Raw genomic sequence first — 72,089 nt, 5'->3', positions numbered from 1 at the left:
TATTTTGAATAGTTGGAAAAAAAATCATTATCATTATTATAAATTTAATTCTTACAAATAATATAATAAATTTTATTGTAATAACTTAAAATTTAATCTCAATTTTAACATCGAAAAAATCAGTTATAAAAATTAATTAATATATATAATTAATAATTAATTAATTTAAACACGTACTTCATATATTCTTCACAAATATTCTTCGGTGAAAGAGTTCTAGGCTAAGTGAAAGAGTTAAACACGTATTTTATATATTCTTTGCATATATTCTTCGGTGAAAGAGTTCTGAGGCTCGGTGAAAGAGGTAAAAACATACTCTATATATTCTTCGCATATATTCTTCGGTGAAAGAGTTAAACACGTACTTTATATATTTTTCGCATATATTCTTCGGTGAAAGAGTTCTGAGGCTCGGTGAAAGAGTTAAAAACATACTAGTTATATTCTTCACATATATTCTTTGGTGAAAGAGTTAAAAACATACTCTATATATTCTTTGCATATATTCTTCGGTGAAAGAGTTCTGAGGCTCGGTGAAAGAGTTAAACATGTATTTTATATATTCTTCGCATATATTCTTCGGTGAAAGAGTTCTGAGGCTCGGTGAAAAGAGTTAAAAACATACTGTATATATTCTTCGCATATTTTCTTCGGTGAAAGAGTTTTGAGGCTTGGTGAAAGAGTTAAACACGTACTGTATATATACTTGGGTGAAAGAGTTCTGAGGCTCAGTGAAAGAGTTAAACACGTTCTTTATATATTCTTCACATATATTCTTTAGTGAAAGATTTCTGAGGCTCGGTGAAAGAGTTAAAAACGTACTCTATATCTTCTTCACATATATTCTTCGATCTGTGGATTGTGGTTGAAACAGGTGATCTGCAGTCAGGTTTGTTGATATCAGGTGCACACATTCCTTATCTTTTTCTTTTTCTAATACATATTTGCTCATATAATTTCAAGTATGAATATTTCACCATAGTTACCAAAGATTACCAAGGGAAGACCTAGCACAGTTACTCTACAAGGCCTTTATGAGTATATAGAGTCTTTAAAAAAACATAGAGAAGAAAGAGAAACCAAGCTACAAAAAAAGTTAGAAGCCATGCTGGAAAATAAATTTGCATCTCTTGAAGACACGATCAAAAAACAAATAGAAAATAAAATAGGACTACTGGAGAATAAAATGGAGGCAATGGAGACTAGATTACAGGTTATAGAAAAACAAAACCAAGATACTAACCAACCATCTCAGCAAGGAGATGTTGATACTTTAGAGAGCCTTAAAATGAAAGACATGATTAAAAAACTAGAAGAAAAAATTAATAGCCGCCTCACCCTAAATAATGTGGTAGATAAGTTAGATATCACACTAATTAAAGATGAAATGAAAAAAATAATAGAATTAGACCACGAAGATAACAAAAGGGCCTTGAACCTTATAATCTTCAGTTTAAAAGGGGAAGTAGATGAGGATACTTTAGCCTTAGCTCAGACAGAATTACATAATAGATTACAAATTGAAACAGTGTGTCTCACAGAAGCAACAAGGTTGGGGAAATTAACCAAGAATAAAGGAAGACTAATCCGCATAAAGGTGAGCTCCATTGATCATAAGTATGACATACTTAGTAAAACCTCAAGTCTAAAAGGAACGGGAATATTCATAAATGAAGATCTCATTCCAGAAGATCAAGCTGAATTAAGAAAGGAGGTTCAAAAGGTAAAAGAAGCTAGAAAGGAAGGAAAATGGGCAATAATCAGAAATAGAAAAGCCTTTATTCGAGATAGAAACCAGAAAGATAGTAATCAATAGCAATTAAACATGCTCCGAATCCTTTCTTGGAACTGTCTGGGCTTCCCATGGAACAAAGGCCCCAAGCTAAGTTGGGTTTCAAATGATGTTGATATTATTTTGCTTGTTGAAACTTGGGAGCATGAAGAATCTAAGGTCCTTAACATAGATGGCTTTATGCTATGGTCTACCTGGAACAAGCGATCCTCCCGTAGAGGCATTGGGGGAATAGCTTGTTACATTAAGAAGAAAATCTCCCCCCATGCTAGGATTTTTAAAAACGACCCTCACAACCAATATAGCTGGATAGAGGTCAGAGACATTAATAATAAAAATTCCTACATAGCAATATGTTATTTTCCCCCCATCAATTCTAACTTCTATAAGAAGAAGAATCTAGATAAAACTAACCCTTACAATGGTTTAGAGAATGATATTCTAGCCTAAGGAATGACGGTAATATCCTTTTAATAGGTGACTTTGATGGGATGAGAATTTGGGGGTTGCCCAAAAATCCCAATTCCCAGATAAAATTCAATCCTGGACCGTGGATTATGGCCTACTAAGTCCCGTCGGAAGCGATGTAAACAACTTTAAACCTTTTAATTATTTAATGTGGATCTCCAATAAATCGAGCATCTCTTTAATCATCACTGCAAGCATGTAATATAGGTAATGCAAATGATGGAATTTAAAATATAATATGGGCGCCTCTATATACGTCGGCACCAATCCACCCCAACTCCATCACTCATGCATGTAAAAACATGCACCTCAAACAGAGCTCCAATTATATTTCCATACACGGCAATTTTCAACAAATATGCAGAAGCTAGTAACCATTCACCACCGTTGACACTATTCCATACATGCATATAAATGCAATCTTGGATTTCATAACATTGCCATCGAATGGATTTCAAATCTGCGCCTTTGTCATATAGTAAAAGTGTTCAAATGGAAATTCGATACCGTTTCTTCCCTACACTGCATACTGTCTTCAACAACAGTTAATATACACGTTACTTCAACAAACAATCACATATAAGCGTTGGTTAGATCGCCATCATTTCCTGGAGGTGATCGATGACCGATCAATCTCGCAACACAAAATCCGCTCGATTATAAAAAACATATAAACATACCCAATCATACACTAAAGCATGCTTTTATTTATTATCCAAAACAATTACATACTAAGGCCTCCCAGCCTTAGAAACAAGCTCACGACATATACATATACAAATAACACTCGAACATGCATATATATAATATATAGAATAGTTACAAAATTAAGGCATTCCAGCCTTAAAAACGAGCTCACGCTCGGCTACATCTTGCCCACTAATAAATGCCTCACTAATCAGATATATCTCCTACATGCCTATCGCATTACATTTATATAAGAAGTCTTGGGAAGGATTGATCCTATCCTCTCCTGCTTTCCTCCAACAAAAGATGCATGCATGCTTTAAATCTGCTTTAAGTCTACTTTATCCGCTTTAAATCTATCTTTTCGGCTTTAACGCAGACTTTCCTTTGTTCTGCTTCTGTGCCCATGTTTGCTCGCTTTGTTGTTGGGTGCTCCTGCATCATACTACCGAGGCACAAAAAGGTCATATGCTTCTGGTCTTCGTAATAACTTTAACTTGTGAGCTTCAATCTACCTCTGCAACAGCAAGTCCTCCTTGCTGCCTCTTACCTCACCAAGCTCTCCTCTAGACTTGGTCTTTTGGTAACCGCTCTAGGCTATTGCAATCCTCTCACTTTCTTCTGCAACCTTCTGACCTTCCTCTGCTGCTACCTACACAAAATATAAAGACCAGACATACTTTATCAAGAACTGTACCTCCTTCCGCAGAATCTTTTTCTCGCTCTGGTACCAAACTGACGGGACGAGAATTTGGGGGTTGCCCAAAAATCCCAATTCCCAGATAAAATTCGATCTTGGACCGTGGATTATGGCCCACTAAGTCCCGTCGGAAGCGATGTAAACAACTTTAAACCTTTTAATTATTTAATGTGGGTCTTCAATAAATCGAGCATCTCTTTAATCATCACCGCAAGCATGTAATATAGGTAATGCAAATGATGGAATTTAAAATATAATATGGGCGCCTCTATATACGTCGGCGCCAATCCACCCCAACTCCATCACTCATGCATGTAAAAACATGCGCCTCAAACAGAGCTCCAATTATATTTCCATACACGGCAATTTTCAACAAACATGCAGAAGCTAGTAACCATTCACCACCGTTGACACTATTCCATACATGCATATAAACGCAGTCTTGGATTTCATAACATTGCCATCGAATGGATTTCGGATCTGTGCCTTTGTCATACAGTAAAAGCGTTCAAATGGAAATTCGATACCGTTTCTTCCCTGTGCTGCATACTGTCTTCAACAACAGTTAATATACACGTTACTTCAACAAACAAACACATATAAGCGTTGGTTAGATCGCCATCATTTCCTGGAGGTGATCGATGACTGATCAATCTCGCAACACAAAATCTGCTCGATTATAAAAAACATATAAACGTACCCAATCATACACTAAAGCATGCTTTTATTTATTATCCAAAACAATTACATACTAAGGCCTCCCAGCCTTAGAAACAAGCTCACGACATATACATATACAAATAACACTCGAACATGCATATATATAATATATAGAATAGTTACAAAATTAAGGCATTCCAGCCTTAAAAACGAGCTCACGCTCAGCTACATCTTGCCCACTAATAAATGCCTCACTAATCCGATATATCTCCTACATGCCTATCGCATTACATTTATATAAGAAGTCTTGGGAAGGATTGATCCTATCCTCTCCTGCTTTCCTCCAACAAAAGATGCATGCATGCTTTAAATCTGCTTTAAGTCTACTTTATCCGCTTTAAATCTATCTTTTCTGCTTTAACGCAGACTTTCCTTTGTTCTGCTTCTGTGCCCATGTTTGCTCGCTTTGTTGCTGGGTGCTCCCGCATCAGACTTTAATGCTCAAACTTCAAATAACCAAGCTATTATTCTAAGCAATCATTCCAACCCTAATCCTCTTTGGTTAGACAAAGACCCTACTCTAGCTAGTAGGTACAAAAGGAGCTTTGAAGACCTCAGGGAAAATTTGTTTGGGTCGGAGCTAGTCAAGCTCTGTAGTGCTCAGGATCTCATAATTTGCAACGGTCTAAAGAAGTGGCCCAATTCCAGCAGGATGACCTGCATCCATGGACTTCGTAGCAGCATGGTAGACTACGTTATTTTCGATCTCCCTTTATAAAACGAAATAATAAATTTTGACATCTTAAACGACCACGAACCTAACTTTGATCATAGGCCTTTACTTATAACTCTCAATTTTGTCATGCATAGAGTTCCCACATAAAATAATACTTATAGCCAAAAGAACTTAATATTTGATAGAAATAAAAATGATCTCTTTCTAAATGAATTAAAAACTAATTTGCTTCCTTTATCTAATATAGACAACATAGAAGACCTCTATCATATTTTTACTACAACACTCTCATATTCTATTAACAAGTTCTCAATTGAAGTTTCAAATAATAAAAGAAATAGCAAAACCAATCCATAGTATGACAAAGATTGTAAAAGTGCGAGGAGAGAAATTAAGGAAGTTGTTGATGAAACTCTTAAAATGGACAAAATAAAAATATGCAAAGTCCTAACTAAAAGGAAAAAGAGGCAGTACATTCGTCAAAGACAGGAGAATCTCTTACACCTCTCTAAGGCAACTCCTAAGAAATTTTGGAGGCAGATTTTGACTAGGAAGACTAAAGATGATAATAAAATTGCTCTTCATGATTGGAATTCCTATCTTAAAAAGCTTTATGAATCTCCAAATGTCATGGATAATTTGGAAACCCTGCTCACAACGAAAGAAGTTTTCTCTTTAGAAGACATTAAGTTTGGGGTTAATCGCCTTGCTAATGGGAAAGCTAAGGACATTGAAGGTTACCAGGCGGAAATCTTAAAAATTGGAGGTCCTGTCCTCATCCCCCATATTCACAAGCTTTCAATCAAGCAATTAAGCAAGGGTTCCCTAAACCTTGGACTGAGAGCCTCATTATCCCTATTTTTAAAAGTGGGGATACAAATAACCCCTCTAATTATTGGGCGATTATGATTAGCCCTCTCTTAGCCAAGTTATATGGTAGTATTTTGGAAAAAAAGTTAAGCATATGGCTTGAAAGTGAAGGTAAGCGGGCTAAAGGCCAAGCAGGTTTCAGAAGGCATCACTCAACAACAGACCACCTCGTTACACTTAGGATCATTGTGGAAGAATGTCGTAATGATAAATCCAATTTATTTTGTTGCTTTGTGGACTTTAGAAAGGCTTTTGATACGGTTCCTAGATACAACCTTTGGAATAGATTAGAAGAGCTAAAGGTTCCTCTTGAGTTGAGAGCTGCCACTATAAGGTTATACGAGAATGTAATTGCCAAGCTAAAGAGCAATGAGGGGTGGTCGAAAGATACTAAGTGTAACATCGGAGTTAAACAAGGCTGCCCCCTCTCCCCTACCCTATTTGGCATTTACATCGATAAGCTTGAAGGCTATTTAGAGGAAGCAGGATGTGATGGCACGATCTTAGCTGGGATAGTCGTAATCCTTCTTCTTTATGCTGACAATATTGTTCGTTTGGCAAGGTGCCCATCTGATCTCGATAATCAACTCATGCATCTTAAGGATTTTTGCTCTACCATGGGTATGACTGTTAACATTGACAAAACAAAAGTTATGATTATCAAATCCAAGAAGGACACTTACGCTAAATTTATGTATGACAATAATAACTTGGAGGAAGTGTATTCTTACAAGTACCTAGGAATTGATATTCATCACAAGATCAACTTGAACCGTAGCATTGAGAAAAGGGTTAATGGGGGGTGGAAAGCTTATTTTGGTCTTGAAAATAATTGTAAAACAACAAACCTCGTAATGTGGGATAAAAGGAAGTTCCTCTTTGAAACTTCAGTCACTCCTGTTATCTTATATGGCTGTGAGGTTTGGGGTTGCAACATCTCCAGAGAATCATGCAGAAAGATTGAGCAAATCTAGAAGCGTTTTATAACTTATAACCTGAAAATTAAAAGTAATACACCCTATCCTATTCTCCTTATAGAAGCAGGTCTTTCCCCTATTGAGAGCCTATCTATAATTAGGTTTCTACTGTACAAGCACAAACTCAATAACATAGACGATCATAGACTTCCTAAACTAGCTTAAATTCCAGCCAAAACCACCTAAGGCTCAATCGGGGGTGGCATAAAGACACAAGGGCCTGGTTAAACTATTGGGAGATCAATGAGAATGATGCATTGCAAAACATAAATAACATTAAAGATATTGTTACTTCTAAGTTCAAAGAAAAAATGTGGTGTGAGAAAGATTTAGCGGCTAAAAGAAAATTAAGTTATTATAAGAAGGTCATCAACCCCACCCTAGAAGATCAAAAGTATCTCTCTATTTTAGCTAGCTCAAAGAAGAAAATTAATATAGCAAAGATTAGAATGAATTCTCATGAACTCCATAGTGAAACAGATTGTTGGGCAGTTCCTAAAACGCCATGGATGGAAAGGATATGCCATATATGTGAGAATAGGAACATCGAGGATGAAAACCACTTCCTCTTAGAGTGCCCCGCGTACAACCACATTAGATCTCAGTTTCACAATCTTTGTTACAGTACTGACCTTCCTAGCCTTTTACAATGTCAAAATTATAGTGGCTCAAGAGACTTCTCTCCAAGCTTTTTGAGCATAGGAATAAAATCTTAAATCAAAATAAATAATTTGTTTCTTTAGGTCTGATAGACCAATATTTGGTCTCAATAGACATTAACCATCATCATCATCATCATAAAAAATAAAAGTAAAAAATAAAAAGATATATATTTCTCAAAACCCCTCCACATAACGGTTACACAATTTTTAGTATTTTGCATTGGTTGTGTTACTTCCCGCTACATAGAAGTTACACAATTTTTAATATTTTGCATTCGCTGTGTTACTTCTACGTTCTCAATGCTTGGTAATAATCAATGTCATATATTAAATAATGTTTTAATAAAACTTTAACTTAATTTTAAATATATGTCATGCATAGATTTATGTTTGATTTTAAATAGTGTTTTATTTAAAAATTTATTTGATTTTAAAATATTATATATAAGTATAAATTAGTTTTAAATTTATGTTTGATTTTAAATAATATTTTAATAAAAAAAATATTTGATTTTAAAAGGTTATATACAAGTATAGATTAGTTTTAAATTAACTTGTGTTATAAATTCGCTCATCTGTGAATCCTTGCATCTTCTTTATTCTTCTCATTAGAAAACATATAGAAATGGAGAATTGATTTAGACAATAGTGCAATGCATTATACATAGGTACTTTTGTTTATGAATGATTGATTTCATTTTCCAACACATCTTCTGATTGTTTAGATTTTATTTAGACTTTTCATGTTCATTTTCAAGAGAATGATGCATTTACCATGAACTTAGTGATTAGATTTCTAACATTTCTCTCTTCATCTGAATTTGAAGGGGTGTATCTAAGTCACAGAAAAGAACTAAAATCTACAAGTAGATAGCAAGAAATGATTGAATGTGCTCTTTGAATTTGGTGGTTTAAGGAAGACCACAAACCAAATGGGTTGCAAAAGTAGAAACCTTCTATTGAATGGTGGTTTAAGGCTAACCACCAACTCTAAAATTTTTCTTGAAGTGGTTCCTAAAACAATTCCAAATCTAGCTAGAAGTTGATGTTTTCTATGAAATGGAAGTGTTATTTGATGGTGGTTTAAAGATGACCAAAAACTATTGCCTATAAGAAGCAATGAGTATTCTACTTAGTGGTGGTTTTGGAATGACCACAAACCAAATCATGCTCATGGAACATGTGTGTACCTCTAATACAATTCTGACTCTAGCTAACTTGGGCTCGAGGCTCAATTTGTCAGTTGGTTTTTTGGCTATGGCTCATGCTTACTTGTTTATGTTTTATTAATATGAATTCAAAACTTGAAGCATGATTATTAATCACTAATATCCCCCACTGTCAGACATGATGAGAAGTAAAAAGTATCTCTACTCGAAGATATGATAATACCTGAGAATAAATTCTACAGTATGATCGATATATTTTCTTAGTTATTAATGGTCATTGCCTAGAAGTGATCCATTCAAGGTGAATCTTTTCTCTTGTAGAGTTCATCCAAAACAATTTTTTGATTGATGATCACGGTTTCTACAATGCTCACAAGGATGAAGATCAAAACATTGATCCTCCATGTGGTCAACTAGATGACAATATTGGAATTTAGGAATTTGTTGTGAAAGTGGAGTAGATGAAGATGGATTTTCTTAAAAAACTCAGCACTTTGGAACTGGATTAGTTTGGAATAGTCTGAATGTGAATGGTCGCTTCTTTTTCATATTCAAGATTTTTTTTGTGGTTGTTGTTGATGACTTCTTCCAAAGGTCTGATGACAGGCTTCCGAAGTGCAACTGAGACATATACATCTTTATTTGAATGTACTCTTGAATTTTTCTAATTGATTTGATCATGTGCTAATTTTTATAAGAATCTTTCTCAAATTTAGAAGAGAATTACTTTGAATAAGGATTAGTTTAGAATTTTGATTCTTTGGTTGTAACTCATCTTGTTGGAGTTCTTATACAAGTTCGAAAATTTTAGTTTTCCTATAAATCTTGTAAACAAACTAGAATATGAAGAATATTTGTTTGGCTTATGGTGACTGCATTCTTGAGAGTGCAAAGTATTAAAGTATTCAATAACTCTAATAAATCATTGATTCAAGTCATTTTCTCGATAATTCAACCTTTGAAGATAAATGGTTTTATCTTTTATTGAAAATGTACTCATTACAATGCAATTCAACTTGATTTATTGTCTTTAGTGTTGAATGGTAAGAAAATTATACCACCAAGTAATGTGAAAGCAACATTAGAATGTACAAATATGCTAAACTGTAACTAATGTTAAAAAGAAAGTGTTAGAAGAAATAGGAATTTGGCCATCAATTACACTTCTGGAAATACCTACTTGGATGTATAGATGGGTATATAGATTAGGATGGAAGTTGATCCATTTAGTCAACTCTCAGGCATAATAGCGTTTTTTTTTAAACGGCCAAACCTCTAGTTAAAATATAATTTGTTCATATGACTAATCTTGAGTACAAGCCTGGAGATCTAATCCCTTTTATCTAAAATTTGTGCTATTAGAAAATCAATGGAGGCTCTTAATGATAATTCATATGGATCATATCACACAAATAATGGACACAAATCGAGAACCTCTCAATGGTAAGATACTATCACAACCACATTTACCAATGTAGTTGATATACGTCGATAGGCATTTATGAATCACATTAATAATTATTAGATGTATAGTGTTAATATGGCTATTAGAGATTGATTATTTATACTTATTAATAACTATATAAACAATAACACACATATATATATATATTATATATAAACATTTATATATATATAACAATAACAAAATTAACATAATATAATAATAGTATAGGGTTACAACTAATAATACTTATTTATCTCTCACTATTATCTTAATGACTAGTATAATTAACATATTAATATAACTATCAATATCTTTTATACATAATGATAGATTTATAAATCATTCCAACATAACAATATTAAACTCTAACATTAAATCAATTATTATAAGCCCAAATATTATAAAATCCAACACTATAAACCTTAAGATTAATATTATATCCCTAAGATTAATATTATAAACCTTACAATAATTATTTTAAACCGTAGGATTAATATTATAATATTAAAATGTGACATTATTAGTAAGAACAATGTGATATGTCACGATATTAAACATTAATATTAAACTGAATATTATAGATCCTAACATCATCAAACCCAATATTAAAAGCCCTAAGGCGAGTATTATAAACCCTAAGATTAGCATTATAAACACTAATAATAAATCTAAGATATTAAATATATAAACTGAAGTGATTAATTTTATAAACCCTTGGGATTATAAATATTATAAACCCAAGGGATAAATATGATAAACCCTTAGGATTAATAAATGTAAGGGATTCCCCGGATGCGGGTGACCTGTAGCACAATACCCATGATGGGATGGAGGAGGGCGAAGCATGGCTGGCACCTGTCCAGCATGCGCGCCGGACAGAACTTCAGGTGGGAAGACATAAATGCGAGGTTGATTAACAATACGGGAGCTCGGATGTTTGGCATTGGAATTACAACACTGTCCATTCATGCCTGCTCAGGAGAATATCGGTCTGCAGCGAACTTAATTGCCATAGTAATGGCGGGTGAGGATCGAGGGAAGGGCACCTGCGTTTTAAGTGACCTCAATGCCAGTAATCTGCATCTATGCTTCATTCAGTTCGGTAAGATTCGGAGCTGTGAGAAAGAATGGGTCTGGGGAAGGTCTGACGTCGGAGGCTGGTTTCGATTTGAGCCTGAGGCTACGCTCTGGCGGTGTAACTCTCTCACAGAGACAAGCAACAACCCCTGTGGTGTCACTACTGGTCAAGGCAGCTCGGCTTTTGGAGACTTTCTTGCTGCTGTTCGTGTTCGTCATTGCGTGATGCCGAGACCCCGCCAGCGTATGCTGAGTCGCAGAGGCTCTGGAAGAGGAACCCCCTCACGGCCCCCTGCTGATTCAGGTTCCTTGGGGATTCCTTCTCATCATCGGGGAACAGAGCGCATTCTGACCCCTAGCAACTACCTGGACCCAAATTCTCCAGACTCGGCCAATTCGTCTTCATTTGGTTCAGCCACTTTCTCGTTCAACTGCTCTCTAACGCGCCCTCGAATAACGGCTCATGTCTCTGTTCTCTTCATCGAGGAAGCTCAGCACGAGGGAGAATCCAGCACTCCAATTCCTCATTCTGAGGAGGTCCATAATCCCAGCTCTCCAAAGCCCACCTCAGAAATGCAAAAGGAGCAGCCCCAGCCAGCCAGCGCCATCAGCTCCATGATGGAGGCCCATGCGCAGCCAGACATGCAGGAACCGGAAATGGGTTGGTGTAGGATCGTAGAGGAGGAGCCCGATGAGTAATCCAGGCTCCAGCTCTCACCTTTTTTTGGATGCCCAACGAAAAGGAGGACAGGTTATCTATGGTTCTGTCTGTCAATCTTTCTTCATGTTTTCTGTACCGTTTTCTACTGTCTAGTGTCTGATGTGGCGATGTTACTTGTGTCTGTATACCCTTCACAGGGAATGTCTAGTGTCGGTTATGTGTATCACTCTGTCGCCCCTGCGCGGGAAGTAAGGTTCAATCTCTCTGTTTCTGAATCTGTCATGAACAAACGGCCTAATCCACAGGCTTGATGGCTCTCTGTTATCCAAGGATGTAATTGTTCTCTTTTTTGTATATAATAGATTAAATTTACTTAGCAAAAAAAAAAAAAAAATGTAAGGGATTAATATTAACATTAATATTAATATTATAAACTCTAGAATTATAAAACCCAATATTATAAACCCCAATATTAAAAAACCAAGATTTCAAACCTTTAAACTAAATGCGATATTATAAACCCAATATTATAAACCTAAAGGACTAATATTATAAACCCAAGAGAAAATAAACTCAATAGATTAATATTATAGACCCAAGGGAAAATAAAACTAAGGGAGAAATTTCAAACCCTAGGATTTATATTATAAACCCAAAGGATTATAAACCTTAGGATTAATATTATAAACCCAAGGGATTAATTTTATAAATGCAATAATATGACTTTGGTATTAATCACATAAATATAAATATGGTATAATCACATAAATATAACTATTTATACTAATAATTAAAAGTAATCTAAATATTAATATTAAAAATTAAATTATTAATTATTATTATTATTATTATTATTAGTAATTAGTTAATAAGTATTAGTAATAATTATTATAATATTGTTCGTAAAAGGGATAAATATTATAAAATGGATTGATACTATAAACCCAAGTGATTAATATTAAAATCCTAAGGGATTAATAAACCCAAACGATTAACATTACCAATTCAAGGGAAAAATGGTCATTAGCCACTACTGGTCACCAACTGAAAAATTGTCATTTATATGCAAATTTTAGTCATTTTTTTAGTAAATAATTAACCATTTTATACTAGTGATATGACTATTAGTAGCTAATTTACAGTAACTTATAACATGATCGAAATTTAGTCATATTTATTTGGTCATTAATTAGTTTCAAATGATGACTAAAATTTGCATATATATGACTATTAGTAGCTAATTTACAATATTTTATAATGTGACCAACATTTTGGTCATATTTCTTTGGCCATAAATTAGTTTTTTGGGATGATCATATAGTAGTATATTTTGTTGTGTATTTGGTCATTAATTATTGCAAATAATTACTAAATCAATGACTAAATTAATGACCAGATTTATAACTAAATATACTACTAGACAATAAGATTGAAACAACCAATTAATAACTAAACTAAAAACAATTAAAAATTGATCACCTTATAAAATATTATAAATTAGCCATTATTAATCACCAACTAAAAAATAATCATTTATATATAATTTTTAGTCTTTTTTTTAATAACTAATTAACTATTTTATACCACTATTAATTAATTTTAAAATAAATCATTACATACCGCTAAATCCAATCTCATCGAGCACCTCTTTCCTTATTACCTATTATTCACACAAATAACAAGAAACATTGAAACTCATCTAAATCTGAAAATATAGACTCTTCTTGGATTATTCTTGGATTATATATTCATTATAGCAAATTGCTCGTTAGAGAAATTGTGTTTTTCAATATTTTCTTATTTAGATGAACTTAGACTTATATTATTCTATTTTCTCACCCTATTTTGTTAATTCATGCTCATAAAAAATGGATACACTTACTTCCCTTTTTATTAAAGCACATTAAACATTCCCTTTATATAATTTATCTTCTATTTACCAATTTATCGCAGTAATTTTGTTAATTTTAAACATTAATATTAAATTAATTTAAATGTTGATCAGAGTTGATCACATTACATGTTTGAAGTGAGACAGTGTAAATGATCATTTTTTCTACACTAATGATTAATAGTCCGTGTGCATGACATTCAAATATGTTATCCATACAAGTTATTTGGGGATGATATTCATTTAATAATGACAAAGACATAATTTTTTCCAAATAGAAATCACTTTATTGCGGTGATAATGAGGATAATATTTGAAGTTTTTAAGTTATGGAGAAAGTAGAATTTTATTTTTAATTCAGGGTATTTTCATTATTTATAAATTAATTATTTGAAATTTATTGTGTAATGGAAGAGATGGTAATCGTATATACTAATTAATGTAAGATAACTAGTTACTATACAATAGGATAATTTATGAAAATGAGTAACATTCTTTTTAGTGAAATAGGGATGAAAATTTAATATTTTTTATGTTTTTAAATTGAAATCCTCAAAACTCACTCATTTTAATATATAGTTAAAAGGCAAATGTTAGGAAATTGTTTTTTAATGATAATATTTAAAAAAAATATAAATATTATTTAATAAATCACATTTAAATTTAATTAAATACTCAATTTTGTTTCCATTAATTAATTTTATGTTAAATATATAATTTAAATTAACAACAAAATATATGTCCATTACATTGTGTAGATTTTTTTTTCCCTTTTTTTAAAAATTTTTATATATGTCTGTGTGTTTTGACTAATTAATATTCAATGTAATTTAATTATTTTTGGTCAATTTTGCCTCAAACTTGGTTGGGATTTGTCGGAATTATAAGTTTGAGCTATATGTAATTAACATATTGGAGTGTCTCAAGGGTTTTTATGGTACCAAATCTATTTATACATTCTAAAACACATTTAAAATAATGAAAAATCACAATTTTACCAAAAATGGTATCGTTGTATTTTGACAAAAAAAGACAAAATATCTAATAGTTAGACTATGTCATTAATATTCAAAACACATTTTTTACACCTTTGTATTCTAGTTACTATATGCATAGATTGAAAACCCAAAAAATATTTTTTTGAAGAGGAATAACCATAGGGATCCCACATTATTTTTAATGATTTATTGGTTGTTTGGATTTTATGTTACTAATTTTCCTCCAAGCACCATTTTTCTAATAATGAAAAAAAAGTATAACTTTTAAAAGAAAATAATTTAAAATACAATATGATATGAATAGTCTCCCAGAGAGGGTCCCTATCAAATGTCTGACATGACTGTGATGAATGAGATCAAACTTAATAAGTGATGGGGTCAGTTATGCATGGAGTGGGTCGGTTCGTTCCGTATTAGGAGGGTAAGCGAGCTGGGGAATTGAGTGGTTCCCACTTGAACTACCACGAGCAAGGGGGAGGGAGGACTCAACATTGGCCCTAGTAGCTCCTATTACCTTACCACTTCTATTCCCAATTATTTTGCTTCGACGACCTCCTTGTAAACACTGGTGACATCAACTCATCACATGGTGGCTCGGTCGAAAAGTGGCATTCGGAGACCAAAGGTGTTATATGCTACTTGTCATCCTATTCCACCATGTTTTTATGCTATGCTTGCTACCACTGCATCCTCAGATCCAACCTGCTATTCTCAAGCCAAGCAAGAGCCTCATTGGCGTCATGCTATGCAAGAAGAATTTCATGCTTTTCTACGCAACAACACATGGAATCTTGTTCCTCCACGACCTGGCTTCAATATCGTTGGTATGTTGCCCCCACTTGGCACCCTGCATGGCCACCTTACCGCCATGAGACTCAACTCAAGTATGGTAATTTTTAATTCACTGTATGCGAGGGTGCAAGCACTTGGGATGGTACATTAGTACTAGGGACCATAAATTCGCTAATTCAAGAAAATAGTTATGGTTGCAAAGGGGTAGGTATGATGCTATAATGTTGTGAAGAGGGGGGAAGGAAACTACAAGTTAATAAAGGGGATTACAATCCATAACAACTAACTAACTATGGAGACAATTTCGTAAGTGGAGCAATTTTGGGTTATTAGGATAGGCATCTAGGAAAGATGCAATCTCAGACCTTAATGCTCACAATTCATCTTAGGATTTTGAGGATTTCTATGCTAATCCAGGCTTTTCCTCTATGAGGATATTTATTTCTCAAGCTGATAATTTTACTTCTTGTTCCCTACATTCCTTTTAAGATTGGAATAATTGTATGCTTTCATAGTTCACTCCATTTTGGTGTTTCAGGTTCTTGTTTTCTATCCCCCTCAAAAGCCCTTTATTCTTGGGGGGGCTCTATCTTGCCTGCTTCTCAGTGAATCAGCCTTGCCTTCCTTTCCAACTAATATTATTTCTTGTCATTTTTCATCTCTTCCTTATTGGCCCTTCGCCTTTCTCTCTTGTGAGTTACCCCTCCTCCGGCATTATTCTTACCCCCTTGACATCCCCCATTGTTTCTCCCTCCTTAATTATGGTATGCCATCCATAGGTTAGCCCTTCAAGATGAGGTTGTCGAGGCAAGCCTAGTCTACCCCTTTTCTCATTTTAAATTCCCCTACCCTGTGTGGTACCCACACCCACACCCAAACCTCAACCAAAGCATCCATGGAGTGGTATAGATGTATTATTCCAGAATACGTCCAGAAAGCTATCTCATATATTGAGGATCAAGTGAGGTAGGCTTGTAGATTCATTCCCGACTCTCATGTGGAGAAGGTGAATAAAGATTGGATCCCCAACATCGGAAATTCCACCATTACCGGGTATCTCCCTACATGTGAATGGTTAACCTGCATTTGCATGTTACAACTCACGTGGGGAGGGTTCTCACTACCAAATAAGGCACTTAGCTTGAGATTATCATCTATATGGCTGAACTCATGGAGAAAATGGATATTGTAGATGGGAAAATCAATTTCTTCAATCGAATTACTGGCACCAGCCACTCATCATTAGACATTAGTGGTGAACCTTAGCCACCTAGTCAAACATGCATCTTAGTAGTATCAGAGCATTCAGGGCTTAGGATGTAATCTAATTTTTTTCTTATAAAATGATCTTGTTTAGCAGTCCATGTAGTACTTTATTTATTTTTATGTTTTATGCTATCAAATTAGTAGATTAAGAATAGTAGGGGAAACTTAAAAATTTTGAGTTTATACTATTGGTCTAGTTTCCCTAGTGGCAGACTACTAGAGACTATCTATGATGTAATTTTGTGTTTTTTGAAGTAATATAATATCTCTAACCTTACTCTGTGTGTGTGTGTGAAAATTATATTCCATTGCATAAAGGATTTACTAATCAATTCATGGGTGTTCATTTTTCCACCTTAGACGAATGAGATGAAGGGTTTTGCACATTGAAAGTTGTAGTTGTAGAAAATCTTGTAGCAAGGGAGCTAGATTTAAAGATATTCAAATATATTAAAATCTCAATTGAGTAATTTAGTTGAATCAAGGTTTTTATAAAGATAGATCAAGGGCATATTCAAGATTTTCAAAATACCTTGATCAAGGGTTACAAAAACCCTGTATCGAGGTCTTTATTATTTTAGGAAAATAACTTGACTAATTAATGACCTTCACATAAAAGAAGAAATAAGACTTTCACTATTGTTTTTCCCCCTAATTAACCTACAGTAAAAATGAAACAACTATGATATATGAGAGAAATCATAACATGTTATAGTATTATGTGTTTATATTAGAGTGTGTTATATGTATTGACACATGTATTATAGGTGAGTGTACACATGTGTACATAAGCACATAATACGCACAATATGTAATTAAAATATTGTGTGTGTGTGTGTGTGTCTATATATATATATATATATATATATATATATATATATATATATTTTTCCCGTGGGAAAAAGTCATAATTTCTATTAATATTAAGAAATTACATTTTGTAGATGCCGAAGCATATTCATATGGAGGCAGCAGTGCCTATCGAGATCACAGTCTATTGATCTGGCAAAAGAAAACAAGTTGTCTCCACACAGGGAGCCTATCGAAACTGTAACTAGAAGTGATCAAAATTGTGTCCATGCTCTACGCAGAGAGCTACATATAAACTGTATAAAACCAAAAAAGAGTTTGTACTTCATGACTAAACAGTAGATATATATACATGCTGTAAACAAAAAATGGTACTGTTATGTGAGGGCTTTATAGCCCATCTCCAATATGATCATCAAAAGGTCTGTGGTAATGCTGGTAGTATGTTCCATCGATTTCCTCCTGTATCAACCAGTCGTTTCCTTGTCTGTGCGCTGCCTCTTTGGATAGCTGGTCGGCGACTGTGTTCTGTTCCCTGTAGATATGTCGACAGACAAATGATTCAAAAGAAGTAATCAGTCTTTTAGCTTCATCTAAAATGTGCCTCAATGAAAATGCATGACAATGAGATGCATCATTCAGCCAGTTGCAAACAATTTTAGAATCTCCAAATAGCTGTAGGTGTCTGCATTGTTTTTGAATTGCAAAATGTATGATGTGTTTAGCTGTGCACAGTTCAGCAAAATTATTGGTGCCTCTACCTAGATTTATTTGTATCTTGAAGCAATGCATTTCATTGAGATATAGTATGGCCCCTCCCCCACAGCCTGCATCCTGTGCCGAGCCATCAAAATAAGCCCAGGGCTTAGATTTGTCGATGATTTCAGGTCTAATGATGCGGGGGGGGGGGGCAGAGGATTCCTCTTCAGGTATCATGTCAAAATCAGCAATCGTGTGGTGTAAGATTGTGGGCCAATGAGGAGTCCTGAAGTTGAAGATGGCCTGATTGCGCGCAATCCATAATGCCCAACAGACCAGCAGTGGAATGTTGATGGATTTCCCGGTGTGATTCTGGCACCAGTTATTCCATGCTTCCATGAGGTTATTACCTTGCCAGTTTTCAAGTTTGGGTAGTGAGAGGTGAGGGATTGCCAAAACTGTAGTGCAGTGCTGCATTTTAAGAAAAGATGTTTTGTGCTTTCTTCCTCCCCTCGGCATAAGTGGCATCGAAAGGGACCATAGAATGATCTTTTCATGAGATTGGTGCCTGTAGGGATTCTGTCAAAAGGAATGTTCCACATCAATAATCGCGTGCGAGGTGCTGACTTAAGTTTCCAGAGCGCTTTCGAGGTGGGGAGGATATCCAGGGGCTTGTATGATTCCATGAGCCTTAAGTATCCTAGCTTCGGGGAGTATGCTCCATGCTTGGCAAAGGCCCAGATGATTTCATCAGGTCCTTCTGTGAGCCTGATGTGAGCTTGTGTGAGTGCATCTGCATACTCCAACCATTCTTGTTGCCATTGTTCAGGTATTTCCAACACTTGTTCAGTAGTCCATGCCTGTTGGAGAAAGGAGGAATTCTCATTATCGCCAATGTGTTTAATGTGAGTGACCCCTCTGTCTTGAAGATACCTTATAAGATCAGCTGATAGTCTGTGAGCATTGCCACAGCCGACCCATGGGTCCTGTCCAATGCGAACTGCATTACCTTCCCTTATTCGCCAAGTGATTCCTTCATGCAGTAGAGGTAAGGAGCTTATGATCGCCTTCGAGATATTGGAAATGTTTTGGCTAGTTCCTTGCTGCATACGGATCCAGTCCAAAACATTCTGAGGCTTGATATATTTAACATATGCTACTCGAGTCCAAAGACTATTAGAGGTGAGGAGCTGCCACCCAAGTTTGGCTGCTAATGCTCTGGAGAATAGATCGAGCCTCTTAATACCCCATCCCCCCCAGCGTTTGGGTTTGGCAATGGTGTCCCATTTGACCCAGGCAAAAAGCCTCCCCAGATGGTGACCTTTCCAAAGAAATCTGCAGCAAATACTTTGTAAGCGGTTCAAAATGCCTTTTGGTATCCAGGCTAGGGTCATCCAATAGACTGGAGTGGCTTCAATAACAACTTTAATGAGGACCAATCTGCCTGCATGAGAGAGATATTTGTGGTACCATACCTAAAGCCTATTTTCCACTTTCGCTATGAGCCATGTCCAGTCTGCAATTCTGTAGCCAAGGGGTTTTAATCTAAAACCGAGGTACTTTATACCATCCGACAGGTTCAGAGAGTTGAAGGGGGAACGCTGTACAGCGAAAGCGGTTTCATGTTGAGAGCAACCGACTGTGGTAATCGTGGACTTATTATCATTGATCTTCATACCTGTAGCATGCTGGAAGAGAAGAATTGAGTTATGGAGAGTAGTGGAGTCCCCAATGCTGCCATTCAGGAAGATCAGAATGTCATCAACAAATAACAGATGAGTGAGATAGAAGTTATCCACAATTTTAATGCCAGTCAATAAATGCCTATCTCGAGCTGATGAAATAATTCTACTTAATCCTTCCATAATAAGCAAGGAAAGTAGAGGTGAGAGCGGACATCCCTGTCTGAGCCCCCTTTCTGAAGTGAAGAATGAAGTAGCTTCACCATTGAGAAGCACACTATAGGATACATCTGTAATGCAGCTCATCGTCCATTTGATAAATGCATAGGGGAAACCAAGATGTGTTAGCAGTAGTCTTAAATACAGCCAGTTAGTTCTGTCAAAGGCCTTGAATAGATCCACTTTTAGAATCATTCCTTTCTGTTTTTTGATCTGCATGGTGTGCATGAGCTCTTGTGCTATGGCAATAGCCTCATGTATCTGTCTGTGATGAAGGAAGGCGAATTGTTCTGAAGATATGTGCTGCGAGAGTATAGGCTTGAGGCGATTGGCAATAATCTTGGCAATGATCTTGTAAAGACAATTACAGAGAGAAATGCGGCGAAAGTCATCGAAAGAGACAGGGTCATTCGATTTAGGGATAAGAGAAATGAAGGTGGATTTAATAGCAGAGGATATTCTGCCCCTCCTTCTGCTTTCCTCTACAATCTTCAGTCGGTCATTCCCCAGGATTTCAAAGAAAGCGATATAGAATTCAATGGACCACCCATCTGGGCCTAGGCTTTTATCTTTTTTAAACCATTTTAAAGTAGCCTCCAATTCTTCCATAGTCACTTCCTTTAGTAGTTCATCCGAATCTTCTTGTGCTACATATCTAGGGAAAAGTTCAGCCACCCTCATGATTTCCATGATATTAATATCTCCAGGAGCTTTATATATACCCCTGAAGTGCTCTGTAGCTAGTCTGGCCAGGTTCTTCTGTGATGATACAGGTTGACCTTGCTCATCTCTTAATTCCCATATAGTGTTGATGGCTTTGCGCCCATTGGCAAATTTATGATAAAATTTTGTATTATCATCCCCCTCTGTGAGCCAAATTGCCCTACTTCTTAACCTCCAACTTTCTTCTCTTTCTTTCAGAATATGAGAGCGCTTCGCTATAAGAGAGGTGTACTGTTCCTTGCTCTCAGGGGTGGGGAAGGTCCCAGATGATGAATCCTCGAAAGCAACAATGACACTTTCCGCCTCCTTCAGAGTTTGGTTATCCTGGATACGCTTTTGATGTGCCCAGATTTTAGATATCTGCTTGAGTTCAGTTAATTTTCTAACGAAGCCCTCTGAGTGATCCTCATCTTCCCTGATAAGGTTGTTTTGCCAATAGTTATTTACCAATTGTATATAAGAAGGGTCCTTTAACCAAGAGGCATTAAACTTGAAGGGGCTCTTGATTTTATGATTAATGTCCACTGCTTCTAAGAATATAGGACGATGGTCCGATATGCCTCCCGTGCCGACCCATTGACGTATTCGGGGGAGTCTGTTGAGCAGTGTCTCCTTAATAAGGAATCTGTCGAGTCTTCTGGCCAAGCTTTGTTCTCCACTTCGGTTATTAGTCTAGGTATACTGAATTCTGGCAGATGGAATATCCACCCACTGGTGTTCCTCCAGTAGATTGGATAATGTATCTGATAAGGAGTCGACCTGCGCCAAGTGCCCCCATGACTCGCAGAATCCAAGGGAAAAATTTAAATCACCTCCAAGAATAATGTTGTCCGCTTGAAGTAATTCAGATTCCAGTAAGGTTCTCCAATAGTTGGCTCGGTCGGCACAAGGGCCATAGACATTGATGATTCGAATATCCAAAGCTACAGAGTAAGCAAATATGTCTAGACCAATGTAACCTCTGCCTCCCCAAATGTTCCGGATCGCCATTGCTCTGTTGCTAACCCCAATAGCCAATCCACCGGATCGCCCGGACGCATCCAGTGCATGGAAGGTCCAATTAGGTAGCCAGGAGTTGAGAGTATGGATAAGAGGTTCGGCCAAACAGAGGGATTCTTGTAGGAAAATAATATCCGGCTGAGATGAGATAAGCAATCTCCTGAGCGCTAGTTTTTTGGCTAAACTAGCAAACCCACGGCAATTATAAGATAGTATCTTCATGTAGGGTGAGATAGGGGGCCTTTCTTCGCTCTAAGGGCCCTGAAGATAGTTTGTTGTCGCCCGAGGGCAACTTCTTCGTCTGCAGTGTGTCTCGCTTTGGTAATGCGTGAGGGTCAGCCACGAGAGTTCTTGAGAGTAATAGGAGCGACCTCAGGGTCAAGTCCAACGACATCAAGACCTCTGTCCTTCGATCGGGATCGAAGGGAATAACGGGGGGATACCGGGGAGGTAGGAATGGAGAGGGATGCGAGGGATGATGATATCAGCGATGGCTGGCAAGGGGAGGCCACCGGAGAAGGAAGCGGGAGGGAGCAAATGAGAGAGGGGTGAGGGGGCAAGTCCCGGGGATAACGATAAGCCACAGGTGATGATAGTGCAGAAATAGGAGATGTGCTAATAATGTGATGAGATGTAATGCCAAATGATATGCATGAAACAGGAGGCGAAGGAGAGGGGGATGAAATTGACATACCCGTCGTCGCGATGCCCGCTTGTTCAGTCGCTGGACGCACAGGAGCTGGTGATGAAGGAAGGGGAGCAGTGGATACTATAGCAGTGTCTGCTGCTTCTGGAGTGCTACGGGGTCCACCAACATCATGTGTATGAGCATGCTCCTCTTGATTCTTCTCCGGATTCAGCCTGGGGGAGTTGCCCAGGGGGTGTTCGGCCTCTCCATCCTGTACATTCCTCATCACTTTCCGAAGGAGTGGACAGTCCCTGTAGAGGTGTCCCACTTTGTGACATCTATGGCAGCGATAGGGGATGCCCTCATAGTCAATAATCTGTTTGCGTGCCGTGTCTCTCCATTGTATGGTAATGAACTCTTGTAGTCCTCCCCTGGTGTCCAGGTTAATAAGAATCCGGGCATAAGCCATCATGCCTGTCTACTGGTAGGATTTGTCATAGTCCATGAAGGTGACAATGGCATTGCCAATCCTCCTGAAGATATCTTCTGACCAGTAATGTAGTGGTAGCCCTGGGAGCCGAATCCATATGGACCCGATGCCAATCTGTTTTGTCTCGGGGTCGAATAAGGGATTCCATCGCTTAAGAAGCACCGGGGCATGTTCAAAGTGCCAATAGGAGGACAAGACCCAATTGGTGTGATCAGCACGAGCGAACCTCAGTACGAACCATCCCCTCACGAAGGTTTGCATGAAAGGGATGTCCACCAAATGATGACCCCAAACTTCTGCTACCCAGGTATTCAAATGTGCTGCCGAATAGTTCTGACCTCTGATGCGCCCGACCAGTACTCGATCTGCAAATTCCATTGTCTCACCCCACTGGATGTCCTCCTCCAGCCTGAGAAAGATATCGTCCTCCTTTGATTTGAAACACCTGTATTTCTTTTTAGGGCCCTGTGAGGGAGGAATGATCTGTGGGCGACCTAGGGGAGGGGCAGTAACATTCAACGGTGTCGGGATCTGATGCGAGGAGGAGGGGTCACAGATGCCAGATGCATTAGGGGGGCCAGAGAGCGGAGGTACGGAGGTGAAACTTCCCGAAGAAGGACCGAGTGACCCAGAGAGACCGGCCGAGACAGTGGGCAGAGTAGGGGTTAATAGCGGCCGGGAAATGGAACCAGATGCCGGTGGTTCTAAACCAGGGTTAGGGTTCAAGCAACCGGAAACGAAACCGAGGGTTGCCGGAGAGTGAGGGGGGGTAGAGAGTGCAGGCCAGGTAGGTGGTACATCTGGGAGGACCACAGGATATGACCTCGACTGTTCGCTAAGCGAGAACGGAGAGTAATTTTCGGAGAGGCCCGAACTGTACATACCTTCTGATGTGGCAAAGGGTGAGCGCCAGATGGAAACCCCTTCCAGCGGGTCAGCTGAATAATCGACGGCTTCTAGATCCTCCATTGCCAGCTGCGCCTCAGAACGGCGGACACCTCGATGAGTAGAGAAACCCGGAGAAAATGACAGTTCTCAGTTAACGGACCGTGCTGGGCAAGTATCAAACCATCACAGGAATGTCAACCGGTAGGCGCGGCACTGTATTTCTTCCTTTTGGTAGTCCCCCAGCGCGAAAACGAAGAAAGTGCTCACGGCGGTTAGAGGAGAAACGACATCAGTGGTATGCGGGTAACGGAGGGCAGCACGGTTCAGTAGCTGCAGAGGGTTTCAGAAACCCTAACCCAAACCTTCGCGCGATATCTCCCGTCCTGTCTCCATCCATATATATATATCTATATATATATATATATATATATATATATATATATATATGATCATAAGGGGTATAAGAATTTAAGACACTGCACAAAGAATAATAAACACTCCATATTCATAAATTTATTTAAAAGGGATCTCAATCAAGCTCTAGAACTTGACCAAGGGTTTATTTAATTTAATCCTTCATCTTGATTGAGGGTTTTCTACGACTACTAAGAACTCTCTATTCATGGATTTAAGTGGTTTATTTAGATCTTAATAGCTCCATTGAGTGCTTAAAATTACCTTAGATGAGGGTATTGAAAACACTATTTTCATGCTATCTTTTGCTAAAAAGGTTACCTAGCTTCATGGATTCACCCAAATGGTGTCTTTGGAAGAGAGGGTAAAGAGAGTGGAATCAACACTAAGTTGTTGAGGGAACTTGAGATCTTGCTAGGAAAATTGAAGACCAATGAAAAACATCCATTATATTACTTATTAATTAAAGTCAATGTGTTCACTTCAGGTTGGTTGATTTTTGAAGGGAATTTAGTTGGGTTTCAAAGACTTAATAAGTAACATAATAAAAAAATAAGAATTGATTATGGTTTATGTCCTCCTAATTATTAGTGTTTGAACTCATTGAAATGGAAAAGAAATAACTAGAGAAAATAAGGGGATATTATGGATATTACTTAGGTAAACCTAAATCACATGTAGAATATGTACCGAGAGTTGATTCTCCCACTACACTCCAAAAGGCTAAGATGGGGCCTACAAGGTACATGGAAAGTTGCCTTCAAAATAAACAAATATACATAGAAAATAATATATACCAAACCAATAATAAAAATTATATTATCCAATATGATAGATCGTGTGTTCCCTCAGTTGTGAGATTGACTCCCTATTGCTTGTGTTTTGTATCCCCCTTGAGATAAGATTGAATAATATCCAAAGGAAATCCCTAGGTAAATGACCCTATATCCAAGATAATTATAGTAATAAGAGGATGAAATTATGATAATGAGAGAAAATTGTGAGGGAAAACTTATGTGAAAAGAGGGTAAGATGATATGACAATGTAAGAACCCCACAAGCTTGAGAAGTGATCTAGGAATATTCTGGTCACAAATCTACACAATATCAATGCTTTAAAGAGTTAGGAGAGAGTTCTATAGCAAATTACAATGAAAATACTTATACACAAAATAGTAACACAAGGGTTGAAGATACTTATATATAAAATAGTAACACAAGGGTTTTATCGGAACACTGAATAACCATTGGGAAAATTCTCCCATTTGTAGCTAAAATATGTGGGATTTACCAATTTAATTAGTTTCAAAATGAATACATGAATTTTACACTATAAAGAAAGCCCATGTTCCATAGATTAAGCCAATAAATAGGTGAAATTTGTAGTTTACATAAAAGAACCGATATATTAGGTCCAACATAAGACCTTGAATGGGGATATTAAATTTAATCAGGTAAAGACTTTTGAGGACCTCATTCATATTTAATGACATGAGATATCTTGTAAAGGCATATATTACCAATTAAGGAATTCAAAAGAGAAAAGATTGAATAAGATGACTATAGAGAAAGATAAAAAAAATCTAACACATCCAAAAGCAAATTATGATGAATTTATGTTTATGTTTGAGTATAAGCCTTATATTTTAATTTATACTTGTTTTAAATTATGATCATTAATTTTTTTTTTAATTATATATAATTAATTTATCACATTAATAATTTTGAGAAATAAATAAATATCATAAAATTTAAAATATCAATATTTCATAATTAAATAAGAAAAGTACACTCAAATACCTTTCAAATTTAACATAGATAATGGCTCGCATTTTGCAGAGCTTATTAGAGCTAAAAGTAGTGAGACATCACGAAAAATGAAAGAAAAACTAAAGTGGTGCAGTGGAAAGAACAAGAGCACGAAGAGGGAAACATGTTCGGAATCCGAAGCAGAGTAACAATGTGGCAAATTATTTTGTTGAATTATGTGGCATACGTACCAAGACTCATGCCAGCCACTAGTTCATTTCCATGTAGCAAGGAAAATGGCAGGAACTTTCTTTGGTGCGACACTTTCAAAATTGATGTGGGTAAGAAACAAACAAGCATACTAGACTGGCAATTCATGACTGGCTATTAGTTAGCTTTATCTAATGATGTATTCTATGTGTTATTTTGAATTGAGATACTTTAAACAACTAAAATTGTTATGGTCCTAAAAATTCCAAAACACATAATAGTTAGACAACGCTACAATCTGTCTACTCTGACGTTTATGTTACTCTAATTGTATTTTGCGGCCTACTTTTTGTTGTGTTTCTTACAACTCCCTATTAGAAAATAGAGAGAAAGTAGAGAGATCACTTAAACACAACACCAAACACCATATTTTTTGTTGATCACACGGAAATTACATATATAGGAATACATGATCTTTCTAGATCCGAGAATGGTGGATCTAGATTACTAAAAATAGCTGGTACACCTATTAACCTAGGAACTCACACAATAAAACTTAGGAAAACTTCGAAGACATGGAAGAATTACTTCCAACACCCTCCCTTAATGATTACATGTAGAAAATATAAAAAACCCATATTATAACAATAAATAAATCTTTTTCAGATTTGTCTGATATGGTCATCATTAGCACCCACATCCACTCTGGAATCTTGCAAACATTGTTCTTTCACCACCACATCTTTAAGCTATCACTTGATCTCCATTTAAAATTTAACCGCCTCTGACCATCGTTAATAAACTTTGCAGAATTGATGCTTCTCAACCTCCCAGAGCACAACGGGCCAGTCTCGATATTGAACCATCTTATGGAACTTCCACCATATGTGAATCCATGGCCCTCTGCAACCTTCATCAGTTATATAGGATAGCATTCTGGATACAGAATGTCTTCAGTAGAGAATTCTACAACTTGACCTTATAAAATAACTTGTACGGACGCTCCCGGAGCATGACGGGTCACACCAGCTTGACCTTATTAAAAACTACCTATGACTAATGCTCCTAGAGCATGACGTGTCACATTAATCTGTTGAATAATTGGCCTGTTCTTTGTGGTTTTGCATCATTTGATTTTTACCAACAATTTTTTTTTTTCAATACATACCAACTAATCATCACAATTTTATTTCACTCACCATAAAAACTTTTTCACCACGAAAAATTTACCATAAAAAATTTAATCTTTAATCCCTTATGTCTTCTTAAATTATGCACACATTAGCCTTCGCTTATGGATTGGATTCCTTTAATAAAATCAAACCTTTAAAATAAACGAATGCAACATAAAGTGAATACAATATTTAATTATTCCATTCACTTTGATGCCCACTGCAATTTATGCCCACCAACGATATCAAACCTCCATCTAAATGAATTGTCCATTATTGATATGCCAGATCTTCTCCACGCGCCATTCATTGCTCATTGAAGAACGATTTCAATATCATTGTTGTCTAGATTTACACGTTCAAGAATTCATGGTGCGGGAGAAGTGATACTTCAGCGGAATTCATCATGAACTCAACTTCACCCTTATCAATGCACTTGCCCACAGTTCCATCACAAATCTGGGTTCCGCAGGAGTTAGTGTTATGCTGACAGGTCGTATCTTCATCATTTCACACATCTGACCTAAGATCACAGTTTGGCATCGAATGACCAGAGCCACCCATTTGTTGTGAACACAATCACATTGCAGCAGAAGCAACAACAAATCCCTTTAGATATCGAATTTTTTGCAGTGACATATGGAATCTTTAACATAATATTTTTATTTGAAAACTCACAATGGATCAGCTCAATGCTTCAATAAGCATTCAACATACAGATCTATAAAACCGAACACTACCACACTACCAATCTCTCTCAAACATACGTTGAACAGATATATAAATGAAAAATAATATAATTTACTCACACAACACAATATCCTATTCTATTTTATTCACAGAGAAATAATATTCAAGGATCTCTCATCTTCCTGGCTTTCCCATGAGAGAATTAAGTCAGATCTAGCTTTGATACCATATTAGAAAATAGAGAGAAAGCAGAGAGATCGATTAAACACAACACCAAACACCATATTTCTTATTGATCTCATGGACATTACATATATAGGAATACATGATCTTTCTAGATCCGAGAATAGTGGATCTAGATTACTAAAAATAGCTAGTACACCTATTAACCTAGGAACTCACACAATACAACTCAATACCACTTGGAAGACATGGAAGCATTACTTCCAATGTAGAAATTCCCACTGTAGATCAACAGACTATGCAATAGACTAAAGCACAATACAAGATCTACTTCTACAATAAAATTTGCGGAAGCTTAATCAAATTGAGCACGATCAATGAGAACACATATAATTGAGAATGAAAATAAATCACACATAACATAGAAGAAATAACCCAGGGAAAGCCTCAGCCTAAAACCCCAATCTCTATATTATCATACAAGTGGAAATCTTGTTCAAGTTACAAAAAGAATTAGCTCTCAAGCTATCCTTCTCCCTCTGTAATCAAACAATGCTACTCATAGACAGTCAAAGGCTTCTCCAAACCTTCTCCTCTACCCTCCAAGCCTCCTATTTCCTTGGGGTCCAGTGCTGCCACCTGTGTGAATTGGCCTCTTCACACACTCACTAACCTTTGATCTAACCGTGCAATCCTGAAGGAGATAAATCCTTCTACATGGATGAGTTTCCTTTATAGGAAAAATTCATCCAACTGATAGTACATTGTCCCTCCTCTAATCTCAATTGGGTCTCTGACAGAACTAACATGCATGAGTCATTTATGAGAGAATATTCAATTATTTGAAGTGCAACAGTAACTTGCATGCAAGCATTAACTAACTGAACTCACAATTAATTCCACAAACCATTGGAACTAACCTAACTGGACTTAACTCAGATAACTGAGCTAACTAATTACAAATCACTCTTATATCTTTAACTAATGGATAAATCCCTTAATCAAAGGAATAATTGTTGCATGTCCTCACATAGAATTCATGTTTATTTTTCCTTAACTAATTAACTGAAGATGAATTAATTAATTAATTTTACAAACAGCTGCTAAGATCAAATTCGAATTTTAATTGTCAATTTTAGTTTAGGTACTAACTAAAATAGGAATCCATCCCGAAATGATATTTATAGCAATGTTATTTTTAGCACTTCCATTTTTCATTCCTTGTTGCTATGTCCAACTCTAGTACTTGAACTTCTATTTATAACAATGCTATTTTCGGCATTTCTTGTTGCCATTTTCAAAACTCCCTCTCAACAAGAAAGGCATTCAACTCGAACCCGATCTTGAACCTTTGGAATGTTATGCATGCAACACTTCTCCCAAGTGTTGTTGCTCCAACAACTCTAGAAACAAAAAAATTTCCCAACTGACCTCCTCATTGGGCTAGAAACACTCTCTAATGTTGAATTTCCCTCTGTCGTTGAAAAGTGCTTCCTTTGTGACCTCTAAGCTACTGCAACACTCCATGCATCTCGCACCATTGCACACCACTCTTTGTCATCCTGCACTGGTGCAACACTCTCGTGCCTCTCGCATCGGTGCAGCTTGCTAGCTCTTTACAATCTTGGGACTCCTGCACTGTAGCTCTCTCTGCTACTCCATCTGCATCTGTCTCTACCCACTCAGCCAGTCCTGCTACTCCTCGTCGGGGCTCCCGTAGCGAGGTCTAATCAAAGAGGTTGGGTACCTCAAGGATCCTACCCCTATTTCAGCTTTCTTGGGACTGCCACTCCACATCGCCCCACCTCCGACCTGGAGGTATGGATGCATGTGATCCCTTTGCCCACTTGGCTCAAAATTTCCCCCTACTGGAGGTCTTTGCATGAGTGTATGCCTCAACTTGATCTCCTCCCAGCTTCTCTAGTTGTGGCTACTCCACAACCTCTTGAAGCTGCTTCACCAACTGTGGCTTCTCCACAATTGTTTGAGACTTCTTGTAGCACTGCATGTTGAGAGGTAATGCACTCTCCCTCTCAACCACCAAGTATCCAACAGTTGCCTTGCTCCTCAAGGCTTTGCATGCATCTTGAACCTCAAGAGAATATAGGTTCTTGACTCGTGAACCGATCTGCTTCACCTATCTCGTGGTGACATGTCTAAGGAAAACATTTCCCTTACTGAAGACTACATCATAGCCTCTGTCTTCCAGCATTGTGATCGACACCAAATTTTTCCTCAGTCCTGGTACATACTTGACATCGGTCAAGGTAATGTGAGCTCCATGCTCCCTCTGAAAAAGAACCGTGCCTACACCTGAGACACTATAATTTTCAACATTACCCATCGCTATGAGTATCTCGAGATCTTTCTCCTCCAAGGTACTGAACAAACTCTTGTCACCGGTCATGTGGAAAGAAGCTCCACTGTCAAGAAACCAACCACATCCCACCATGGATGAAACCATGCATGCGAAGAGGGTGAAATCCAACTCGAACTGTGAGGCCAATGCCTCACCTTTAGATCCTTCCTTGGATCCCATCTTGGATTTCTTCAGTGGACAATTTGTTGCAAAATGGCCCACCTCATGACAATGAAAGCATCACACTTTCGATTTGTCAAACTTCTTCCCACCATGGGAAGAACTGGATTTGGGATGAGAATCCTTCTCCTTCCCTTTCTTTACCTTACTCACTAAGGCGCAATTTTCTTCATCCTCCTTGGATGAAGAACCATCTCTGGTGCTTCTTCTTATCTGCTCCTACATCAGATCTGACCAAATTCGTTCCCAATATGGCAGTTTTTCTCTTCCATTAACCAAGTCTTGGTAGCTATGCCAAATCTTAGGAAGACTGAGGAGTGCAAGACTCACCATGTCATCATCAGCAGTCGTGATCCCTACACTTCCAATCTCATCCCTGTAGGTGGTGAGCTTGTTCAGATATGTAGAGATCGCGTCGCCCTTTTCACACTTGATTTTCTGAAGCTTGTCTTACAGTGCCAGCTTCCTCTGATCGTTGTTGTTCTGATATAGATCTTTCAATGTTTTCCACATCGAAAATAGTGTCTCCTTCCCATGGAGACTCGAGACTATGTGGTCTCGAACTCCCTCCAAAAGGATTCTCCTTGCTCTCGCCACACATTTCTTCCATTCTGCTAATTGAGTAGCATCAGTCGGCTTGGGGACTTCTTGATCAATGAAGTCCTTTAGACCATTATCCTCTAATACTACTTCCATGTGATCCTTCTAGGCTATATAATTCAAGTTTCCATCAAGGGCATACTCGAGTCTTAAACCACTGAACACCATTGGTGAAATTGAGATGTGATAAGAACTCGATATCTATATTCAGGAACTTCAACCTTCGAACTTATCCTCCTTGTATACTATTCTTCACCTTGATCACCTTGGCTCTGATACCATGTAGAATTTCCCACTATAGATCAATAGATTATGCAATAGACTGAAGTACAATAGAAGATCTACTTCTACAATAAACTTTGTGGAAGCTTAATCAAATTGAGCACGATCAATGAGAACACATATAACTGAGAATGAGAAATCAATCACACATAACACAGAAGAAATAACCCAGGGAACGCCTCACCCTAAAACCCCAATCTTTGTATTATCATACAAGTGGAAATCTTGTTCAAGTTACAAAAAGAATCAGCTCTCAAGCTATCCTACTCCCTTTGAAATCAAACAATGCTATTCATAGACAGTCAAAGGCTTCTCCAAACCTTCTCCTCTGCCATCCAAGCCTCCTATTTCCTTCGGGTCCAGTGCTTCCACCTATGTGAATTGGCCACTTCACACTCACTAACCTCTGATCTAACTACACAATCCTAAAGGAGATAAATCCTTCTGCATGGATGAGTTTGCTTTATAGGAAAAATTCATCCAACTGATAGTACACTGTCCCTCCTCTTATCTCAACTGGGTCTCTGACAGAACTAACATGCATGAGTTATTTATGAGAGAATATTCAGTTATTTGAAGTGCATTAGTTACATGCATGCAAGCATTAACTAACTGAACTAACAATTAATTCCACAAACCGTTGGAACTAATCTAACAAGACTTAACTCAGATAACTGAGCTAACTAATTAAAATTCATAATTACAACTTACTCTTATCTCTTTAACTAATGGATAAATCCCTTAATCAAAGGAATAAATGTTGCATGTCCTCACATAGACTTCATGTTTATTTTTCCTTAACTAATTAACTCAATATTAATTAATTAATTAATTAATTTTACAAACAGCTGCTAAGATCAAATTTGAATTTTAATTGTCAATTTTAGTTCAGGGACTAACTAAAATAGGAATCCATTCCGAAATGCTATTTATAGTAATGCTATTTTTAGCACTTCCATTTTTCATTCCTTCTTGCTATGTCCAACACTAGTACTTGAACTGCTATTTATAGCAATGCTATTTATAGCAATGCTATTTTTAGCATTTCTTGTTTCCATTTTCAACATCCAACACTCACTACAACTCGCCATGGTATTGGATATCCTGCTTCATCTCATCATTAAAATCCATATTTTCTTCTAATTTTTATGACCTCCTTATTCATCTTCTATTTTTTTTATTTTTTCCTTGTCGATTAAATAGATTCCCTCACCTGTAAATCACATGTAACAACCCGGGGATTTCAATTTATGGACGCATCATTATTGAATCAGACATTTCTTTGTTGTTTTTGGGGGTGATTTTTTGGTTAGATTGTGTTTTATGTTGTTATCAAGTGCATAAATGAATTTAAAGTTTTCAGAGATTAATTTTGAAATAAAAGCAGGCAAATTGAAGTGTGCAAGAAACAAACAAACGGGCTTTCATTTTCACTGAGGAAAATCATCTCCCAAGCCATGAAATTTCTCTCAACTTTTCGTATCTTGTCTCACAATTAAGACATTGTTCCGTCTTCGAGATGCTAGACTGGAAGTTCATGATTGACTGATTGTCTGTTAGTTAGTTCTCCCCGATGTTGTAGTTTACTTCTTCTATATTTTTATGTTTTCTTGGAATATTTTTGAGTTGGAAATGGGCGAGATTTGTAATTTGGTAAGATTGATTGGAAATTTGAATCATAAGTTTGAATTGGGAATTTTCTACTATTTAAATGTTGGCTAGTTTTTCATGTAATAAATTCAAATATATAATAAAAACACATTTTAAATAACAAAAATAAAAAATATACTAAAAATTACTTCTTACATTCTTAAAAGAAAAAACTTCAAAACATAATAATTAGAAAACACCCCGTCTCTCTACTCTAACGTTTTTATTACGGAAAACCCTCTTTCCATAATATATTTCAACACATTCTTCCATGATTGATTCAATTTAATTACAATGTTGTTGCCCCAGGCTTTTCTATAATCTATATGATTCATAGAAAGGCCAAGGACGTTGCAGATCATATTAGTGTATAAGAGAAAAAGTGGCATAAAACAAAAGAGAAAAGAGAGATTATTGGGTGAACATTAAAGGCACACATGCACATTAACAGAAGAGAAGAGAAGAGAAGATGGATAAGGCGCCTCTTCTGAAATAATTTGAAAAATCAGATGAATCAAAGTCACGGAGGATAGAGGAATAATTAGAGGAAAAGGAGGAGAAGACGAGGAAAGGTTTGATTGAGAATGCTCTGAACCAAACATTAGTGAGCACGGCCCATCTAACAAACCTCCTTCCCACGAGGACCGTCCTTGCGTTTCAGGTTTTGTGCCCAATTTTCTCCAACAGCGGGCACTGTGATTCTGTTAATGTTTTCATGACACAAGTCCTTCTCGTCCTCTGTGCTCTTCTGTTAACATTTTCATGACACAAATCCTTCTCTTTTTCTTTCTTGTTTCTTCATTTCTTTCATTGATAGCTTTCGGGGGTCTGATGGGAAAATCTACTATGGCTTCGCAAATCCTAAAGGGATGTGGACTTTTAACTTGAGAAATCATGAGATCATACCTGATGCTGGCATGTACCACATTCGATTCCTCGATTTCATGCACGCATTTCTGTCGGTTCTGGTGTTTGGTGCCATTGCTCTTCTGGATGATAACGTGGTGAGATGTTTGTATCTTGCACTCTTTTTTATCAGTGGAAATAAATGTTTTTGATTTATATTAATAAAAATATAGTAGATTTTCATAGTATCCCAATATTCTTTTAAACATCCTATATTTTGTTGGATAAACATTCTTACAACACTTGTCTAGTTTGTTTCTACTATTCCTCATTTGATTCTTACATCTATCGTCAAGGAGAAAACTATTTTTTATACAACAACAAAAACAAGAGGGTTTTACTTCACTAGATCTCAATTCTTCTGATTATTCCTTACATTTTCTCCAAAAATATGTATCAGTGCATAAGACATGAAATCTCTATGAAAAATTAATGCTGTCAGTATTTGTCATGACTCCATGTTCATATGCAGAAAAGAAAAACTTACATGTATCTTTGTCAATTCTTCTCTTTGATAATAAATTTGTTGTTTAGTTATTCTCCCTATAAATGTGATCGAAATTGATATGATGAAAGGTACTTACCAGTGTCTTGATGTGTTTCATCCAGTTGTTTAGAATGGGAGGATTGAAACTATTGAAACCCTTCACCCAGTCTATGATTCCCTTTGCATCTCCATATACCTGAATGTGTTCCATACCTAGCCATTTTGCTACAATCAGGACTTTCCACACGGCTATGGTCTATGTTTTGTTTCTCACAAGAAGTGGAAAAATTTACCTAGTTCTATGACAATATAGGCACCACACCCATATTTTCTCTTGAAACATGCACCAACAAAAAACCCCGCTAGATATACTTGCCATATATCTCTGAGTTTGTAAAATTTATAGTTGTTTCTCTTCTTGGGTGGTCCTATTTCATTACAAAAGGTAGTGGTTTGTATGACATTCTCCCTAACCACCAGTTCTATTTGCTCAAAAATCACTGCGTTGCAGCAATGCCAGATGAACCATATTAAGTATAGAGGGAGAACTTTGTATCATGTATGGGACTTGAGCCAATAACTCAGGTATCAAGACAAAGATTGATAATGTCGAAGAGGTGTTATGTGGAAAAAATCCATGATACCATCCCAAAGAGCCCTCACATAAGGACAGTGAAGAAATAGATGTGCATTGCCTTCAGTGTCACTCTTGCCTAAAAGGCAGGTGCCCGGACCCGAGTAACCTCCACGCTAAAGGTTGTTCCACATCAATATATGGTCTTGAATTTCCAACTAGCTAAAACATTTAATTTTATTAGGTAGATTCTACTTCCATATGACCTCAGACTAGCTTGGAAAATGTTTTCCCTTCTCTTTCCTAGGCATATCGTTGTATATGTCTTTGACCATTGGGAGCCCTTTCTTGAGAATTCATCCCCATGTCATGTGATCCTCCTGATCATTAAGGGTGATACCTGCATTTCTGAGATTAGAAATATAGTTTTCCCATTCACAAACGAAATCATTTGGCATCTGTAATTCCCCTGCTCTCGTCCATGCTTGATGGTCAATGCAATGAACATTTTGTTGGAATATATGTTTAAGGAAGAGTATATCTTTTCCATGAAGGAAACTAAGGATATGAATAGATAATGAGTGGTTCCCCACCATACCTTTGATAACATCTAAACCAATCTTGATCTTTGATCCATCCCCAACCTCCCATTGAAAAAACCCCATTAGCCAATGTATAGTTTTCATCATGCTTTTCCAAATGTACAATGTATTAGTTTTCTTCTTTTCCCCACAACTTATCCAGGTAGTGAAAGTTTTTCCATACACATATTTGTCCTTTATAATATGAGACCATATACCAATTTCGGACCTACATATATTTTTAATTATGAGTGCCATGTCGAAAGTAGTTGGATCTATGATCCCCCATCCACCTTCTTCAATAGGTCTAGCTATAAGGTTCCACTGAACCAAATGTATCTTCCTGGAGAGTAATGGTTCGGCCCAAATAAAGCACCCCATGATAGATTTTATCCTTTAAATAACTTTCCGAGGAAGGAGAAATATATTTATCTAGTATGCATCAATATTTTCTTAACCACTTTTAACATAATCATTCATCCTCCCATAGTCAACCATCTATGCTTCCAGTAGTCTAGCTTCTTGTGGAGCCTCTCGGCTAGCCAGTCCCAATCCTTTTTACAGTATCCATTAGGCTTCAGTTTGAAACCTAGGTATATGATATCTTCCTCAATGTGACTGTAACCAACCCCAAAGAGCATGTTGATGTCCTTTATCTTTGACCCTACATTGTCATTGTGTATCAAGGTAGATTTATAGCCATTCATGCATAACCTTATGCCTCTCTAAAGGACTTAATGATGTTATAATAACATGTCCATTCTGATATGGTCACCTATCATCCAAAAGGTAGGTCATCAACAAACATTAAGTGAGTAATATCTATCTATCTAGATACTCTTACCCCAGCTATAAAACCTTGGACCCTAAAATATCTCACTTTTTTTCTCAAACTGTCAATAACTAAGAGAAAAAGCATGGGTGACAGTGCACAACCCTATCTCAGACCTCAATGAGTAGAGAAGAAATTGGAAGGAAGCCCATTTGTGATGACAATAAAATTTGTGGCCTTGATGCAGGCCATAATCCAATAAATGTTCAATGGGGATATACTTGCTTTGATCAATATATGTTTTAAGAATTCCTAACCAATGCAATCGTATGTCTTGGTTAAATCCACCTTAAGAAGGCATGACTTCATCTTCTGAGTTTTTATAGAGTTAATAATCTCATGTGCAATACCTATGGCATCTTGAAATTGTGTGCCCTCAATAAGACCAAACGTATCTTCAATGATATGTTTAGATAGTATCAGTTTGAGTCTACGAGCAATCAACTTAGAGATCATTTTATACACATAATTACAGATGGAAATCAACCTATAATCCACAAATGTCAAGGAATTTTCCTTCTTAGGTATGAGAGATATAAATGTGGCATTGATAGCCCCAAAAATAAAATCATTTATCCTCGATTCCTCAATTGTCGGCAAAAGGTCTGGAATCATCAAATCCACGAAGAGAATAAAAATTTCAGCCCCCCATCCATTTGGACCTGTTGAAGCCCCGAAAATCGGGTCGACAACAAGGGGGATACCCACCCGGTCCGGACCTTGGTTGGCAGCTCCTTATCCGTTTGGTATAGCGGGTCCGACTGGGGATAATGGGACCAGTTTCCCAATCTAAGGGTGTGTGTGTGTGTGTGTAGAGTTGGATGATGCTGATGTAAGAGTACTTAAAGCTAATTTAATTCAAACTTTTAAACTAACTCTATGCTATTGTAATCTAATGAGAAACAACACATCTAATCTACGCTAACCCGGGGTAAATTTCTTCTATTATGCGATCTAAAGAGATTTCAAACACTAACTGGTAATAAAGATCATTCAGCTATCATAAGAATAGAAAGCAATTAAGATAAACCACTTTGCATAAAAAGTTAGGAAAAACAGTTGTGAACAGCATATCGCATAATAAGTTATTCATATATCAGACATAAATAAATGGCTCCACCGTACAAAAGTGCCAAATGGTAACTCATACATTCATGCAGTAACATATAAACAACTAAAAACTGTATATCACTTTAAGAATATAAGCAGAAATGGCCAAGAGATAAAAGTACCATTTATGACTAATCCTACCCATAAGCTTCAAGCAAAAACGATTTATCTCTACTTGTTCTAACATCTACTAAGAGTACAGAAGTGCAACATCAGTAGCAGACATTAAAATGCAAACATTAATAAATCTCGATCCATCCATTCATCAAAACCTCCTCTGAGGGTGGAGAAGTGCATGTTCCAAGGACAAGTTTTTGACAAATTTCTGGACCCCTCTCCAAATGCAATGAGAAGGGTTAAAATACTACTTCCTAATTCTAATAATAGTGTTTTTACAAAATTTAGGATTCGGTTTTCAAATGACCACCCTTTTTCTAATCTAATTTAAAAGAAAAAACAACATTCTAAAATAAGGCTACTTCTGAACTTGGTCTTTAAAGCTGCAAGTGTTCATCATGGGCTTGAGGAGAGTTGGTTGGCTGACTTCTGCGTTGAGCTGGGCCGCGAAAACAGAATCTATGAGAGCTGGAACTACTTTTTCGGCCGCGTTTATGATGCATTTCATAGTCATCCATTGACTATGCGGCTTGACCAAGTATGCCCAGTAATACTCCCAATTCAACCTGTTTAATGCTTGGATTGCTTTTCCCTTTTCTTGTGCTTTCTGCTTCCATTCTGCTTCCAGTCGTAGCTTATTTGGTAGGTACCCCGGGGTGGTCTCTTCGATTAAATTGGCCCTGTGTAAATTCTCATTTACACAGTCGATAAGAATGCTTGCTTGTGTGGCCGCTTTCTCCGCTGCTTGTTCCGCTTGCCTGATTTGATCGTCCCATTTATTTAAAGAGCAATTCTTTATGATTCTCGTTTATTCTGGGTGCATTTGCTCTTTTCCCTTCATCTTCATCTTGCCAAGCTAAGTATTCCGTCACTCGTCTGTCACTCTGATCATAGTCACTCTGCAAGTCTACCACTTGATTGGTGATTTTATCGCTCAGCTCGCAATAGTGACTCCACTGTGATATTTTACGTCCCAACTCTTCCTGTTGCTGCAGTAGTTGCTCATTTAAGCCAATAGATTCTGAAATAAATTCCGCAAGCTTAGGCTCATCTTTATGCATTTCCTGTAGAATTTGCAATTGCTTTCCTTTTTCGTCTAGACTTCTTTGATAGCCTATCTACATCTGCTGAAAGTCTTCCTGCAACTTCTCGAGCTGTTTGGAAGCTTCAATATTAGCATTGGCTTGTTGCAACTGTCGTTGTAGTAGCTGTATTTGATCTTCTTGTTCTTTCAACAGTTGCTGAACTTCCGATGCCTTGTCAATAGTTGCAGAAGCATATGCTCCTGCGATCTGAGACAACTTAGTGAGATTTTCAGTTGGGTTATTATTGGGGTCTTTCCATAAGACGTCCAAATGTTCAGCATCTTGTGACAGTGTATTTTCTAGTTTTCTCTTCTTCCTCTGTCTCCTTACAACTGCTTTATGTTGGGGACTATAGAATACGTCCAGTGGGGGAATTTCTTCTACATTAAGTAAAAGTTCAGAAGGTGGAGCGATAGGATGCTCCGTTTCTGTGACACTGCTGACTATGGTCGAAACCACTTCTTGCACTACCTGTGTATTGTTCACAAGTGTTCTTGGGGCTTGTCCTTCAAGATTGATCAATTCGTTGAAGGTTTCCCATTCTTTGTCTAGTTCTGTTGTGACGAGTGGCGCTTCAATGACAGGAGGGGGGACATCTCTTGGCGGGGAGGCGATAACTTGCTGTTGCGACATTGCACTTGACTGAGCTGTATCTTTAGCTGTTTCTTCGTTTTTTCCTTGGTCGCTTCCAGACCCTTTAGAATGTTCAGGCACTCCTTGAGCGGTGTTAGATTTAGATCTGGAAGTGCTAGAGTTTCCGCTGAGGCTAACGCTTGGAGTTGGTTCTCTGGCAGGCAGTCACAGCTTCTCTAGAGGAACACTGGCTAGCCTTCTTTCCCTGTATAACATGAATCTTTGGAGGTCATCTAGAGACAACTTCGACCGAGCTTCCCGCAAAATTTCCTAGAGTGAGCTTCTACTCTGAAACAAATCATCAAACAAATCTTTCTTTCCAACGAATACTTTTATTTTGACGTTTGTAGTGAAATCTCGGGCAACATCATTTGGGTCAAATGGCCTTGCTGGGAATTTAAATAATTGTAGACACGTCACATTCTCCACTTCGGTGAAAGCATGTCCTACATCGAACAATGAAAAGGCCCCACAAGCTACAGGAAACTGAGGCCATATGGCCTTCCTTTTGTCTTTTAGGTCTTTGGTTAGACCGCCTTCTGAACAGGTTTGATAAGCAATTTCCCGAGCCAAAAGTTTATCGGGGATATACAGAGGCAAGACATGAGGAGGTATAGTGCTTCCAAACACTCTAATATAGGTGAACCATTCTTCCCCGAACCATCTTGCGATGGGGATGATGTTTATCTGTGCCTGAGGTGAGCACCTCGGGGGGTCTTCATCATACATCATTCTATACAAGGGTAAGATAAGGCCGTGAAAAATCTGGTAGAAGTGTGGGACGAACTGAGAATCCCATAACACCTTATGATAAACATGGATAGGTAATGGGTCCTGAGTAGTCCATTTCCACCCCATAGTGGGAAATTAGACACATAACAAATAGAATCCATAACATAAGAAGACAGATAAAAAGGAGGATAGATCCTTTGAGACAAGGATCTTTTAGACCGGTAATTGATAATAGCCGTGTATAGATTATCAAAAAAGATCTTAGCCCAATCCATAATATCGGCATTTGTGGCAGCATCTATCAGTGGTAGCCATTCCGACGAAAACTTATTGATATCCGGCATCCCAAACAATCTACAAAGCATGGCCGCAGCAAAACAATACGGAGAGGTGAGGGAACCAGTGCTGTACATACCGTTTTTATCTTTTTTGAGCGGCTCCTCTTTTCTGGACCAATCTTTGGTGGTCTCTGTTAGGCTTGGGTTTTCTGCCGCAAATTTCTTAATGAATTGTGCATTGTAAGTCGCTTGAGGTTCAAGAAGATGATACATAAGCTTTAAATCTTGCACCGCGAATGATCCGATGAGCCCATGTCCTTGAACCTTGAATTGTCTGTTGTTCGTCTCTGCATTGTCAAGTATCCACTTGATCATATCCGTATATGGTAGAATTTTGGGCCTTGCTGCTATCCGGTGAAGAAATGAACATGTTAGCTCCTCTAAGGACGCCTCGGAAGAGCGTTGTGAGCCCGCGACAGCATCAACCTTCATTATTCTCAGATTTTCTTCTTCAAGAAGCCTGTACATGCTTTCCCATGTCGATATCCCTGCGTCTCTGTTACAGGCTGTGTCTGTATACAAGGGCGCCATCTCCTTCGTCTTTTCCTTCGCCTCAGAGCCTTGAGCTTTATTTTTCTTTCCCATTTCTTCCTGCGTTTGGCTTTGAATCGTCTTAGCTCTTCGTTCCTGCAGATTATGAGTGAAATGGAAATGACTGATCAATAAAGGTGATGGGAGAGTTTTAAATGCAACAGATATATCAAAAATGCCACCTTACGTGAAGTAATCTTTTACAAAAGCACGCGTCCTCATTTCAATTAATAGTTGACAACTAATTCATTTACTATCATTAAAAACGCATGATCTTGAGTCAGATTATGGTAAGTGGCTTTTCTTTGAATGGCGTGCCCGAAGGATTCGTGATGAAGTGATGATTTGCTTACGTAACATCGCAGATCGCGCCATCGCAAATCGCACCATCGCAGATCGCGCGAACATAATATCGCAGTGACCGCAACATCGCAGGTCGCAGAAGTTTAATGGTGGTTGAATCTTGTCAGCTTATTTCTGCGATATGCGATCTTGCGATCGGTGTTATCGCAGATCGATAAATCTTGAAGTTTTTCTTTATGAGAATTACTTATATTGCGATGCGATATTATGTTTAACACGAGAGTCTTGCGCATACCGATATTATAGAGAAATGGAGGCATCTCCTATCTTTTTTGCAGCACGGCTTTAAAGATATTTCCCTTATCATAGACTTAGGTTAAAAAAATGTTCAAAGGACCTTTCTAAGCTTACGATGGTAACCTTATTTTGAAGAAAGGAAACTCTTACTTTTTTCCTAAAATTTAACTAAGGGTCCCCTTTCATTTAGTATTTTGGACAATACCTAAATGAACAAGGGGGAGGGTGTTGCTGGCCACAACAGGACCCGATCTCTTATCCTTCACGCAATCTCTCAACGTCTCAATTAAATCTTCTCTAGTGATAGGACGAACCAAAATTATGTTATCCTCCGTCGAAAACATATTCGAGATGTGTGAAATAAATTTTGTTTGTGAGTGGAAGGCATGTTCCCAATCCATATATTGGCTCTTGAAATGAGAGATGGAAGGTCATTCCAGAGAAGATTGAGAGGAATAGACATTTCCATCCGAGTCTTGGATCTTCCTAATAAAGTTGATATGTTTTCTGATATTGAATTGTTGATGGAAGTATTTCTTGTTTTTGTCACCTGATTGTACCCATATTTCCTGACTTTTCATCTGAATGTCTGCTTCCTAACCCAGCAGAATCAAATTCCTTTTTCCTTCTAGCTCAATAATATTGTCCCTATAAGTAACAAAGAAATAAAGAGGATCTAAAGGGTCATTAAAAAGTGGCATAGAGTGTTCAATCTCCTATAGAGTTCTTGTTGGAAATAGAAACAAGAAATGTTAAAAATAACATCTAGAAATTCTAATTTAATTTGTCCTTGAATTATATTAGGAATTAAATTGTAATTCTATTCTCATAACAACTTGTAGAAGTTCACTAAGTTAAGTTGACTTAGTTGGCTTAGTAAATTCGAGTTAGAAGTCTATTTAGAGTCATCTGGAGTGATCCCTAAATTTTAGGGGACTAGATTGAGTTATTATTGAGTAGTAATTATTTAATTTAGCTTTACTGAGTTAAATTCATTTAAACTAGTTCTAACTATTGGAGGAACTGGTGAGTGGTCAAGTGAATTAAATTGGATTTAATTCACATGTAGTGATCAATAATATAACTAATAAATCACTCAAAATAACTCAGGCATGTTAGTTCAGAGGAAGACCTAGTTGAGATTAGAGTTTAGGGACTTTGTACTACCAGTTGTATAATTTTCCAAGTTGTACAGATGGTGCATGCAATCAGAAGAAGGCCTAAATAAATCATTCCTTAATAAGATAAATTTCATTTAAAAGGAGGAATGAAGGCACAAGTTTGATCATTGTTTCAGTGAGCACAAGTCGGTGAGACCAAGTAATAGGTGTGCGTAAGGAAGTAGGGGCTTGGAAGGCTAGTAAATTGGCTCATTGTTGTCCAGAGTGAGCCTAGGAAGCGGAGAGCTAGATTGTACTAGTGTAGGAATTGTTTAGGATGAAAAAGCATTGTATTTTCTTCTCATATCTTCTAGTTAATGCAATACAGATAGTCGGGGTTTTCAGCAGTTTCCCCAAAGAAATATTGTGTTATGTGTGATTGAAATTCTTCCTTTTCTGCTTATTGTTTTCATCGATCAATTTTGGTTTTCGCTGAAGAGTAGAGTAGATTCTCGTCTTGTGTTTTATCGTATCACATAAATTGAATCTACAAGAAAATATACATGGTATCCGAACTAAAGACAATAAAGAAGAGAAGAATTCAAAATTGTCTTTGTAGATTGATGGAGTTCTAGTTTAGGGCAGATCCACAAGGCCCTATGTGCAGACTTCTTATTGGAGCTAGAAGGATACTACTGGATAGACTAAGGATCAGGAAATATTATTACGACGAGTTTGCAAAGCATATCTGAAAATTTCTATGCAAAAAATTCAAAAAAATAAAAGATCTGGATACCTTGCAAAAACATACCCAAATTCAAGAAAAAAAATGGTTGAATTAGAGTTTGAATGAGGGATATCTCACCGATTTAAAATCAGATCTTTTTTCAGAAAATTTTGTGAGCGCGGGATAGATGAAAAAAATCGGTGTACGATTCAAAAAAATATATGCACTTGAGGTAAAAGATGCATACAAAACTTTGAGGAGCAAGGAAATTGTTAGAGACTTGGTAGTTGAGAGGGTGCATAAATTACCTCTCAACATGCAACCTCAGATGTAGCCTCAGAAGTAGGCTTAGAAGCAGCCTCAGCAAGTTGTGGAGCAGCCACAGTTGGAGAAGCAAAGAGGAGACCAAGTGGAGACATACACTCAAGAAGAGACCTCCAGTAGTGGAAATTTCGTGCCAAGTGGGATGAAGGAGCACACGCAACCATACCTTCAGGTGTGAGGTGGGGAAATATGAAACCTTAGTCCAGGAGTTTTAGAAATTGGGTAGGGTCTGTCGAGACGTTTTGTCTCACAAATCATTGCCTTTCTATGGGAGCCCATAATACACAGTAGCAGGATGGACCAGTGGTGGTTGATGAAGTCATATGTTAGAGTGAAAGAGGCAGAGACTAGTAGTAGTCAAATACCAAGGAGCGCAGAGAAGAGTTGGCAGTAGTGTAGAGCCAGTAGAAGCGCAAAGTTTTTAGTAGACAGTGCAGTAGCTGGTAGCATTCAGAGACTCTAATGAAAGATGTATCATATTGATTTATTTTGGATGCTTTTTTCAGTTTCAAAAGTTACAGTAGCAACAACACTAGAGAGAAGTGTTGCAGGCAGAACATCCCAAAGGTATCGAAACAGGATAGAGTTGAATTCCTTTCTTGTTGAGAGGGAGTGTTGGAAATAGTAACAAGAAATGTTAAAAATAGCATCTAGAAATTCTAATTTATTTTTTCCTTGAATTAAATTCTAATTCTATTCTCATAGCATCTTGTAGCAGTTAACTAAGTTAAGCTGACTTAGTTGAGTCATGTAGAGTGATCCCTAAATTTTAGGGGCCCAGGTTGAGTTATTATTGAGTTGTAATTATTTAATTCAATTTAACTGAGTTAAATTCAGTTAAAATAGTTCTAACTATTGGAAGAACTAGTGAGTGGTCAAGTGAAATAAATTGGAGTTAATTCACATGAAGTGATCAATTAGATAACTGATAAATCACTCAAAATAACGCATGCATGTCAATTCATAGGAAGACCCAATTGAGATTAGAGTTTAGGGACAATGTACTATTAGTTGTATAATTTTTCAAGTTGTAAAAAAGGTGCATGCAATCAAAAGAAGGGCTAAAATAAATCATTCATTAATTAGAGAAGATGCCTTTAAAAGGAGGAATGAAGGCACAAGTTTTATAATTGTTTTGGTGAGCACGAGTTGGTGAGACCAAGCAATAGGAAGAACAAGTTTGTGCATGGAGCTTGTGTGCATAAGGAATTAGGGGCTTCGAAGGCTAGTAAATTGGCTAAGTGTTGGCTAGAGTCATCCTAGGAAGCAAAGAGTTAGATTGTACTAGCGCATGAATTATTCAGGATGAACAAGCATTTTATTTTCTTCTCAGATCTTTTGGTTAATGCAATATAGATAGTTGGGGTTTCTAGTAGTTGCTTTCCCTAGAGAAATATTGTGTTATGTGCGATTGAAATTCTTCCTTTCCTGCTTAATGTTTTCATCGATCAATTTTGGTTTCCGCTAAAGAGTAGAGTAGATTCTTGTCTTGTGTTTTAGCATATCACATAAGTTGTTGAATCTATAGGAAAATATACAGTTCTTATTTCCTATCTACTTTTTTCTAAAATCCATATATGAACCTCCTTCTTAAATGCAGATAGTTTTTTGCAGATAGAAGTCAAATAGTCCATAGGAAAAGGAATCAAGGGACTTTTCCAAACAATATTTACCATTGCCGAGGAATTTTTCATCTGTAGCCATCTAAGATTAAATTTGAAAGGGTAAGATATCCAAAAATCCTCCCCGCCATAGGATAACATAATCGACGTATGATCTGAGATGAAGGCTAGAATGATCAATGTTTTAATGTCTATCAGATTATTGTATAAAGTTTGTCTCATAAAAAAATTGTCCATTCTCTTTGAAATTCCCTCCCCTCTAATGCGCCCATTCCTCCAGGTTGGTCTAAGGGATCTGGTTCAATGTCAACCAATGCATGAACCTCCATAATATATTTAGAATATGATGTCAATAAATATTCTTGTGCCCTCAGACCCCCATATCTCTGTCAACCCCAATGAAAAATTCAAATCACCAGCTAATATAAGAGAACTCAGTCCCAAAAGTTTGGATCTTAACACATGATCCCAAAAAAATTACATCTAGAATAAGGTGCATAAACGTTTATAATATGGATCCTATGTCAAGACCCTGCCTTGTAGCCGAACAAACTAATACCTGCACATGAACTGTATGCCTTCAGTTCAAGATTTTGGGGTTCCACATCACCCCCAATTCCCCAGATATCCCAATAGCATCGAAAGCAGAAATGAGCCATTGGGGACAGAAAGAGAGCATAGCTTCCCATGCTTTTTTGCGCTCAGTCATGGTTTATTGAAATCATATCATGGAGGTGTTATATGTCCGAACAAAACCCCTAATACAGAATATATTATGGGTTGCTCCCAAACCCCTCACATTGATGGAGATAATAGTCATGGGGGCACAACAGTGTCGGGTGCATCCCCTATAAGGACTCGGGTACCATGTAAATCAGAAATATAAATATACCCTATAGCGTATGCAGTATCAATGCTAAATAGTTCATATCTAGATTCTTGTGTTGGGGATGGGGATGAATCTATTTGGTTACATTCTATCACCTTTTTGAATCTAGGGGCCCTCCTTTTGCAGTGAGTGACATTGTTACGAGAGGGCCAACCAAAGGGGACCTTAGGTTCCTGGAAAAAAATACCTCTTAATGGTCAATGGCTCAATGGTCTCAGAAGATCCAATCAGAGTTTCCATCTCCCTATGAGATGAGAATGATTATGATGGAAATTCATTCCTAGGTGGAATGAATGAAGCAGTTAGGCCTTCAACAGGACCTGAAGATGATGAGATAGGCTCAAGACGAGTAGAAGGACCAACAAAAACCAGAGAATAAAATTTCCCAAAAGAAAAAAGAGGAATAGGATGAGGTTCGGTCATAGACAAAGGTGGAGTAGTAGAGGGCAATAAAAAGAGGGCTTCTTGCATCAATGCTTCGACAAGTTATTGAAATTAATATGAGAATTATCCAAATAAGGGATAGAACTATCATAGAAACTATCATATGAATTTTCCACAGAGGGTACCAGGATACCTAGAAAATCATATCCAGTTGTAGTCGAGCCACAAACCAGGTCCCTAGTAAGTGTTGATCCATGAACCAAGTCCTCAATTTGAGTCGTGCCCTGAGTAGAGTGTCCATGTGGGCATTCATGATGTTCACTAAGAGTTCCTTGTTTACTGAAACCTTGCTATTGTTTCACTTTTCCTGGACAACTTGTAATGAGTTTCTCAATTGCATGACAATGTAGGAACCTATATGGAACCCCCAATAATCAATAGACAACTTGACAGAGTAAATGCTCCATTTAATTTCTAACTCTATAATCAACCCCCTACCCAATTCCAACTCCACCAACACTCACACCATCCTCTTATCTAACTATCCAAAACGAATTCTCATCCCCGTAGTAAAATTTCCCTATTTTGTTTGCAATCTTAGAGAATGCACCGACATTCCATAATTCTAAGGGTAGTCTCAAAAATTTTGTTGATACAAATTTAAACAAGAACGCAACAAATTACAGATATAACTATAAATACAGAGATGTAGCAGAAATAACACTATCTTTCATTAATATCAAATAATGAAATATGCTTACAAATAGAATGGAAATGAGACTAGCTCGGGCAATGGTAGCTTATCTCTTAGAAGAGATGTGGCGGTTGTTGTCCTTTGAGATAACCTAAGGTCAAATAGTTATGCCAAAGCATCTATAATGTTTTATTGTTTTAAATGATTGGATGACCAGTGAACTATTTACAAATAGGTGCTTTAAACTTAGATATATTCTTAATAAAATAAAAGGTTGTTCTTTAAATGAATATGGTTATTTTGATTTTGGTGGGATGGAGAAGTAGAATATGAAGAGGTATAATTAATTTAATATTCAAACTGAGTATTTAACCATTTATAAGCAGAAATTAAGAAAATAATGTTTTCTTAATCAAAAAAATATAATCAGACTATCATGGAGATATAATGCAATTTATGTTCAAAGATAAATTTATGATAACAAACAGTTCTGTAAATTTATCTCTTATTTAAATTACAACTTCATAGAGGATTCAAAATGAAACTGAAATTCAATTAAATTTTCAATCAGATAACTGCAAAAGACTTAATTTATATGAAGAAGACATAATGAATAAACAAGATGAAATATAAGTCACTGAAAGACAGACGATATGAAACAAATCCAGAATCCTTTATTATCTCAAAAATGTTCCAGCTTAGTACAATTCTGCTTGATAACTTGTTCAAGGGTCTAACCCTTAGTACTTCGACAGAATGAAGTATTTAAACAAAATTTATAAAAATATTACAATTAATGGCTGAGTGACACGACATTCTATTATTAACTTTGAACTAACAGAAAATAAATAATGTGATCAAAAGGAATGAATCTGGTGAAGTGATCTAGAAATCTGGCCCTGCTTTGGAGGAGAACAGTCGCTGAGTGGCCACTATTCGGGTGTTGCGCTGGTGAAGCTGATCTGTCTTTTTAATCCTGGAATTCACACAACTTATCCCACCGCTCTTCATCTGGAATAGAAATCTTTGTTACCTTGCGGTAGATCTCATCTACCTCAGTAGACTGAGCAAAAGTGGGTTTTACAACAAAAATGTGGTTTATCTCGTGTTAGATAAAACTTATGTTGCTGATAGCTTCGTAAAAATATATCCCTATCATGGAACGTTTGATGTTGGAAGACTTAACTATATCCTTTACAATGTCTTGAAGCTTCTTCTTGTAATCTTCCCTGGTCATCAATTTGTCATTGATCACAAATAGAGAAGGTAGACCTTTCTCGTTCAATGCATCTATTCTAGTGAAAAACATGTTAAGTGCTACCTCTAGAGTGTGACATTTCTCTGCTAGTTGTACAACCAAGTTCTTCTTTGTTAGAAATTTCTTTACCTCTAGGATTGTTTCTGTTCTATCATCTATTCCTAGATCATCCAACTCATATCTATTTTTGGAATTAAGGAACTTTATGATGATGTTGGTTGTAGCAGGAATTTCTCCCAATTCAGCATTGATAGTGGAAATAGTTTTCTTGGCTTTCTCTATCAATTCCTTCTGCTCGAATATAATTTCGATACATCGAAAATTTTCATCTATTTATTCAATGATATTGTTCCATATGATTTATTTAACATGAACCAGTGTGTAGCCAATAGAGGACTCAGTTGCTGACTTCTTCCATGCCTCTATCTGATTTTGAGCTCTATGTAGCTCTGCTGCATGAAAAGTCTCAGTCTTTGTTTGATGATCTTGTAGAAGATTGACTTGAGCCTACAATATTTTGATCTCTTTGGTCTAGAGAGGCATGTTCTGTACTTAATTTTCCAACTTATCTACAACATCCCCTATGCTTGTTGTAGAAGATGCGACTGTAGGAATGGTTGTGATAGGAAGTGCTTCCAAAGGGACAACAATCATTTTGGCAGCTTGCTCATTTTCTTTAATCATGTTTTCCATATTCGTCTCCATTTGATTCAACTGTGCACTCTTCTCAACGATGAGCTTCATCATGTTTGCCTTTTGTGTCTTTGTTTCTCCAATATCCTTGGCCATAGGATCTTCTGTAGCTAGAAATTTCAACTGCTTCCTTAATCCTGCTATGTCTAAACTCTTTTTCTTTACAAGCTCTTCTGCAGCATTGATATTTGCAGGGTCATAACCCACTTTGATCACCAAGTCCTCCATAGTTTTGATCCTGGTATCTTTGGCAAGTGTAGAGACATTTTCCATCTTCAATTATGATTAAACATTGACTAATGTAACCTGTAGTTTAGACAAACTCATAACAGTTGTAGTGACAGTGGAAAATATCATTTCCCCGGTCTTCTTGTTCATCTCCATTTGGTCAATGGGATGTATGTATTTTACATCAAACTCAAATGTTGTCTTCTTGTAGTTTGATGCTGCCTTGGGCTGGGGAACCTGTGCCTAGAGGAATGCCATTTGCATTTTACCTTTCTCTGAATCAAAGGCTGACAGTAGCCTGCTTTGAGAATCAGAAGTCTGCTTCCGTAGCTGATTGTTGGTGTTAATCTTGAATGCCTCATTCCTTACTTTTATGTCCTTAAAAATGTCCATTATAATTTTCTGTCTCCCCTGTAGTAGATGTGTTGGTTTGCATTTGTTGCTGACCATGTGAAGTTGTGGAGGTAGTGGGAGACAGTGTGGTCTGATCACCCACTAGTGCGGAAACAAGTGGCTCATTTGTGGTGATAATGTTCTCCTGCTATGAATCTTTGTTGAGGCTTAGTCTGGAACTAAGCTTGGACTTCTTCGTATACATAATTTTGAATCCTTCGCTAAAAATTTCAGTCCCTGAAGGGGACTCTTCTTCTCTGCTTCTCTTAGCTGTTTTCTCTTGCATGGTAGGAATATGTACTGTAGAGGATGATACCAGTTGCTCCTCTAGCTCTTGTAGGGTATTCTCAACCCATTCTAGCTAGTTTTTATACTTCTCTATCTCTGGTCTGGCTATGTGAAAATAAGCAATAGATTTGGTTTCTACTCTTAATTTAGATATGATCCATAACAGATCATATGACTAGGTAAAGCTAAGGCTGAATTGCATTTCTTTTAGTAGCTTATCTGCTTCTTCCCTTGCTGCCCTACTGGTGAAAATGAAAATCACAATCTATGTTTTAATTTTGAACTGGGACTTCTTCTTGGCAGCTACAAAGTGGATCTCATCCATATTGAGCATCTGCCTTATTTACTCTAGAGAAAATATACTCATTGGGAGGAATTTAGGCAACTTGTAAGGTGCAATCTCACACCCAAATATTCTCAACTCTGTATAGTTTTGATAGAGGTACCAATCCCCTATCTAAACTTGGTTTGATAGCTGCAACACCTTTCTAATTTCCTCACTAATTCTCGATTCTATTTTGCTACGTAAGAGACTGATTGTTGGATTCACAAACATATCTATGAATTTTTTGTATGTGTATTCCTTTTCTTCCTTAATCACCAAAGTAGTCTAAAAGATGACTCACTGTTGGTTACCTTCTACATCTAGCTTTTGCAAAGAAAGCTTGATGTTGTATCCCTGAAATATAAGAACATATAAACTAACACAAAGGCATACGTGAACACCTCCTCGGTATGGAATTTGCTAAAATGATCATGAATTGAATCTACAAGAAATTGGATAAAGTTATATATGATGGAGGGTGTTAGCGCTCAAATCTGCCTTAGGCTGAGGGAAGGCGAGACTCAAGGCCACATCAAACCAAGCTTAGCCTCGTAGCTAGCCCTACGAGGACAGGAGAGGGCTCTCTCCGAGTCTATCTCGGCAAAAGGTTTTCAAAGGGGCTGAGATGACGTATAGTGAATGCTGATTTTAGGCTAGTAAAGAGATAGGAAAGTTTGATTTAGATTTTTTTGGGTTTTTGTTGGAGAAACGGGAAAAAACAATTTTGGGTCCGGGGATAAGGCCAAATCTTTGCAGAATTCGAGTTGGGGCGAGGTAGGCAGTAGTCTTGATGCCTTTGATCAGGTGTATGGATGGATCAGAATGACAAGGAGCTGAAGAGGGCAAGGGAGAACATGGATCCTCTCCAAACTGGCGAAAACATGTAAAACTAAACAAATTTAAAGGTAGAGCACTATAAACAATGGATTCAACCTCATTTACTCATTCATTTAGTTTCAGAAGCATAAGAATGGAATGGCATACATTAAACATGAATGAACTTACAATAAACTGATAGATAACACCATCAAGAACTGAAAGCCACAAGAATTCCAACAGGTGCTGCAAAACCTCTGATCTTTCCTTAGCCAAAATATGAAAAATATGTACAATAGTGTGCCAAAATCTTCCCAAGAGTCCAACCCCTGCTACTGACTGAAAATTTAAATAATATAGAGGAAGCCAACCCATTCCCTGACCTCTAGGTATCGAACTCCTCCTTCTAGGAGCAGTTTGAACCAATTCTAAACATGGAGCAAGAATCTAGGTGACCAAAACAACCTGCCTCTAAAAAGAAGGAAACTGATTCATTACATTAAATTTTTGCTATTTTGTGAATGAATCATCTAGAATATGGTAAATAAGTGCCAATTTTACATCATGTACATCAAATTATATCAAGCTGGGTCAAAAATCACATCAAGAGGTGAAAATGGTCATAACTGGCCGAAATTCTGAGCTGGAAAGTGAAAAATTGACCAAAATTTGTATGCATAGCGCCCCTGAGCCATACACGTAGCACTACTTTCAACCTATTTTTGGGGCACTTCCCAGCATCCAAATTGAGCTCATGATAACTCGTTGGAAAGCCTTAGATGTTGGCTATCCAACCCAAGTAGAGTTTCTCAATTTGAAGCTCATTTTCCCCTCCAAAACTTCATTCTCCCAGAAGTACTTCCTGCTGGTGCAAAAGGTGGCAGTAAGGTGGTTTTCATGGTGTTTTTGGGCCTTTTGATCATCCATAACTTGATGAAATGCTTCATCAATACTTGAGCATGCATAACTTACCATGAAAAAACAAAAAATATACAGTTTCCCTCCAGCAAGTGTCCCAATCAAAAGTGAGCACGTCGACGCGCTACTCGTATAGCTGAAAAATCTATTTTTAGGCCAAAATATTTCAAAATGACAAAAATTTCTCCGAATTTGCTCAAATTCGGAGTGAAGACCCTCCATCATGTATCATGCCCAGCCAACGAAGCCTCAGCCAAAATCCAGAGTGGATCAGGTGTTTCACGGCGCTTCAGTGTCCTCCTGGTGTATGCAGTACAGTGGTACAATCTTTGTCTTGGTTGTATGATGTGTTGTTGTCAGTCATGGTGTTGCAATGTGTATGTTCAGCTTGTTGAAAATGAGAAATGAGGCCTTGGTGTCTTTGTCTCCAATCGCCAAATGCGTGCCAAAGGGAAATGAGGGATTGAGAACACCTATAAGTGAGATAGGAATGGGATATGGTGATGGGGGGTAGTTTTTAAGGACAGGAGTGAAATGAAATGGCAACATATCAGTGATTCAAGTGGAATCAAGGACAAAGAAACAACCTTTGAATGTTATGGAGATTAGGCTTTTATCAATGGAGGAATGTAGTAGTAAGTAATAGGGTTTGGGATTTCACATGGGAACCAAAAGTATAAAGGGATATGAGGATAATGAATATGGGGAAGGGACAACGATATGATCACATGATAGTGACAGTAGTGATGGAATACAAAGAAAAGGTTGACAAATGGCAAGAATTTAGCACCAACACAATCTTCAAACTTTATGCATAACCCTAGGAGCAGATTTGGTATAAGGTAGGGTTTGATGTTCACCATATCAAACACTTGTTTTCTTCACATTCGAAACACCATAACAAATCCACGAATCACTTATCAGGCATAAATAACTTACTTGCAGACAAATGAAGTGGTTTGATGAGAATTTGGGTGATGAACTGTTGTTTTCCAGCCTTGGGGCTATATGCGTAGCGCGCTACATAGTGCATTTTGCAGGAGACTTTTGGAGGCCTTTCCAGTGTCCAAATTAGGCGTGTGATAGCTCGTTGGAAAGGTATTTGAGTTTAATTTCCAACCCAAATATAATTTTCAATTTGGAGTTCATTTACCCTGTCAGAAATCAAGCCTCCCAACACTACTTCTAGCAGGTGCATCATTTCTCCTGAGGCAACGGTATTCTTGACATTTCTCAAAAACCATTATACCTGTGTAAAACGTGAAGGAATTTTTTCTTTCTTGGCATGTTTTGAACAAAAACCTCTCTTCGTTTTCCAAAATTCATCTTTTATTTCTCTGAAACATCATTTGAGTGAAACTTATCCCGATGTGTGAAACAAGGGATTTTGTCGAAATGAAGCGAAATGAAGGGGATAAGGGGCTTCTAAATTCTTGGGGAAATTTTTAGGAGTAGGGAGGGATGTTAGGAAGTAGGGGAAAGTGGAATATTAGAGATCAAGTGAGAGGAAGGGGTCCAAAAGGGCAAAACACAGGCCTAGCCTAGAAAATTGCCAAGTTGTGGCAAGAAACTAGGGTTTGTGGAAAAATGAGGAATTTGGGGAATCTCAGTGATGTGAAGTGTTTAATAAGGTACATTAATGATAGGGGAAGGTGTATGAACATCAGGATACAAATTTGTTCGATGATTTTACCATCCAAGAGAAATTACCTCCAAAACCCTAGGAGAGGGAAATGGACCTTACCAAGGCACAACTGAAGCATGAATAAGCTATAAAATGACCCAATGGAACTTGACATGATGGTGAAAACCCTATGAATGATGATACACTCAGCTGAATGATGACATGGACTGCCATTTGGACAACTTTGAAAAGAGTGAAAACAAAACCTAGATCTAATGCCTAGTGACCAAATTTTGCTTGAAGAATCTTTGAAATGACAAAATTTGACCTTGACACCTTAAAATCACTTTTTAAGAGCATGTTTGATCACTGGAATAAGGCTGCAAAGACTGAAACTAACATTGGCTCCAATGGGGATGGTAGCTCCTTGGAGGTGCCAAGAACGACAGATTTTTGGGAGAGCAGACTAGTGCCTTCATCCATTGGGCGATGGAATCATTATTTTGAACGGATAACACAAAACCTTTGACACATTTATTGAATGAAAACTTGACTGAAAACTAACTGAAACTTGACTCAAACCGACTCAATGGAAAACTGAAATAACTTGAAAGAACTGACTCAACAGACCAAACACAAATGACTCATGACTAACTTAAAACAAGACTTTACAAAGCTTTTGGAAAAACGGCAGCAATCCATCAAGATTTGGAATCATGATGACAGCCACCTGCATACTAATGAAATATGTACAATTATGTATAATTGGCTTTCCGTAACCAATCAAGCAGGTGGCTTCTTGACTGATTTCCCTGATCAGATCTGCTGGTCAACAATAAAACTGATAACTGGGCATCCAAAAACATAGCTGGCCATGATCTCCTTCATCACTGAACACTGCAATAATCACTTTCACTGCTGACTGTAACAAATCTGCCATTGGATCCTGAAGAACATGAAGATTTACCTCCTGTTGAAGAAACAAGGTGTCTTTCTCTTCTGATTCTGATCTGTCTTTATCATGTACTTCAGTAAAAGTATGCTCCTGGGCTTCAAAAAAACTTTGAACAGGTAGATGAGTAGATCTCCTCTTGTAAAAACATTTCAACACATGAAACATATGAAGAATCTGAAAGGTAATCCTATATGCTCTGATCTTCTATAGTCTGACAATATAGTAGGTCATCTTCATATGATATCACAACCAAATTATCAAGTTCCTTATTACATTCTTCAATCATAAGGAAAGAAACTTCGGCTGATTCTTGAAGTGCAAAAATGACATTTCTATCATCTACCATAAATTCATCCAAAGGAACTGTTTCAATTACTTGATGAAGATCTCATCTTGCTTTTCATGAACTGACTGAATTACCTCCTCATGCAGGCTCTGTTCTGATGGCATGAGAACATTTGGATCAAAAACTTTGTCTATGATCTCAACAAAAAAACTCTCATTTTCAAGATTCAGCAGAAGGTATGCTTGGTCATCACAATCTGAATCTAGAACTGAAGTAGCTGTCCTAACATTATCACATTCTGCAATCTGCATGCTGTCTTCTTCTGTGGGCAGATCTGAAACAAGCTCTTCTCTTTCATCAATTTCAGCCATATAGCAAATTTCAACTTGCTGATCTATAAAGCTGCTTACAGGACTGTCATCCTTTTCAGAAGAGGAAGAAGGTCCACCATCACCTTCTTGACCATGTGCACACTGCAAATCTGCGTTAACTTGAGCTAGAACAAGAGCTCTCAAAAGTAGATCTATCTCATCTTCAGATAGAGGAGATAATACCTTTTGTTTTCTTTTGTTCAAATAGTGATTGTCTTCATTGATTTCAAGTGAAGTAGTATACATATTTTCCTCATACTGTTGATCCATTTCATGCAATTCCTGTTGACTGTCAAGATGCGAAATTGTTTCATTTTCCACCGTACTAAGATCTTGGTCCTGCTGCAAATTTTCATGATCGTCTCTATGCTGCTAAAATGGATTTTCATACAGGGCTTCCATGATCTCATCATCCATGAAATTATCATATTCATAATATTTCTCAAGGCTTTCAATAAAAGTAGAAGCATATTTGCAACAGTCATGAACTAATTTTAATGATGGGTAAGATACTTGATATCTTTCAATGAACAAGGCATGAAAATCCTTTAAACAGTAAATACAGGCCAACGGCAAATTTTCATACCAAGATTGGGCTTCACCTTCCAAAGTGGCCAGGAATATCTTCATCAAGCAATCTTCAGGAAAATCCACCTTCAACTTGTGAATATGCATATGAAATCTAACTAGATGTAAAGCAACATCCTTCTTACCATCATCGTTAAATGTAGGCAGATTCCTTGACCAATCTACCTTGGGCATCTTATTTGGAAAACTTGGAATGTGGTCTCGGCTCATGGGAACATATCTTCTTGTGATTCGGTCCATCTTGAAAATCTCACAGCTACTGATCTCCCTGCAGTGAAGTCACCATGAAGCATCGATTTCTGGATTTGTTCAGTGAATGAAGTCACCAGGTGAATGATTTCAGCCTTCCTATGTTTGATCGTTGTTCACCATCAACCATCAGATTTGAACTTGATACAAGTATTGGGGAAATTAATAAGTTAGATGTCACGTTTACAAGCTAGACCGGAGATTGACTGAAGCAGAGTTTATCTACTTCCGCTAATGTAAAGCAAAAGCGTTTCGAAGGCTACCTGGCATAACTTCAGGCTCTGTCTATAGCTTATGAAACAAATGACATAAACAAGCAAACCATTTTTCTTCCCCAGTATGGTCGCCACTATGTTAGCACCCAAATCTGCCTTAGGCTGAGGGAAGGCGAGACTCAAGGCCACATCAAACCAAGCTTAGCCTCGTAGCTAGCCCTACGAGGACAGGAGAGGGCTCTCTCCGGGTCTATCTCGGCAAAAAGTTTTCAAAGGGGCTGAGATGACATATAGTGAATGTTGAATTTAGGCTAGTAAAGAGATAGGAAAGTTTGATTTATATTTTTTTGGTTTTTGTTGGAGATACGGGAAAAAACAATTTTGGGTCCGGGGATAAGGCCAGATCTTTGCAGAATTCGAGTTGGGGCGAGGTAGGCAGTAGTCTTGATGCCTTTGATCAGGTGTATGGATGGATCAGAACGACAAGGAGCTGAAGAGGGCAAGGGAGAACATGGATCCTCTCCAAACTGGCGAAAACATGTAAAACTAAACAAATTTAAAGGCAGAGCACTGTAAACAATGGATTCAACCTCATTTACTCATTCATTTAGTTTCAGAAGCATAAGAAGGGAATGGCATACATTAAACATGAATGAACTTATAATAAACTGAGAGATAACACCATCAAGAACTGAAAGCCACAAGAATCCCAACAGGTGTTGCAAAACCTCTGATCTTTCCTTAGCCAAAATATGAAAAATGTGTACAATAGTGTGCCAAAATCTTCCCAAGAGTCTAACCCCTGCTACTGACTGAAAATTTACATAATATAGACCAAGCCAACCCATTCCCTAACCTCTAGGTATCGAGCTCCTCCTTCTAGGAGCAGTTTGAACCAATTCTAAACATGGAGCAATAATCTAGGTGACCAAAACAACCTGCCTCTAAAAAGAAGGAAACTGATTCATTACATTAAATTTTTGCTATTTTGTGAATGAATCATCTAGAATATGGTAAATAAGTGCCAAGTTTACATCATGTACATCAAATTATATCAATCTGGGTCAAAAATCACATCAAGAGGTGAAACTGGTCATAACTGGCCAAAATTCTGAGATGGAAAATGAAAAATTGACCAAAATCTGTATGCGTAGCGCCCCTGAGCCATACACGTAGCGTGACTTTCAACTTGTTGTTGGGGCACTTCCCGACATCCAAATTCAGCTCATGATAGCTCACTAGAAAGCCCTGGTTGTTGGCTATCCAACCCAAGTAAAATTTCTCAATTTGAAGCTCATTTGCCTCTCCAAAATTTCATTCTCCCAAAAGTACTTCCTGCTGGTGCAAAAGGTGGCAGCAAAGCGGTTTTCATAGTGTTTTTGGGCCTTTTGATCATCCAGAACTTGATGAAATGCTTCGGCAATACTTGAGCATGCATAACTTACCATGACAAACCCAAAAATATAAAGTTTCCTTCCAGCAAGTGTCCCAAACAAAAGCGAGCACGTCGACGCGCTACTCGTATAGCTGAAAAATCTGTTTTTAGGCCAAAATATTTCAAAATGACAAAAATTTCTCCGAATTTGCTCAAATTCGGAGCGAAGACCCTCCATCATGTATCATGCCCAGCCAACGAAGCCTCGACCAAAATCCAGAGTGGATCAGGTGTTTCACGACGCTTCAGTGTCCTCCTGGTGTATGGAGTTCAGTGGCACAATCTCTGTCTTGGTTGTATGATGTGTTGTTGTCAGTCACGGTGTTGCAATGCGTATATTCAGCTTGTTGAAAATGAGAAATGAGGCCTTGGTGTCTTTGTCTCCAATCGCCAAGTGCATGCCAAAGGGAAATGAGGGATTGAGAACACCTATAAGTGAGATAGGAATGGGATATGGTGATGGGGGGTAGTTTTTAAGGACAAGAGTGAAATGAAATGGAAACATATCAGTGAGTCAAGTGGAATCAAGGACAAAGAAACAACCTTTGAATGTTATGGAGATTAGGCTTTTATCAATGGAGGAATGTAGTAGTAAGTGATAGGGTTTGGGATTTCACATGGGAACCAAAAGTATAAAGGGATATGAGGATAATGAATATGGGGAAGGGACAACGATATGATCACATGATAGTGACAGCTGTGATGGAATACAAAGAAAAGGTTGACAAATGGAAGAATTTAGCACCAACACAATCTTCAAACTTTATGCATAACCCTAGGAGCAGATTTGGTATAAGGTAGGGTTTGATGTTCACCATATCAAACACTTGTTTTCTTCACATTCGAAACACCATAACAAATACACGAATCATTGAGCAGGCATAACAACTTACTTGCAGAAAAATGAAGTGGTTTGATGAGAATTTGGGTGATGAATTGTTGTTTTCCAGCCTTGGGGCTATATGCGTAGCGCGCCACATAGTGAATATTGAAGGAGGCTTTTGGAGGCCTTCTTGGTGTCCCAATTAGGCGTGTGATAGCTCGTTGGAAATGGATTTGATTCTACGTTCTAACCCAAGTGGAATTTTTCAATTTGAATCTCATTTACCCTGTCAGAAACCAAACCTCCCAACACTACTTCCAGCAGGTGCATCAATTCTCCTGAGGCAACGGTATTCTTGACATTTCTCAAAAACCATTATACCTGTGTAAAAAGTGAAGGAGGTTTTTCTTCCTTGGTATGTTTTGAACAAAAACCTCTCTCCGTTTTCAAAAATGCATATTTTATTGCTCTGAAACATCATTTTAGTGAAACCTATCCCGATGTGTGAAACAAGGGATTTTGTCGAAATGAAGCGAAATGAAGGGGATAAGGGGCTTCTAAATTCTTGGGGAAATTTTTGGGAGTAGGGAGGGATGTTAGGAAGTAGGGGAAAGTGGAATCTTAGAGATCGAGTGAGGGGAAGGGGTCCAAAAGGGAAAAACACAAGCCTAGCCTAGAAAATTGCCAAGTTGTGGCAAGAAACTAGGGTTTGTGGAAAAATGAGGAATTTGGGGAATCTCAGTGATGGTAAGTATTTAATAAGGTACATTAATGATAGGGGAAGGTGTATGAACATCAGGATACAAATTTTTTCGATGATTTGACCATCCAAGAGAAATTACCTCCAAAACCCTAGGAGAGGGAAATGGACCTTACCAAGGCACAATTGAAGCATGAATAAGCTATAAAATGACCCAATGGAACTTGACATGATGATGAAAACCCTCTGAATGATGATACACTCAGCTGAATGATGACATGGACTGCCATTTGGACAACTTTGAAAAGAGTGAAAACAAACCCTAGACCTAATGCCTAGTGACCAAATTTTGCTTGAAGACTCTTTGAAATGACAAAATTTGACCTTGACACCTTAAAATCACTTTGTAAGAGCATGTTTGATCACTGGAAGAAGGCTGCAAAGACTGACACTAACAGAGGGCTTAGAATCAACAAAGAAAATGGACAGAAATCCTATGATGGCCTCATCTACCCACTAATCTGAGTAGTAGCCAAGGAGGTAAGAGATAACTGTGATTAACTTCTTAGCTCTCTTAGGTAAAATAGAGGAGGCATAGGGAGGATTTTTCCTTGGCAATGAGGCATTTTCTCTCAAGAAAATTTCAAGGGTTTTGGCCCTCTTAGCAAAGTCCAATTTTTGGTACAATTCAACAAGTGCTTCAGAGGAAAAGGGGGTGGCATTCTCTACTGTGGGGGCATTAATCATCTATTCTATGGCTTGAGGAGTGATAGTGTTTCTGGGAAAACTAGTGTCTTTTTGAGCGACTAGCCCTCTAGGTTTGGCAGCTACCCTAGAAACAACAATTTAAAATAATTCAATGATTTCTTCTATGTGTAATGGATAAGAGAAAGAAAATAAGACCAACCTGGAACTTCTGCTTAATCCCTTGCTTGATCTCTCTCCCCGTTGACAAAGCTTGCAACTCCTCCCCATACTTATCCTGCTTGGAGAGTGCCTGTAGAAACATAGTAACAAAGAACTGTCAAAGAGACTTGATCTATTATAACACACACATTACAAAATCAGATATACAATGAACATCTAATAGCATTCACAAATGATAACATTCACAATTGCACAATCATATGGAAGAAAACTTGAAGAAATTTATTAAATAGAAGGGAGAATTACAGCCCAGTTGTCTGATCCAGCATCAAGCCCTCTTCACCTCATGAAATAGCAAGATCACACCAAAAATACAATGCTCCTTCCTCAATTACAAACTATCAGCACTTCCTTGCAATTCAAAACCTTCTAGCTTTCTGGATCTCTTAGATGAGGGATCCATTTATAGATGTTTGCAAGGGTGTGAGTCATCTTTGGGTTTTGATTAGTGTCTTTCCACTTGTTATATTTGGTTCCATAAGAGGAGAGATAACTGAAGTTTAGATCTCTTACTCATCCTTGGGAAAATTCAGAGAGGTAAGTGTCATAGGAGAAGTTTCTAGAAGATTCCATGAGAAACCACCTAGAAAAATGTCTCAGACATTTGTCCATCCTTACCCATCACACCCTATAGAAGGCCCAAATAGTATACATCGCACCTGAGCAGTGTATCACTCAGTATGCATATCACTTGGCCAATGTAGCAGTCAGTATGGTTTAGTTTAGGCCATTTTTGGATGGTTTTTCAGGGGGGAATTTTGGGGAATGATGTAATCATATGAACATGTTCTTTTAGGGTATGAAACAACTCTTTTAGGGGTTGATGAGCCCCATTTTATCAACATATAAGATTGGGGTTCAAGTGACCAAATATGTCTATAATAGTTTCCCCCTAAAGCATGAAGTCGTAAATCTTGATGTCGGGTGAAATGCTTTATCATGAGGATCTGAGGTTTTGAACTGGAAGGTGACTTGTATAAAATACAATACAATACATCATCATAATATAATTCTTTCATGATCTAGCTGAGGCGGGTATTCCCATGCTCAGCTTTATAAATTCATTTCATGTACATAGACCAGATAGTTGTCTGCAAATGCAGACTAGTGATTCTTTAGGTGTAGAGTCTATTAGTGCCTAGATTTACCTCAGGGTGAAAAGGTAGGATCCAGGGCCAACATCAAACCATGCTTAGCCTGGTAGCTAGCCCTATCAGGTGAGGAGAGGGCTCTCTCCGGGTTAATCTCAGTAGATAATGATCTATGGGGCTTGAGATGACTGAAATACCTTTCGATTTTAGGCTAGGTATATGTGAAAGAGAGTTGATTTGATAAAATAGTGTTTTGCTGGCTCAGAGGGAAAGGAAAATTTTGGGGTGTGGGGATTGAGGCTCAGTTCTGCAAAGATCTTGATGGGGCAAGGTAGGCAATCATTTTGGCACTTAAATTTTAGTGAGGTGGAAGGAAAATACAAGTGAGTTGTTGAAGAGGGCAAGAGCAATCATGAATCCTCCCCAAACAACTGAAAACATCAAACAACTAAAGCAAACTTCAAGTAGAGCATTGCACTTTCAATGAATTCTACTTACACTCTTGTTTGTTTAGTTTAGAAGAAATAAGATAGATAATGCAATCACATAAGCAAATTCACAATCACAAAGAGAAGCACTATACCAAGACAAATTTCCACATGAATCTCGAAGAGTGCTGCAAATCCTGGTCTCAATTCCTTAGCCAAAATACTGAAAATGAATGTACAATGAAGCTCAAGGCTTTCTCAAGAGTACAACCTCTACAAAAATCCAACCCGTACACTATGAAATTCATAAAATATATAAATTTTCTCATCCTTGTACTAAGGGATTGAGCTCAACCATTTTCTTCAAAATAGAATTAGTTACATTAAACTTGGGCCGAATTTCTGAAAATAGGTGTTGAATATGAACTCGTATCTCCTAAACCATAGCACCTGTTACAAAAATAAGAGAGGTTTTTGTAGCTAAAGTCATGCTGGAGAAAAATCTCTCTCAAATTTGGGAAATTGGTTTCCAGTTGCTCGCAATCTGTTCCACAAAATCATCTCTAAAACAGAAAATCATTAAAAATTTAAATCTGTGAAAATGAGCTATAAAGATCTAGTCACATATCCAAATCCATGACACCTATTAATAAACTGAAAGAGGTTCTTGTTATATGGCTCTTTATTAACAAAAACCTCCTTGGGTTTTGAAAAATTACTTTCCATCTGTTGTAAAATGGCCCCGCACTAAAATGACTAAAACAATAAAAAATATGAAAAAATTGTTTTGTTTTAATGTAGGCTCCAAATATCACCATATATCTTCCACATAGTAGCACTTGTGCATAAACTGAAGGAGGTTTTTTTATTTGGTATGTGATGAACAAAAACCTCTTTCACTTTTGAAAAATTCCTTATCATTATTTCAAAAAATGATTTTTTACTAAACTTGTCATTGTGTGCAGCAACTGACCTCAAAACATGCATAACCAAGAATCACTCATTCATTTCTTCTAATCCAGGAACCGGTTACGAGAGTGTAATATACCGTTGGAAAGATTTTTCTGAGCTTCTTCTGATGGACACACTTGTGACATCTTTTGTGCTAAACATCATGTGAAAAGCATCTAACAAAACCAAACATAGTAAGAGCTCATGTTGATTCCTGGTGACAGGCTGCGAAGATTGGAACTAACATCAGCTCCAATGGGGATGGTAGCTCCTTGGAGGTGCCAATAACTACAGATATCTGGAAAGCAGATAGTGCCTCTTCCATTGGGCATGGATGGTCAAACAACTGCAAACCCAAGACAACTCATACCAATCCAAAAACATATACATACTACAACATGTACATAAACCAATACCACAAACTGAAATGCTTCCTTGGGCAGCTTATTTATGTACAAATCTAACCCACTTTGCGGCAAAATTGATAGATCAAGTAATGTTGTAATGCCATATCAACCAATCAAGTAACTGTGACAAGGATGCTGCTTGAAAGTGCTTCAACCATGACACAAATGTAAAAGATGACAACCATACATGCACATAACGAGTCTGGTTGTGTAAAAGAAAATTTGATCTATCATTTAAACTGAAAAAAATTTCCATGTACGTTGCAATAGGATCGAAATAACCGGACTCTATTTTTTGCCCCAACTCCTCAATGCATGCTTCCAGCTGCAAACTATCAATGCAAATATCCACGGGCAGCCTTACCTTCTATTCCTTCTGCTGAAAAAGGTCCCCAAAGAATGGGACTCGACAATCCAGATCCTGGGACTGTATTTGGGTCTCCAATTCAGCTAGATCTCCTTCAATTTTGATCGCAAACTCTTGCAAAAAATTGAGCTTAACTTCATAGCTGCATCGACAGGATTTCAGATAAGAAGAAAGAGATGAAGCAAAGTTCTCATCTACCTCATCATCCGTGCGCATATCTTCCCATTCTCTAAAACCTTGAATAGAGGGCACAACTATTTTGAATTCTTCCTCTTTCTCCATCCATGTTTCAAGAAAGATATGCCAAAAATCTACAAAGGACTTAATAGATCTGATAGGAAAACCTTCAATCCATTTTCTACATTTGCCTTGAAACGAATCAAAGAACAATCTAATGAAGACATCTTCCTTTTTAACTCTAAGAATGTCCACAAATGTTTTAAAATTTTCTATATGTTCTAGAGCCAAAGTCAGATCTTCTCCATTGAATTTAGGGCCATTATTCAAAATGTATGCATCCTTTGGTAATTGATTAGGAAAACCAGGAAGATTAGAAAAATCGATACATGAATACCTTGAACAAATAGAAGCAACATCTGAGTCCTTCATTTAGCCAGTGGAGCCACCATCAATAATTTGAAACTCGGGACTTTGAACAGTGGAGTCACCAGGTAGATGATTTCAGCCTTCATATGTGTTTGACTATTTTCCACCATCAGCAATCAGATCTGAACTTGATTAAAAAATTGTACTGGGGAAATTTGCAAGTTAGATATTCTGTTTATAAGACTAGACCGGAGATTGACTGAAGTAGTTTTTATCTACTTGTGCTAATGCAAAGAAAAAGCGTTTCAAAGGCTACCTGGCTAATCTTCAGGCTCTGTATATAGTTTATAAAACAAAGAATACCAACAAACAAACAATTTATCCCCAGTATGGTCGCCACTATGTTAGAGACTAGATTTACCTCAGGCTAAAAAGGTAGGATCTAGGGCCAACATCAAACCATGCTCAGCCTGGTAGCTAGCCCTACCAGGTCAGGAGAGGGCTCTCTCTAGGTCAATCTCAGAAAATAATGATTTGTGGGGCTTGAGATGACTGAAATACCTTTTGATTTTAGGCTAGGTATATGTGCAAGAGAGTTGATTTGATAAAATAGTGTTTTGTTGGCTCAAAGGGAAAGGAAAATTTTGGGGTGTGGGGATTGAGGCTCAGTTCTGCAGAGATCTCGATGGGGCAAGGTAGGCAATAATTTTGGCACTTAAATTTTAGTGAGATGGAAGGAAAAGACAATTGAGGTGTTGAAGAGGGCAAGATCAATCATGAATCCTCCCCAAACAGCTGAAAACATCAAACAACTAAAGCAAACTTCAAGTAGAGCATTGCACTTTCAATGAATTCTACTTACACTCTTGTTTGTTTAGTTCAGAAGAAATAATATAGATAATGCAATCACATAAACAAATTCACAATCACAAAGAGAAGCACTGTACCAAGACAAATTGCCACATGAATCCCAAAGAGTGCTGCAAATCCTAGTCTCAATTCCTTAGCCAAAATATTGAAAATGAATGTACAATGAAGCTCAAGGCTTTCTTAAGAGTCCACCCTCTACCAAAATCGAACCCCTACACTATGAAATTCATAAAATATATACGTTTTCTCAACCTTGTAATAAGGGATTGAGCTCAACCATTTTCTTCAAAATAGAATTAGTTACATTAAACTTGGGCCGAATTTCTGAAAATAGGTGTTGAAGATGAACTCGTATCTCCTAAAAAATGGCACCTCTTACAAAAATGAAAGAGGTTTTTGTAGATAAAGTCATTCTGGAGAAACACCTCTCTCAAATTTGGGAAATTCATTTCCAGTCGCCCGCAATCTGTTCCACAAAATCATCTCTAAAACAGAAAATCATTAAAAATTTAAATCTGTGAAAATGAGCTATAACGATCTAGTCACATATCCTAATCCATGACGCCTGTGAATAAAATGAAAGAGGTTCTTGTTATAAGGCTAATTCTTAACAAAACCTCCTTGGTTTTTTCAAAATTATTTTTCATCTGTTGTAAAATGGCCCCACAATAAAATGACTAAAACAGTAAAAAATATGAAAAATTTGTTTTGTTTTAATGTAGGCTCCAAATATCACCATATATCTCCCACATAGTAGCACCTGAGCATAAAATGAAGGAGGTTTTGTTGTTTGGTATGTGATGATCAAAAACCTCTTTCACTTTTGAAAAATTATTTACCATTATTTCAGAAACTGATTTTGTACTAAACTTTTCATTGTGTGTAGCAATTGACCTCAAAACATGCGTAACCAAGAATCAATCATTCATTTCTTCTAATCCAAGAACTCGTTATGGGAGTGTGATATACTGTTGTAAATATTTTTCTGAGCTTCTTTTGATGGAAACACTTGCGACATGTTTTGTGCTGAACATCATGTGCAAAACATCTAACAAAACCAGACATAGTAATAGCTCATGTTGATCCCTAGTGACAGGCTACGAAGACTGGAACTAACAGAGTCATCATCCTTGGTCCGGATGACCATCTGTGTAGCATCCTTGTACATTTGATGTTTTTATATCCATGAATATATCGTAGCCTGGATGGATGAAACTAGATCCGGGGTCTTCAAAACCGTTCAATCTTCGCCTGATGTACAAGTCAATCCATGTGAAGAGATGTTTTGAAGTCGAACATGGAAAGGCATCACCTGATTACTAGCCAATAATGTGAGCTATTAACAGACGTGAGAGGAATCACTGATAATGATAATGAACCCAAGGTACTACAATATAATTCATGTGGTGTGAATATACGATCCGATGTCAAACACCACGCAAAATATTTCGATTGAAGCCCATTGATGTCAACCTATTTCCGGAAATGAGAAACTTGCCATTGAGGCATGCAAGTTTCAAAGTACTGAAAGGGTTGTTTCTAAGTCAACTTCTTGGATAATGAGCTGATGTCAACAAGAAGTGACTTATCGTAGTAGGGCCTTAATGTATCCCACATCTATGACATAAAACAAAGCGAATGATTTTCTGGAGGTGAAAACGATCAACGACACAAGGCTTAGGAATGGCGGTCATGAAAAATGGAGGTTGAAGGTATTGCAGTGGATGAGGCATTAACTGGATGGTGAATTCTCGACTGAATGGCTTCTCTTGAACATATCGGTGACACTGAGATGGATTGGTAGCGTTAACCCCAAAAGATGGATGGTGTGAAAGACCAATGGTGAGATGACTGGTGAACGGAATAACCCAACTCGACTCAATAATGGTGATGGAGTGAAAGTGTCATGTTCAAGAGTGACCTGCTACCATAAATTTTTCAAGTTTTCTTCCCTTTTTCCCTAGTCATTGCTGACTAGTACCTCTTTATTTTTGTCAAGCTTGAGGAGGATAACATATGCTCGCTCTATAATTTTCCCTTCGGGCAAACCTGTTGCTATGTTTTAACGAGTCTAGCGATAGTGAAACTCGTTCTTGTCTGGGTGGACAAGTTTGTCACTATTGTTTTAATGAGTTTAACGACAAGGATAACTCGGTCTTTTTCATGTTTAAAGAGTTTGAAAAAGGATGAAAAGGAAATTCTCTCTCGTCTAGGAATGGACAAGTTTGTCGCTATTTTTTTAACAAGTTTAACGACAAGGATAACTCGGTTCTTTTCATGTTTAGAGAGTTTGAAAAGGGACAAAAAGGAAACTCCAAAGCTTATTTTTTGTAGAATAATCCCTTAGGTCCAAAAAAGATTAAAATAATACAACAGGGATGACCTTTCGATCACTTTAACAAGCTGAAAAAGACAAGCACTCAAACTTTTTCATGAGATAATCCCTCGGGTCCAAAAAAGATTAAAATATACAGGAGGGATGACATTTCCAATCACTTTAACGAGCTGGAAAGGCCGGTGCTTGACAATATTTTCATATTTAACGAGTCTGAAAAGGGTTTAAAAGGGACTCGATTTTTAAGAACGAGTAGTGTGTAGGGTAGCAACCGGTTCCAGGTAAGCTTGGAACTTCTCAAAACATGGTCATTTCTGGGAAGAGGTTGGCTAACAATACCACTTGTCACAGCTATTCCTCAAAATGGTAAACAACCAAGTGGAAGTGTATGATAGGCCAAAAGAATGGAGGTGATGAGGGGAACACAACCAAGGCTCAAAAGGCTAACAACATACGATGGGTTCATTTTTTAATGAGCTTGAACCGTGGGGGAATTATACTCGATTTCAATTTCATTTTTTTACAAGCTTAAAATGGAAAGATATGCTTGAACTAGTGGTCAAAGATGTTCAATTCACTGTTTAGCACATGAGATTCTTTTGACGGTCGTTTAACCTACTCAATCACTCCATCAAATTGATTATAAATACACATATATGTAGGAAAAATGAACTAAAACTAACATTTTACCTGAAGTACGTGAATATACAAAAATTAGTTTCACCTTTCATTTTTATCATTTCATTTCAAATTTGGTATTTGGAGCTCTGGAGTGGTTTTCCCCCTCAAATTTCACCAGTTGATTTTGGGAGATCCGGTGGACTATTCTCCGCATCGTCAGGACCAAGTAGGATCTAACCCTGAGCTCTTCATTTTCATTCCATATTTTCTTGATTCTGAGCTAGTTTTTCCACATTTCCGGGCCCCTCAGGTTTGAAGATCTCATTCCCCAATCATCACACCTATCCTATATCGAAAGGTGTGATTCATATTGAGCTACCAACAAGCCAGTCAATATGCATCCCACCTTGCTCAAAGGCAGGGTGCGATGGGTGCAGAATGGCAACTTTATACAATGATTTTTCATCAAATTTTTGCCTATTTTTGCTCAAATTTGGATCCTAACTCATCTTTCTTCTTCATTTCAGAAATTTGTTGGATCAAGAGGGTCGTCACATGGTGTGAACAAGAACATGAACAGGTGGAAATGATTGCTTTACACGACCAGGGCACAGTTGCTGTATTACGAAATTGTGGCTTGCTGAAGTTCTTCCGCATATCTAGCATGAGGCAATAGATTAGTTTATTGCAATATTTTCTCGATGCTTGGGATCCGATTGACCAGGTATTCCAGATCAGAGGTAAATCTATTCCATTGACAGTCGAGGAAATTTACTTTCTGACGGGATTATCGAGGTGTGGTGCTCCTCTTTCACTATCAAGATTCGCCTGTGGAGGTGAATCCATGAAAGACTATTTCCGTCAGTTCTACAGAGATGGATCTCAACCCAGCAGAGATGGCAAGATCAATATCCGGGATGTCACTTATCAACCCTTGAGGACCATTTTATTTACCTTTGCTAGATTGGCTAGTAGCGCGGCTTTACACTTGGCAAACAGATCTTACATGCAGTATGCCTTGGAATGCCTGGAACCAAAGGTGTTCAACTGGTGCGAGGCGATACTTCCTGTCATAAAAGAGAAACTCTCCAAAGTAAAGAATGGAAGAACCAAGAATTTTGGCTACGGTTCCATATTGACTGCTTTTGCTTTGGAGAGGATTCCACTAATGCAGCCTCAGAACATTTCACTGGGATTGCCAGCACCGAGGGAACCACAGATGCAGAGATGGGTTGATCTTATGGCCAGACATGCCATTCAGTCACAGATTTCCTTCTCTGATGCCTTTTTTGAGTGGTTCAACTGCCAGGAGATGGTATTTGCGGAGTATCCATACGTCGGGATGGATTTCCGAGGCGACCCAGATTTGGTGTTACCAGCTAGCGAGCAGTGGAGTGCTATAGGTAAAATGATTCGACCACATCTTTGTTTACCAATTTTATAATGTTTTTGTGTTTTTAAATGTTACCAAGACTAATCAAACTTATATGTGTGTGCATATATTGGACCAGTGTGACTAGTGGAATGCCCACATGCAGCAGATGATGCTCCAGTAGGAGAGGCTGTAGGGAGGGTCATCCTTCAGGATCTTGACATATAGGAGACCCTAGTAGTGCTGCAGGATCAGATCGAGGGTCTCACTCTCAGTATTCAGGATGTCAGGACCGATGAGTTACTTTTGAGGTTACAAAGCCATACTACTGGTGTGCTGAGTCGACGGACCAGGTTCTTGCACATGATCGCACAGGTGGTGACATGTTATCACTAGCATCATTAGTCTAGGATGCTTTTTTGCATTCATTTTGAGTTTCTTGGTCAGATGACCGATTTTGTCTTGGACACAAAACATTTTGTAAAAACTATAAACAGCTATATATTTTTTATTTTTGGAGTTTTATTTTGGTTAAGTTATGTAATCCTGATGCAAATGTTGATGTAAAATGTTTTCTTTACAAATGATGCAAATGCCTATCTAACACATAGTTTGCTAATGAATCAGTCAATGTGTTTAAGTTTCTGGAAATTTGTTGATATTTAATGGAATCAAAATGTCTCTCCAAAATCCTGACTGTTAGGAACATGCGATAAATAGCTGGGTTCTGAACGGATTAAATGCCAGTAAGCTGTAGAATGCTGAGTTGTGAATCTAGATTGACAACGAGTCAACGTATGCCACGTGACATGGAATCAGAGAGAAGTTCAATCAATGCGCTATACTCAGCGATGTTGTTCATCGATCGGCCGATACATATCCCCCTGAAACTCACTAACTCGCCGCTTGGAGAGAAAATGACCCAGGTTGCAGAAGATAGGTTCTGCATACTATGACTAGCTCTGTCGGCGTACCCAACAAATGGTTCCAAAAAGTTTGACATCTGCAACAAATGTGAAGTGGATTACCTAACCAAAATGACAACTCTAAAAGAAAAAACACAAAAGATTAAATAAAAGGATATGTACAATGAGTTTACTACACTTAATCAAGCATAGTAACATTTAAGATACAACCCGTTTTGGGGCTACGACAGTGGAATCCCATCATAATCAACCAGCTCGTAGGCTCCTTTTGTCAATACTCGTTTAACAATGTAGGGGCCCATTCATAATGGTTCGAATTTACCCGCTCCTAATTTTTCAGAGTCGTGATCGTAAAGCAAGACCAAGTCACCTTCTGAGAAGACAGGATGCTTGACATTTTTGTCAAATTGCGCCTTGACACATTTCTTATGTGCTTCATTAGCCAACACGGCATCACGATGGGTTTCATCCAGGTGGATTAGTTCCAAGAAATGAGCCTCTTCTTCAGAATTTTTGGGAAGTAGATCAATTGCAAGCTTGAGGGACGAGATTTCGCATTGAATTGGTAAGACAACTTCTAGACCATACACCAACTGAAAAGGCGTCAATCCGGTTGCATTTCTCACCGAAGTCCTATATGCCTATAGAGCTGAGTACAAGATTAAATTCCAATTCCGTTTGTGGACTCCAACCATTCTCTGCAACATGCACTTAAGGACTTTGCTGATTGCCTCAAATGTCCATGAGCCTGTGGATAATATGGAGTAGAACTGTCATGGGACAATCCTAATTTGGCAGTCAATTCAATCATCATGCGATTGCGAAAATGCGACCCATGATCTGTGACTATAGCCTGTGGAACACCAAATGTAGAAACTACATGAAAATAAGAAAAGAGTAGTTGTTTCATCGCTGTTGTTTAATGTAGGCATCGCCTCAGCCCATTTTGTAAAATAGTCGATTGGGACTATATTATACCCATGCTCCTCGGCCAAGGTGGGGTTACATGTCATGAAATCAATGCCCCATTTAGCAAATGGCCCAACAACAACTATTGGATGCAGTGGTGCAGGTGGTAATCTGGTTTTACAATAAAAAAGTTGACAAGGATGGCAACTTCTAACTGCAATTATGCAATCTTTGAATATGGTGGTCTAGAAGTAACCATCTCGTAAGATCTTTTGTGCAGTGGCGTAACTAGATAGATGCCCTCCACAAGCACCTGAATGACAATCATTCAAAACTTTTTCAGCCTCCTCATGCGTGAGGCACCTTCGTAGAATTGTATCGAAACCACGACGGTAAAGTATATCACCAATGATCAAATAATCCTTGGC

The 72,089-nt window shown here is 37.6% G+C and overlaps 1 protein-coding gene and 1 pseudogene across 1 annotated transcript; one reads left to right on the top strand and one right to left on the bottom strand.

Moving 5' to 3' along the window:
* Positions 1-18,053: 18,053 nt before the first annotated feature.
* On the bottom strand, positions 18,054-22,207 carry LOC149192015 (uncharacterized). Its single transcript, XM_089406812.1, has 5 exons — positions 21,669-22,207; positions 19,930-21,401; positions 19,609-19,697; positions 18,699-19,465; positions 18,054-18,198 (listed from the first exon to the last, which is right to left on the bottom strand). Exons 1-5 carry the CDS (start codon positions 22,205-22,207, stop codon positions 18,054-18,056), a joined length of 3,012 nt encoding a protein of 1,003 aa, XP_089262938.1.
* A 1,975-nt stretch (positions 22,208-24,182) lies between these two features.
* Positions 24,183-34,538, top strand: LOC149192014 (protein DMP3 pseudogene; annotated as a pseudogene).
* The last annotated feature ends 37,551 nt before the right edge of the window (positions 34,539-72,089 follow it).

This window comes from Pinus tabuliformis, chromosome 2_2 (assembly GCF_031772625.1).
Source record: "Pinus tabuliformis cultivar Carrire ecotype Pingquan chromosome 2_2, CPIR1, whole genome shotgun sequence".
Classification (NCBI taxonomy): Eukaryota; Viridiplantae; Streptophyta; class Pinopsida; order Pinales; family Pinaceae; genus Pinus; species Pinus tabuliformis.
The sequence above is the reverse complement of the archived record's forward strand: the minus strand, read 5'-3'. Positions and strand labels throughout refer to the sequence as shown.

Coding starts and splice junctions, on each gene's coding strand:
- LOC149192015 (XM_089406812.1), bottom strand. CDS start 22,207: ATGAAGATACTATCTTATAATTGCCGTGGGTTTGCTAGTTTAGCCAAA. Junction 19,698..19,929: donor CTCTCTGAACCTGTCGGATG/GTATAAAGTACC, acceptor TATTTGCTGCAG/ATTTCTTTGGAAAGGTCACC. Junction 19,466..19,608: donor CAAACGCTGGGGGGGATGGG/GTATTAAGAGGC, acceptor ATCCGTATGCAG/CAAGGAACTAGCCAAAACAT.